This window comes from Biomphalaria glabrata, chromosome 4 (assembly GCF_947242115.1).
Source record: "Biomphalaria glabrata chromosome 4, xgBioGlab47.1, whole genome shotgun sequence".
NCBI classification, from domain to species: domain Eukaryota; kingdom Metazoa; phylum Mollusca; class Gastropoda; family Planorbidae; genus Biomphalaria; species Biomphalaria glabrata.
The window spans coordinates 30,383,293-30,444,240 of NC_074714.1; the positions used below are offsets into that span (position 1 = coordinate 30,383,293).

General features: G+C 35.1%; 3 protein-coding genes across 6 annotated transcripts in view; all 3 read left to right on the top strand.

The window, feature by feature from the left end:
* LOC106075123 (calmodulin-like) overlaps window positions 1–1,389 on the top strand; it is a 24,991-nt gene extending 23,602 nt beyond the window's left edge. For all 4 annotated transcript variants that reach the window (XM_056026455.1, XM_056026454.1, XM_056026452.1 and 1 more), the window contains exon 4: window positions 899–1,389. In XM_056026455.1, coding sequence (XP_055882430.1) covers window positions 899–1,088 — 190 coding nt within the window. In that variant the 3' untranslated portion in view covers window positions 1,089–1,389. The remainder of the gene's footprint in view (window positions 1–898) is intronic.
* A 7,627-nt stretch (window positions 1,390–9,016) lies between these two features.
* Window positions 9,017–20,335, top strand: LOC106063811 (calmodulin-like). The gene is made up of 4 exons (XM_056026456.1): window positions 9,017–9,176; window positions 18,470–18,610; window positions 18,927–19,021; window positions 19,432–20,335. Exons 2-4 carry the CDS (start codon window positions 18,476–18,478, stop codon window positions 19,619–19,621), a joined length of 420 nt encoding a protein of 139 aa, XP_055882431.1. The 5' UTR covers window positions 9,017–9,176; window positions 18,470–18,475; the 3' UTR covers window positions 19,622–20,335.
* Window positions 20,336–29,994: 9,659 nt separating this feature from the next.
* Window positions 29,995–50,351, top strand: LOC106062266 (zinc finger protein 277-like). Its single transcript, XM_056026969.1, has 13 exons — window positions 29,995–30,048; window positions 32,903–33,878; window positions 34,002–34,093; window positions 34,188–34,270; window positions 34,401–34,492; window positions 35,143–35,207; window positions 35,324–35,369; window positions 37,038–37,170; window positions 44,039–44,121; window positions 45,748–45,847; window positions 46,011–46,103; window positions 48,725–48,852; window positions 49,345–50,351. The coding sequence occupies exons 1-13, from the start codon at window positions 30,003–30,005 to the stop codon at window positions 49,511–49,513; spliced, it is 2,106 nt and encodes a 701-aa protein (XP_055882944.1). The 5' UTR covers window positions 29,995–30,002; the 3' UTR covers window positions 49,514–50,351.
* The last annotated feature ends 10,597 nt before the right edge of the window (window positions 50,352–60,948 follow it).

Here is a 60,948-nt window from a genome sequence, read left to right on the forward strand (position 1 = left end):
TAAAATATAAAGCAAACTACAGTCACTTAATTCCAAGAGCGTATTCAAGAGAGGTTACACATTTTTACCAGTGGCAGGGCTCCATTAATAAACTGCAGTGAATAGTCATCTGCCGAAATTGAAAAACACTAAATGTGGCTCAACAAAGATGGCTCAGACAGATTTTAGGAATCAGTTATAGAGATCGGGTCTAAATCAAGGAAATCCTATGCCGAACTGGTAGTCGACCCCTTAGTAAGATTGTGAGAGAGCGACGCATGAGGTTTGCGGGACATGTTCTCCGACAAAATGAATTACGCATAAGAAGAGTTGCAATGATATCCTAGTACAACTTGACGCCACTCATTCATGGAGATCCTCATGGCAGGTGGGAAGAGGCTTCATACATTCCCAGTGACAGATTTTTATGGAAACAGCTTGACGTCAAATGCTCCTAACGGCGTGGGAGGGTCTAAGTCAGTAAGAATAGCACATTAGGTTTTTAAAATAAAACTTTTTAATAGCAGGAAAATGCAGTGTAGATTTCTCAGAATATACATTTTGTTGGCTTTCAATATCAGAAATAGTGCTTGGCGGCGGGGCTTCGCCCCGCGCTGGGGGAGCTCCTAGCGCTCTCCCAGACCCCATTGCTAGTAATGGCGGGGAATCTACAATTTTCCCACTAACTACAGGAAGAACCTATTCTAGGGCACATTAAACGTCTTCCGAAAGAATGAAGGGTCAGAATGTAATAAAGATTATGTACACACACACACATAAATATATATGAAAACAAAATTTCGCCGGGGGGTGAGGGTCGGGGGGGGGGAGAAAAAAATACACCCCCCCAAACCCCCCCCCCCCCGAAAAGAAATCCTGGTTACGCCCATGTCATTTACACTCGTGTTTTTTGTTTCAGGGAATTTGATCTGAGAGCTGCCTTCAAAGAGATAGACAAAGATAACTCTGGCTCTATTAATATCAAAGAACTTCAAGAATTCCTCACTAAGAATGGCTATGACGATGATGTCAAGGCCGTCATTGCTGCAGCAGATAAAAATGGCGACGGTGTAATTAGCTTCGAAGAATTCGTGGCTTTGATTCAATGAAAATGATGGAACATTGTCTGAGCTTTCAAATATTTTTTTCTTTCGAAAATTCCAGAATATGATTGAAATGAATTGATATTTGACTTGAATTAAATGTTGCCTTTCTTCGACTAGGGTTAGGGTTAGGGTTAGGGTCAATCAATGAACCTTGGTTGACTGTTGTACATGTTGCAATGATTAGTACATTGTTTCCAGTTGTACATGACATGCACGTATTCATGATTCTCTAACTACCTAATATAGACATCAATAGAATCTTGAGATGGAAATAAATTATACATTCTATTTACACTCACACAAAGTGTGTGCCTTCAGTACATTTCTCAATTTATAGACGACGTTTGATTGGCTGAGTCTTTAGTAATGTTCACTTACCTAATCTATTGTTCACCTATCTAATCTAGTGTTCACCTATCTGATCTATTGTTCACCTATCTAATCTAGTGTTCACCTATCTAATCTATTGTTCACTTACCTAATCTATTGTTCACCTATCTAATCTAGTGTTCACCTATCTAATCTATTGTTCACTTACCTAATCTATTGTTCACCTATTTAATCTAGTGTTCACCTATCTAATCTATTGTTCACTTACCTAATCTATTGTTCGACTATCTAATCTAGTGTTCACCTATCTAATCTATTGTTTACCTATCTAATCTATTGTTCACCTATCTAATCTAGTGTTCACCTATCTAATCTAGTGTTCACCTATCTAATCTAGTGTTCATCTATCTAATCTAGTGTTCATCTATCTAATCTAGTGTCCAACTACCTAATCTATTGTTCACCTATCTAATCTATTGTTCACCTATCCAATCTAGTGTTCACCTATCTAATCTAGTGTTCACCTATCTAATCTAGTGTTCATCTACCTAATCTAGTGTTCACCTATCTAATCTAGTGTTCAACTACCTAATCTATTGTTCACCTATCTAATCTATTGTTCACCTATCTAATCTAGTGTTCACCTATCTAATCTAGTGTTCATCTATCTAATCTAGTGTTCATCTATCTAACCCTAATCTAGTGTTCATCTATCTAATCTAGTGTTCATCTATCTAATCTAGTGTTCATCTATCTAACCCTAATCTAGTGTTCATCTATCTAATCTATTGTTCACCTATCTAATCTATTGTTCACCTATCTAATCTATTAATCACCTACCTAATCTATTATTCACCTATCTAATCTAGTGTTCACCTATCTAATCTATTGTTCACCTACCTAATATATTGTTCACCTATCTAATCTATTGTTCACCTACCTAATCTATTGTTCACCTATCTAATCTAGTGTTCACCTATCTAATCTAGTGTTCACCTATCTAATCTATTGTTCACCTATCTAATCTAGTGTTCACCTATCTAATCTAGTGTTCATCTATCTAACCCTAATCTAGTGTTCATCTATCTAATCTAGTGTTCACCTATCTAATCTAGTGTTCATCTATCTAATCTAGTGTTCACCTATCTAATCTATTGTTCACTTACCTAATCTATTGTTCATCTATCTAATCTAGTGTTCACCTATCTAATCTATTGTTCACTTACCTAATCTATTGTTCACCTATCTAATCTAGTGTTCACCTATTAATCTAGTGTTCACCTATCTAATCTATTGTTCACTTACCTAATCTATTGTTCGACTATCTAATCTAGTGTTCACCTATCTAATCTATTGTTCACTTATCTAATCTAGTGTTCACCCTATCTAATCTAGTGTTCATCTATCTAATCTAGTGTTCATCTATCTAATCTAGTGTTCAACTACCTAATCTATTGTTCACCTATCTAATCTATTGTTCACCTATCTAATCTAGTGTTCACCTATCTAATCTAGTGTTCACCTATCTAATCTATTGTTCACCTATCTAATCTAGTGTTCATCTATCTAATCTAGTGTTCATCTATCTAATCTAGTGTTCATCTATCTAACCCTAATCTAGTGTTCATCTATCTAATCTAGTGTTCACCTATCTAATCTATTGTTCACCTATCTAATCTAGTGTTCACCTATCTAATCTATTGTTCACCTATCTAATCTAGTGTTCACCTATCTAATCTAGTGTTCACCTATCTAATCTAGTGTTCACCTATCTAATCTAGTGTTCACCTATCTAATCTATTATTCATTTATCTAATCTAGTGTTCACCTATCTAATCTAGTGTTCATCTATCTAATCTAGTGTTCATCTATCTAATCTAGTGTTCACCTATCTAATCTAGTGTTCACCTATCTAATCTATTGTTCACCTATCTAATCTAGTGTTCACCTATCTAATCTAGTGTTCACCTATCTAATCGAGTGTTCACCTATCTAATCGAGTGTTCACGTGAAGAGAGTTAAAGCTAGAGAGTTGAGGCAGTATGAGATCGTCTGGACTAAAGATATTTTCTGAAAGGAAAATGCTGCATTTTTTTTCTGTCTCGCGAACTCTTTCATTGCAAGTTTATCCACCTGAATCTCAAACCTGAATCTCAAACCTGAATCTCAAGCCTGAATCTCAAGCCTGAATCTCAAGCCTGAATCTCATGCCACTCTACTTTTTATTTTAGCTTCCTTCGAATGGAGTCTCACCAGAGAATGTTTACTCCAGCCAACTAAACAATGGAGAGTCACCACACGAAGCTGTGGCTGTAGCTTTAGAGCTATTCTTTCATTCCCACTAAGTGCAATGTTTTTAGAAACATATGATGTCGAAAAGTCCATATTGGTTTTCTATTTTAGCCAGTAAGAACAGGGCCAGTTTTACGACAGAGCAGAACTGTGCAGCCACACACCCACACAGAACCTCAAATGATCTCACACAAGGCCTCACCCTAAAAGGAGCCCTCCAAATTTTTTAATTTTGTTAGAAAACATGTGAAAATGAGAGAATGAAGATTAACTCTAGAGTACTCTATTTATTTTTTCACAAATATGACTCTCAATAAGAGAGAAGTGAGTCATTTTCTGTTCTCACAATAAGAGAGAAGTGAGTCATTGTCTGTTCTCACAATAAGAGAGAAGTGAGTCATTTTCTGTTCTCACAATAAGAGAGATAGAAAAGAGTCATTCTCTTTACCTTTGTGGGAGAGGGGAGAACGTCTTTTATTTTAGTACATTTTGTGTGAGAGAGAAGAAAGTCACTCTCTGTTCACACAACGAGAGAGAGGAGTCATGTTCTGTTCATACAATGAGAGAGAGGAGTCATGTTCTGTTCATACAATGAGAGAGAGGAGTCATGTTCTGTTCATACAATGAGAGAGAGGAGTCATGTTCTGTTCATACAACGAGAGAGAGAGGAGTCATGTTCTGTTCATACAACGAGAGAGAGGAGTCATGTTCTGTTCATACAATGAGAGAGAGGAGTCATGTTCTGTTCATACAACGAGAGAGAGGAGTCATGTTCTGTTCATACAACGAGAGAGAGGAGTCATGTTCTGTTCATACAATGAGAGAGAGGAGTCATGTTCTGTTCATACAATGAGAGAGAGGAGTCATGTTCTGTTCATACAATGAGAGAGAGGAGTCATGTTCTGTTCATACAATGAGAGAGAGGAGTCATCTATAATATAAGGCAGAAAGGAAGGTGTATGTATGTATGTATGTATGTATGTATGTATGTATGTACGTATGTATGTATGTATGTATGTTTGTCCCACATAGAAATCAAAACCGTTTGACCAATCTTGATCAAACTTGCCAGAAATGTTCCTTAGATCTTGGTAGTGCGTGTTTAATGACCCTACCACTATCGGAGGCCCCTTAAAATAGACAAAAAGTACCTAATTGTTTCTCTATTAGAAAACAAAACTTTTTAACAAATACTTTTTATTTTCGTGGCAAAATTTTAAAAAAATGTGAAGGAAACATTCTCCATGTTTAACATAGACCTAACTTCAAACCAGTAGATCAGTAATACCAAAACTAAGGTACGCAAGCCGCGGGTCATCTCCTGCTAATTCTTTATAAATATTGTTTGGGGATAGGTGTGACGTGATAACACTGACCAGTGACCAGTATTTCTTTTTGATTCGAAAGGAACGTTGTTCTCGGTTTGTAATGTTTGACTAAATGCATGACGCGTAGGACGTAATCATCTTCTTTTTTGAAGTAACGTCTGTATTTTATAAAATAAGATAAGAAAAATTGAATTTTGTTCTTTTCTCTTGGCTGACGCAGCTTCGTTTCTTTTGCACTCGGCGAAGTTAGTACCAGCACGGACAGTCTGTCTCCATGCTGTCCGGTCTTGGGCTATCTCCTCCCACATTTAATCTGTGTTCTTGACGCATGTAAGTTGCCCAGCTCTCACTGCCATAAAGAAGTGTACTCAGAACGCAGGCAATGTAGAATAGGATTTTCGTTGTCTTAGTCAATTTTGGTATTTTCTCACACGCGCTTGGAGAGTTTTGACATTGCTGCAGAAGCCTTTCTTATTCTTTTTTTCAGCTCAGTGTCTAAATCTAGGTTGCCGGCTATTGTTGTTCCCAAATATGTGAATTCCTGCACCACCGTGTGTGATTTCCAAAATGTATCACTTGTATTTCTGCGACACCTTGTGCCAGGATTTATGTCTTGAAGAGGCTTATTGTGAGGCTAAACTATTGACAAGCAGCTGCCAGGGCATTCACAAGCCTCTGCAATCCTTCTTGTGAATGAGATGTGAGTGCCGCATCATCGGCAAACAGCAGCTCCCTAATCAAGATACGCCGTCTCTTCGTTTTGGCTTTAAGGCGTGCCAGGTTAAATAGCTTTCCATCGGATCTACTGTGGATATATACTCCATCTTCCAGGGATTTAAAAGCTCTGTTGAGTACAACTGAAAAGAAGATGCCAAATAATGTTGGAGCCAGAAAAAGAACAGAAAAAGCCAGAACTAGAAAAAAAAAATTCACTGTGTGTTGTTTTTTTTTTAATTCTGTGGAAGAAAAGATGGCGCAAAAAGAAAAGACCAGCTTCGCTCTTGTTGTGAGAACACAGAAGTATTGCAATCACGTATACTACAACATCTTGGACTATTGTCCACTTACAAATAGAGGGGGGGGGAAGCAATTTAACAAAAAAAGTGAGAAAGAGAAAAAATGATGACCAGAGGGAGAAAAACTATTGGGACAAAAAGGAAGAAAGAAAAGGGAAAGACACAAAAATAACAAAATTATACTTATTGAAAAACACAGCTTTATACTGAGCAAAATTGTATCAAGTGTTTTGAATCAATCATGTCATTCATTTTTAATAAATCTAAACCAACAATACTACATGTGTAAGATTCCAAATATTGTTATTAATTGTTTTTCTTCAGCGCAAATGCTATGATGAATGCACTAGGTCCAATCAGTTCTGTGGATTAGTTGGGGTGAAGGGGTATCTCAGAGGTTTTTAAAAGCAATTTTTGAAAAAGTTACTCGAGTTAGAATTAGAACTTGAGCCTCCACGATGGAAGGTCAACATGCTTGCCACTGAGCTATTCATGTACTTATAAATATAAGCTTTATAGTCTATTGTAAGTTTAAAATGTTTAGCGAATGACCTAATTCTCTACACAAGGCGTGTCTCTCCTAAGTTAAGTGCATTTTCTATATAAAGCAAAATAATAAAACGCGATTAACTGATTAACTTATTAGTTAATTTTTTGGATTGATTTTTATGTTGTCCTCGGCAAAGAATAATGTGTAAAGTTTCAACTTGTTCCAAGAATGGGAAGTGGGAGAAATAACGAGTAGAAGAGTTCTCCCAGACGGAGTCAGTTCATCTAGGGCAGGGATGGGCAACCTTTTTGTATTGAGGGCCGCATTAAAAAAAATTGGGAATAACGGGCCGCATATATGTATATATCTTAGAAAGATATGCTAGCTAAGTGTGTAGAATGTCTTTTAACTCATATTTACACTGTATTATATTCACGTTTCTTTCTTTTTTTTCCGAAACACTTCATGTTGAACAATTACAGCAAGAGTTAGCAATATTTGGAAAACAATTTTAATTTTTTTTTAATTTGCTGTTGTCTTTTTATATCACAATATCCCCGCAAATATACATTTGTACTTAATGTGCATTATTTTACTTTTTACACTCGTGCATAATGTTCCGGAACTGTGAAACTTTCTTATTTTACCCCTGTGACTGCTGTCAAATTACAGTCAGTCAATAATGACCAGTGATTATACTTGTTTAGTTTCCACAAAAACAAATGTTTCCTCACTGAATGAGACAATAATATATGTTCCGGAAGTTAAATGTCGGGACGAGTGAAACTTGCCCTTGTGGAGCATCACCAGAAAATGCTGACCATGTCCTTCAATGGTGCATACTAAATCAAGAGACCCGAACAAGACTCTCCAAGGACTATTCGGAGAACTGCCTGATCTGGAAACCACTGCGCAGTTCATCTCAATTATAGAATTACTGACCTGAACCCTTCAACATGTAAAATGAGAACGAAGAAGAACTGGTGTATGTGTACCCAAATAGTGTGAACAGCAGCAAGGGTTTTTTAAGTGTGGAAATACAGCTTCTAGAACCCATAAGACTTCCGTGGTAGTGATGACTGGAACGTCTCTTTGCTTCGAGTTATATCTTCAATTATTACTGTTTATTATACCTTACATGATATAAAGAGGAAATTTTATGCAGCTTTGTGCAAACTTTCCTGTTTAGAGTTTATGGTTGGGATATTTTTTATTAAAAAAATATATTTTTCTCAGTCAAAGATCGAGCTTTATCAGTTGTTACACTTGCCATCTTGTTCCAACTCTACCCAACACTCAGAGATTGTGTCTTGAATTGAGTGTATTGATGTATAGCCAATAAGCATAATCTTCGTTTAATTAAAACTTTTTATAATGTGACAGTTTCAATAATTTATATAGATATTATTTTTAATATTTGCATTTTTATATCTATATACTGTGGGCACACCTGATTTCTATAGGTGTCGGCGGGCCGCATAAAACACTTCGGCGGGCCGCATGTGGCCCGCGGGTCGTAATTTGCCCACCCCTGATCTAGGGCGTGGTACAAATACAGTCAGTAGAGCAAAGTTGACCAGAAGAGAGGAATGGAAATATAGAAATACAAAGAGATTTGGTGGAGAACAACAAAGGGAAAGACTGAGAAAGGGGGGGGGTGAGAAAAAAAACGGAAAAGGAAAGAAAGAAGGACAGGGAAAAAGGGTTGGGCCTATTTCAGAAGGGGAGGGGTTGGGCTTGCTTCAGAAGGGGAGGGGTTGGGCTTATTTCAGAAGTGGAGGGGTTGGGCCTATTTCAGAAGGGGAGGGGTTGGGCCTATTTCAGAAGGGGAGGGGTTGGGCTTATTTCAGAAGGGGAGGGGTTGGGCCTATTTCAGAAGGGGAGGGGTTGGGCCTATTTCAGAAGGGGAGGGGTTGGGCCTATTTCAGAAGGGGAGGGGTTGGGCCTATTTCAGAAGGGGAGGGGTTGGGCTTGGGGGGAGCGTGAGGTGTTACAAACTGAGTTGATAGCTTTGAATGTTTCAGAAGAGGGACCTGGTGGCTGAGTGGCAAAGCGCTTGTCTTAAGATCTGAGGGGTCCCGGGTTCGAATCTCGGTGAAAGCTGGGATTGTGAGCTTCGGTATTTTTATGACTCACCTAAATCCCAGCATCTCTAATGGATACCTGAAATTAGTTGGCGAAGAAAAAGCGTTTGATTTTTTTGTGTTGGCCACGCGACACCATCGTTAACCATCAGTCATAGAAATCGATCTTTACATCATCTGCCCTTCAGGGGGGGGGGACTTTACTTTTTTACTTTATTGTTAAAAAAAATCCAGTGTGAAGAGACAGAAGACAAACATTGACACAGAAAAAGCATTCAACACCTACAGCAGTAGAAGTCCAGAGTCAGAGATATTCAATTCAAACTCAAGGAATAGTTCACTCAGCAAGCAAGTTTCACTTCACCATTTTTTTATAGCCTACAAAGCACTAAAGGTAGATATCTGCTTTTTTTTCTTTCTCTGTCAACAAGTTTGTGTTGAAAAGAACTAGGGCGCAGAGTTGTGTCGAGTGACCTACCTCAAGCTCAAGTGAGTCTAGATGTTAGCAGTGACAAGCTTGTACTTACAGTCTAGGTCACACACAAGCAAAGGTAAGATTTTGCTTTTTATAATAAACTCACACTGTCTATAATCTCTGTAAGATCTTTAAGTTATGTCACTAGGACATATTAAGAGTGTAGGCTATATAGAAGAAATTCTTAAAACTAGTCTACCGGCGGCGTATCATACGCCGCTATTTTGCAGGACCGGCCTTAGGCCACTGCAAACTATGCGATCGCAATGGGCCCCGCACTTTCATAGGACCCGCACTTTCATAAATATATATTTACTACACATATGTTACCCGCGACCCGCGGGTCTTTATTTGCGCATTACTGTTGATATAGTCAATGAGAGTGTTTTGTAAACAATTAATCGAAATAATAATGTAATAAGTAAAGCGAAAGTGTCAATGTAAAAATAGTGTGAATGAAGCTATCAAATCAAAATAGCTAATAGGCTTAAATCCATTTTTTTTTCAATTAAAACATTTGCTTTTGAATAATCTAGTGGATTGGATTTAGATGTATGTTAAACGTAGCTAATGATCCTTTCAGGTTATTTCTCTTTCGCTACGAAAATAAAATTAGTTTTGCGAAAATGGTTTACCCGAAGTCGATACATTCTTATCTATTAAAAACGAAAAGAGCGATAGCTTTGTTAAATGAACGGGATTATAAAGTGAACAATTAAACGAAATAATTTTAGTACGCGATTCATTAATGAATATAGATCTAGGCCTATCTCAACTCGGCTTCGCAGCTTTCGTAAACGAATGTAGCTTTAGAAAACCAAATTTGAATGTTTATTTGATCAAAATATGAAATGAATGGACTTTAATTAATATGTTAATGTGTTAAAGTATAAAACTATCTGTGCGAAGAGAAGTTTTATCATCTTAGAGTTGAATTAGAGTTTTAGATCTAGGGATGGGATTATAAAGTAAACAATTAAACGAATTAATATTTAGTACGCGATTCATTACGGGATTGTCTAATGAAAGAATGTTCGTCAGGAAATCTGTAATCACAGATATAAGGAACTAATTAATGTAAAAAATGCTTTTGAAACACAAAATTGAAGGTTAATTTTATTATATAATGAAATCAATGGATCTTCTTTTGTATTTTCATGTGTCAAAGTAAAAAACTATCTGCGCAAAGTGTATTTCTTAAAATTAGATCTAGGTCTAAATCCTTTCTATCTTTTCTCATGTCAACATTGTAGACATGGCCTAGATCCATAAAATACTATAGCTGTAATAGAGTCGGACCACTTTATTTTTTTTTTGAGGGTCTTAAGTTTGTTTTAGGGCTACAATACATACACTACGGTCTAAGTTAGTACCCAAGGAACATTCCTGCCTAGTTTTATCAAGATTGGTCAAGCGGTTTTGATGTCTATAAGTAACATACATACATACATACATACATACACCTTACATTCTACTTTATAATATTGTTATGACTTTGCCATGCGCACCGCCATCCAAGATAGTGCAGAAAGAAGGTGCGCACTATCAGTGACCAGACAAGTCGGATGTTGACATAAGAGACTAACGATTTCCGCCCAAGTAGAGAGCCAATATGGAGATGCTGTGCTCAAGGCAGATGTCCTTTGTGTTTGTCATGTCTCCGTGTAAATAAACATCTATGTCGCGTTGAGTTGCCTCCCTTCAGTTATTACAATTGGTTGTCAGAAGTGGGATTTATAGGCAACTCAACGAGAGGAGGTAGGATTTACAATGGCAGCTTTGAAACGATTAGACCAACTCTCAGTTAGAGAGCTTAGGAAGGAACTTCGTAACCGATATGAGATAATTGGTGGTACCAAGGAGGTGCTTACAGCTCGTCTCCGGCAAGCCTTGATAGATGAAGACGAAGATCCAGATACCTACTTATTTGAAATTGAACCGGAGATTTATGAGCTTATTGGCAAGATAAATGAAGCAATGTGTGAACAAATTAACAGTATGGGGAACAAGGTAGATAAAATGGTGTCTCAGCTGAAAGAAGGAGTAGACTCGTTGGTAAAGGAGCAGTTGCCTGTAGACTCGTTGGTCAAGAAGTTGCGTGGTCAAGACTGTGGTTGCACAAACAGAGGTGACGGAGACGCTGGGGATTTGAGCGCCGTCTGTGTCTGTGTTGTGGGCAAGTCTTGTCGTTGTGACTTTCAAGACGAGAAACGTGATGGCGATTGCTGTGATGATCTCAACGAGATGTACTGAATCGAACGGAAAGAGACAAATGAAGAAACTGAAGACTGTTACGTGCCTGAAACGTTTGTTCCTGTTGTACCTGTTACCAGTACCTTAACTGAAGTCTGCTATGTGCCTGAAGTGTTTGTTCCTGTTGTACCTGTTACCAGTACCTTAACTGAAGTCTGTTATGTGCCTGAAGCGTTTGTTCCTGTTGTACCTGTTACCAGTACCTCAATGAGCCGGACGGAGCAAGACAACGTTGGGTCTGCGTTCAAGCCTGTTGCTATGGACCTTAAAGACCTCTGCCTATCTGTCGGTGCTCACGAGGGAAATTCGAAGCTTGACAACAGCATCCAGAAGTTTAGCATGAACTGTACGTGCGGCGCTTCACACACAGAATTTAGATGCCAAGAAAACCACCAACAGCGCATATGTACTTCTACCATCATCATCGACATTGGCATAGATGAATGTCAATCAAATCACTCTAAAACTGAGCTGTCAAGAGAAAGACATTTTCCACTTGAACCTGAAGAGACCTATCTTCTGGACGTAAGACTGTTGTCTGAGGATAACTTCGGTGCATTGGACTTTGCTTGCAACGTGGCTGCAAGCGAACCTGAAGCTCCCTTGAGAGGCGTCTGTCGGGAAGGTCTGCTGAGACAGCGTGTCCGATCAACGGCTGTGCTGAAGAAAACAGTGCTCGACCCTATCTCTTTGTGTGGCAAACGGCCACGTCATTATCGCAACAACAGCCTGGTCAACTGGAGAAAGAGAAAGCGGCACTGGAAGAAAACAATGCGGATGGCTTCGTGGGGAACACGCTCCCTGCCGCCTGTGGCTCCCACTGATCGACCTCCACCTGAACTGTCAAACCTCAGCTGCAGTGTTTCTTTTCGGGACGAAAAGTGCTAAGACGGGGGCAATGTTATGACTTTGCCATGCGCACCGCCATCCAAGATAGTGCAGAAAGAAGGTGCGCACTATCAGTGACCAGACAAGTCGGATGTTGACATAAGAGACTAACGATTTCCGCCCAAGTAGAGAGCCAATATGGAGATGCTGTGCTCAAGGCAGATGTCCTTTGTGTTTGTCATGTCTCCGTGTAAATAAACATCTATGTCTCGTTGAGTTATTACAATATAGATAAGTATTAATCTAATATACATATTTAGTCTAACTAGCCCATCAAATGAAATGCTAAAAGAACTCACTCGGTGCACCAATGTCTATGAACCCTCAACAAGGGCAGCTCGTATAGAAGACATCTTTTAGTCTAACTAGGCCGTGTGACGTAGTGGATTTTTTTCCTTTGACGTCATATGGAGTTAATTCTTTAAATGAAATGATAAAGAAATCACTCGGTGCACCAATGTCTATGAACCCTCATCAAGCTGCTCGAATAGATGACATTTTTAGTCTAACTAGGCCGTGTGAGGTAGTGGATTTTTTTCCTATGACATCATATGGAATAAATTCTTTAAATGAAATGCTAAAAGAAATCACTCGTTGCAACAATGTCTATGAGCACTCGACAAGCTGCTCGTATAGATGATATTGTTTAGTCTAGCTAGGCCGTGTGAGGTAGTGGATTTTTTTCCTATGACATCATATGGAATAAATTCTTTAAATGAAATGCTAAAAGAAATCACAAGTTGCACCAATGTCTATGAGCACTCGACAAGCTGCTCGTATAGATGATATTGTTTAGTCTAGCTAGGCCGTGTGACGTAGTGGATTTTTTTCTTATGACGTCATATGGAATAAATTCTTTAAATGCTAAAACAACTCGGTATAGTATTGTTTATTAAACCTCGTAATGTGACTCGCATTTTAAAAAGACATAATAGCTAGATTTAGATCTAATCTAGATTTTTTACACTAGATCTAGATTTTTTTTTACACTAGAGCTAGATTTTTTAAACTAGATCTAGATTTTTTTTATACTAGAGCTAGATTTTCAAAACTAGATTTAGATTTAAGTTCTAATTAAAATCGTTCTAGAATCTAGATCTAGAATTTCTTGGTCTAGTTTAGAATGTTTGTTCTTTTACATGTTTCGGATGTTCTTTCAGAGTTGTAATCCAAACCTCCCGCAGGACGACGGGGGATGGGAGCGGGCAGGGTTTGAACCTAGGACCATCGATGAATCCAAACGACAGTCCAGCGCGCAAACCGCACTACCAGACAGCCATGATTTAGACTAGATCAAGATCTATAATTTTAATTTCTAGACTTAAAGTGTAGATTTTTATTTCTAAAGTCTAGATTGTCAATATGTCAATATTGCAATGTTATAAAATATTAAAACTAATCTACTATTTTAAAATTTAATATTGCAATGAGTATATTAATTGATTATCTAGTGTGGTTGTTTTTTTTACATAAATCTTATCTAAATTACATCTACATTATCCCAAATATATATTTTATATCTAGATCTAGAAGATAAAAAAAATTATGACAACGTCAAATGCATCTTTGAAACATTATTACTTTTAACAATCAAAACAAAATCACGTCTTGAATATTCCTTGTGAATATGCGGATCCGACAGGGATCCGTCTCCCACGGGGGCCGCCTCTGAGTTTGTGTGGCAACATCTTGTTATACATCTTTGTAATCTTGTTAAATTTGTTTTTGTATTTGAAGATGATGGTTCAGTGTTTTATGTATAATTGCTACTTTACTTTTAAGTCTTCTATCCTGAAGGCTTTCTAAATTTAGTGATTTTACTAAAGGTGTTACTCTAATTAAATGTGAATATTCGTTAGTTATGAAGGTCAACGAATCTTGAGTGGTGCCCCAAAGGTCAAGCAGACAAAGGGATAGGTAAAGGGGAAAAAATTAGTAAATTAGTTACAAAAATGTAGTGATGTAAGTAAATTAGTTACAAAAGTTTAGTGATGTAAGTAAATTAGCGCAACGAAGTTTAGTAATGTAAGTAAATTAGCGCAACAAAGTTTAGTAATGTAAGTAAGTTAGCCCACCAAAGTTTAGTGATGTAAGTAAATTAGCCCACCAAAGTTTAGTGACGTAAGTAAATTAGGCCATTAAAGTTTGGTGATGTTAACAAATTAGGGCATCTAAGTTCAGTGACTTAAGTAAATTTGCATACTTGAATTCTGTGATGTCAATTTACAATGCAACTATTCCAATGGTAAAATTTCACATATTAATTATTCACACTAAGAGAGTATTATAAAATTATTTATTTTTAGTTTCTTTTGATTTGATATTTTTTTAATGGTTTGGATATTTGGTATTGTACCCTTACAGCTATTTCCTTGTATGGCAGCGTTTCTCTAACTGTTGGGTTAATCCATAGGGTAAGGGGACGTGAAGGAGGCGGCTCCAGTATTTCTGAAGGCAATGTTGTAGCTGTCTTTTCATTGTAGTGTTCAATTCATACCTGAGTCTAATTCAAGTTGGAATGACTGTAGTACAAACGAATGAAATGATGACATGAAGTGACGTCCTTCTTTCTGTTCACGTTCTTTACCTAAACAACAACAACAGGCCCGCCACAAGAGGTCTTAGGATACCCTGACAACAACAACAGGCCCACCACAAGAGGTCTATAGGATACCCTGACAACAACAACAGGCCCGCCACAAGAGGTCTTAGGATACCCTGACAACAACAACAGGCCCGCCACAAGAGGTCTTAGGATACCCTGACCACGATTAAGTCCATAAAAATCGTGTATACTTAAACTGCCTGCAATGTCTCTCACACTTCGATATTGGTCCGTGTCTCGGCTTCTGAAATGAACCTTATTTGACCTGTGTTATCCTTAATTGAACCTTATTTGACCTAAGTTATCCTTAATTAAACCTTATTTGACATGCGTTCATCTGAACCTTATCTGACATGCATTCATCTGAACCTTATCTGACATGCGTTCATCTGAACCTTATCTGACATGCGTTCATCTGAACTTTATCTGACATGCATTCATCTGAACCTTATCTGACATGCATTCATCTGAACCTTATCTGACATGCGTTCTTATTACTTGAACCTTATTCGACATGCACCCTTTTTTAACTACGAAAAACAGTGCGCTGTAGACGCAAGTAGAATTGATTTCTGAATATCAGAATACAGGAGAAAGCGTGGACACCGCTGGTAGAGAGAGTACAGTGCTCTCTTAGACTTTCTAGTAGAGATGGGAAACGAACCGAACCCGAACCGAACGAACCGAACTCGAACCTCACTTATGACCGAATCGAACCGAACCCGAACTTTGAAACTGCTTGGTACGAACCGAACCGAACGAACCCTCCTTTTCTTAACCGAACTAATTTTGAAATTTGTACATTATATTTTTGATTTTAAAAAATATAAAAAAATTACTTAAATATTTTATTTAAATTCTAATGATTCCATTATACTTTGAAAACTTGGGAGGGGGGGGTATTTTGAAAACTTTAAAAAGAAAAAAAAAGCGGCGCGCTAAGATTCCCATGGGTTTTTCCGTACGTGCCGACTCCCCCTTGAATTTTCGCGGGCTGTTTGCAACATTGGTTTTGAGTCGAATAGGCGCCCTCTAATTAGATCTAGATCTAGACTCTAGTTACAGTCTAGTACCTAGTAAGTACAAAGTCATTATTTGAGATGGCTGTTAGTTGAGAGTAGAATAGTTTTTGCCGATTATAGAGTGTAAATATACATCTACAATAAGTTCGATTCTGTTCTAGTTTAAAATAAATTTTAATTATCTTCTATTTAGTGATTTATTTTTACAGAATTGTGAAGTATTCCATATTGGAATATTATCAGTGGCGTAGCAAGGGTGGGGGAGGAGGGGGAGAAATGTAAAATCCCCCTGGGCCCTTATTTGAGGGGGGCCCCAAATGAGTGTTTTTTTACAATAAATATTCAATATTACGCAAAATGCAGGGGCCACCAGAGAGGTCCAGCCCCCAAATGATGAAAAATTCCTAGCTACGCCCCTTAATATTTTTACTATTATTCTGTTTTGCATTATTGATCATCAGTATTTTTAATGCAGCGTTTCTCAAACTTTGGGTCCTCCCCCGTGGGTGGGGATGGCGAGTACCTTGAATTGGTGGATGGGGAGACGCAACTTCTTGACAAAAAGGGGTGTCATAGAGTGTGTATGTGTGTTTCCTGGTGAAGAGGTTAAGCGAGTGATTTGTGTTTATGCATTGAGTATGATGAAATTAACGTAATGCAAATGTGAAACGGCAGACAATCTTGAGACATGAAAGAGTAAAGACGTTGTTTTGTGGTGACTTAGATTTCGTTTAAATATCAGTATATTTCATTAATATTACATCTCTATCTCAAGTTAAGCATGTGATTTTGTAATAACAGTTATGCTATATTGAGTTGTTCACAATAATAATAATATTAAGTTTAAATATTATTATAAAGCTTGTCTTCGAATCCGAAGATTAGTGAGGAATGCAGTTTTTCCCATGGCTGCGCAGTCCCAGATGTGACCTACATATATGCCACATCCAGGGCAAGCATAACCACTGTCCGCAGGTGGTCGATACATGCCCTGCCCAGCGTAACTGTCGGACCATAAGAAGTCCCTCTATACTCTATACTATCATTACCGGTAAAAATATAAAACGCCTTTATTGGTTCAGTTGTACTAGCTGTTTGTAAGCGACAAACCAACGACCAACTAACAAGAAGAGGGGGCGTCGAAAAAAATGTTTTATTTTCATTGTAACTTATCTGAATATTAGTATAATTACATGTTAAAAAAAATAAAATATATTAAGTAGGAGATGTCATTTTATCTTCTAATAGGACCTTGTCAACTGAAGACTGCTTTTTGCGAGGCGCGTATGCACAATATGGGTCAAAACGTTTTGAAGTAAACATTTTAAAACATCTCCGCTAGTGTGATTCTACTGGATTTTTTTGTCTCAGAATAGTCGAATTTCTTCCGTATATTGCAATTTATTATAGTGACGACGTATGTGTGGAAAAAAAATCCTCGATAGAGACTTCTTTACACGAAGAATATTTGTTTAAAAAAGATCACGCCCATTAGAGAAGTACGTGCTCAATATGTAGGCCTACCTAGAATGTCCCTTGCATAATTCTATTGGCCAGGTCTGCCTCTTTATTATTAGATTTCATATGGCCCTCGACTTTTTTTTATTATGATGAATGGTGCTTTGTGAAAGAAAGCACATCGAAATTAGTCTTTTTAAAAAATTATCATTCTTACTGATAGAAAAAGGTTACAATACGCTTAGCGCTGAGTCACGCCCAGAATAAAACCACTTGCCGACTTGAGCGAAAACCTGACGCATCTTCATTTCTATCTCCATTAAGAAATTTTTACAACGCTTAAAATGTATGTAGGCAACATTATTTTGGGAAAAGTATTGCCCATAGGCCTATTATATGTTGCAAAGTATTTGTTTTATGTAAAAATTCAAATGAAAGTGTTTTATCTGATAAATAGCATTAAACCTTGTAACTTAATTTTGCTATTACATAATTTCATAACATCGAACCGAGCCGAACCCGAACCTTAGACCTGACCGAACCGAACCGAACCCGAACTATACTCGTCATCGAACCGAACCGAACTCGAACTTCAATCTGACCGAACCGAACCGAACCCGAACTTTAAAAGTTGGGTTCGATTCCCATCTCTACTTTCTAGCTGGCTTTAATGAGGGGGGGGGGTAAAGGGCGAACTTTTGTTTCTTTAGAGGAAGGAACATCTCTAGTAAGAGTTTGAGAAACACTGCTACGTGGCATCCATCTCAACAGCCATGCATGTCACTGTACTGTATGATAACAGTTAACCATATCCTTGCGTTGTATCCCAACACCTAACCATATCCTTGCGTTGTATCCCAACACCTAACCATATCCTTGCGTTGTATCCCAACACCTAACCATATCCTTGCGTTGTATCCCAACAGCTAACCATATCCTTGCATTGTATCCCAACACCTAACCATATCCTTGCGTTGTATCCCAACACCTAACCATATCCTTGCGTTGTATCCCAACACCTAACCATATCCTTGCGTTGTATCCCAACAGCTAACCATATCCTTGCATCGTATCCCAACAGCTAACCATATCCTTGCATCGTATCCCAACAGCTAACCATATCCTTGCATCGTATCCCAACAGCTAACCATGTCTTCTTTCGATGAGAAAGTGATCCAATTCTTTAAGCTTGCTGACAAAGACAACAGCAACAGTCTGAGTCTTGACGAACTGGTCCAGGTGTTTCGTAAGTGTGGAGACAACAGACCGGACTCTCAGATCAAGGTGACCTTTATTTTCTTTAATTGCAACTTGTAATGGGATTAAATAATGTCGCTAATAGGAGACAATACGAACATAGATATAGATGTGTATGTAATGTACATAGATGAAGATCTATGGTGTGTACTGAATTATGAACATAGATATCATTGCATGGTAGATCTAGGTATATTGTATGTGCACAGATCTAGATATATAGAATCTATATAGATTTTTTAAAATTTAATAATCTCATTAGATTTAAGTCTTTGGTATGTATCTGTATGTCTAGAGTGAATGTTAGGCCAATGTGATCTGATTGATCTATTCATTTCTACAGGCCCTGTTCAAGTTCATTGACACCAACAGTGACAACAAAGTTTCATTGGAAGAACTGAAAACTGTCTTGGCCAAACAGCCTCCAAAACAAAAGAGGTAAAATGATTTACAGAGGCGTCGCTACGGGTGGTGTTATCTGGTTAGCCAATGGCCTCCCCCTGCCAAATCACCCATTCCAAAAAAAAAAAAAAGCCAAAAAATCCATAATTATAAAATGTGCAGAGGAGATCTAGCTAATTGAAATTATAGACACGAATGTTTAACACTCCAAGCACTAGCGACGCCATCTGGTCTACATATGCATTAGTCCAGTGATATCCCAACTTTGGCCCGCGGTCCAAGTGTCGGCCAGTGGCACGGTGCTATCGGGCCCCTCAAAACGTTAGCGATTTTTGCTGTGATTGATCCGTGAACGTATGTAGGAGAATTACCTTAACATTCTTACTTCAAACATTATGTGCAAAATTCTGGTTTCACTAATGTGATTACATTTGTTTTTTCCCCAGAGAATGTGATCTGAGAGCTGCCTTTAAAGAGATAGACAAGGATAACTCTGGATCTATTAATAGCAAAGAACTTGAAGTGTTCCTCACTAAGAATGGCTATGACGATGATGTCAAGGCCGTTATTGCTGCAGCAGATAAAAATGGCGACGGTGTGATCAACTTTGAGGAGTTTTTGGCATTGATCAATTAGATGATAAGAATGACTTTAAAATCTGAAGAAAAAAATATCTGATGATAGTTTCTTTTTCAAAGCTTATATCAACTCACTCTGCCTTGATCAACTATTGTACACGTCATTTCTCTCACTTCCCATTCTCGGATCAAGTTGAAACTTCGCATAATTATTCATTGTCCTTAAAAAAACATTTATCAATTTTAAAAAATTAACCAATTAATTTATTAGAGATAATTAATTAATTTTTAGAAAATTGGAAATAAATTCTAGATATTGATGTAAATATTCTTCTTTCCCATGTAGAATTGTTATATTTCTATATTTTGCTTGCGTACATTTTAGTTTTGTCTTTCAAATGTTTGTTCCATATCCTGATCTGTTGTAGGCCTATATGATGAATGACTATTACTTTATTGGTTGGGTTCAAAGAACATTAATTCATCACACATGTAGCACACTACGGGAAATATTTGTTCTGTCTCAGTGTATTCATGGATCTAAATCAGTGGTTCCAAAACTTGTTTGCCTCTTGCCGTGTTTCCCAGTGATCGCTGGGCCCCCTGCTTTGCTAGTTATGCAGTTTTCAAAATTCACAACTTTATGTTTCTTTCCTTCTCCCTGATTTCTAAGTCGTGAAGATTTACTAAGGAAATTTTAATTTAAAATCAAGCTAAATAAAATGTAATATTACATGAATTTACCAAACGAAAATAAATATAACGCCTATTAGTCGGCTGCTTTGAAATTAACATTTCAAAATTGGGCTTCAATTTAGTTAGTTTATTTTTTAGTATCTGGTCAACCATAGGCCACAGAAACAGATCATCATCTGCCCTATAGACCACAGAAACAGATCATCATCTGCCCTATAGACCACAGAAACAGATCATCATCTGCCCTATAGACCACAGAAACAGATCATCATCTGCCCTATAGACCACAGAAACAGATCATCATCTGCCCTATAGACCACAGAAACAGATCATCATCTGCCCTATAGACCACAAAGTCTGAAAAGGGAACTCTACTTTTTTTTTAATGGTCGAATCAATAAAAGCAATACAACCAAGTAGATAATCAGTCGAAAGTAATCAATGTGTATTTAATTTAATATAAAATATAAATTTAACAAGGTTACAAAGACAGTTTGTGTGGAAACACAAACTGAAAATCGGCCCCCGAAGTGGTCCACCCAGTCAGATAAAAAGGCAGGTTTCAATATTATTAGAATGAAATTCTATCAAAGACAAATGACAGAAAATAATGGAGAAAAAAAGGTGAAAGATCTCGTGTGGTGCCCCAGCAGACCAAAGGAAAGGTGAACGTGAATGTAAAGTTAGATGTGAACCTGGCCTAACTGATGTCTTATAATGATTATCTAATTGATCTAATTGTTTTGTAAAGGGCCTATCTCTTATTCCTCAAGAATAAAACATTTTCGTAAAAAAAAAAATCCCCCCAATTTTATTTTATTTGGTTAGGTGTTCAACATGAAATGCCGTACTGCAGTTCACGCGATAATATGAAAAACTACTTATTAATTGTTGTTTTAAATTATGTCTGACTTATATGCATACTAAATATTTTTTGTGTGTGAAAATATAGTACTTAGTATAACAGAACTTACATAACTTAACAAAACAAATTTAAAAAACAAAATTGACAACAAAATCTACAACCGTTTGCATAAATATGTTACAAATATGGCACTCAGTGTGCACCTCTAATAAAGAGCCTCAAGTGTTTGTTACTATTAATAGTGAATAGTTGTAAAAGTGGTGTATTTTTTATGAAAAAACCGCTTGCATAAGTGATTTAAAAAATTAGATTTTTCGCTTTCAGAAAAGAAAAAAGTAGCCGTTGCATCAGAACTTTGAATGGACTAAAATATTGTGATGTCGGATTTTCCTTATTTTTTTTTATAGTTTACGAGATCTAAACGGGATGGACAGACGGACCGGACAGACAGGCCACACAAAACTAATAGCGTCTTTTCCCCTTTCGGGGGCCGCTAAAAAACGTAGATGATAAGTGTAACGTTGGAATATGCTCCCAATACTACAATATAATTGAGATAATCTGAAACAAAGCATCATGTTGATCCTATAGAAAGCTATTCGACGCAAAATATATTATAATCGCGACTGTTCACAGAAGAATGTTACCACTAGTAGTGTCATGGGCATCCACAGTAAACAAAATAGAAGGCAGTATAGTGGACCAGGATGTGATAGATTTGGGAGCATCGCTGTTTGCGAATGGATAAGCAAATGTAGCTCTAAGTCAAGTTGCAGCTTCAGAATACACCGAGAATACCGGTAGGGTACTTGGTTTGCATTAAGCTAACCGGCAAGACACCTTGCAGTAATGAAGTGTTGAAGGAAAGGAGACGACGTACAGCAGACGTGAAAGATATCGCTAGGATCAAGTCTACACGAATGGAATGTTCATGTACAAAATTTGTTCAAATAATGGATGTTAATGAAAAGATTCTATCAAAAACTATATCTATATTAATTAATTATAAGAAATAGCCTATCCTTACGTTACCTTGGGTTGGTTAAATATCAGTTTCACAAATAATTGTATATTTCTACAAAGCTACTATTAAATTAAATAGTTTAATCTTACACTCTATCACTTAACTACATCAGTGGGAGAAAATGTCAAGATTGAAGACTCAAAAAAGGGAAAATAAAAAGTAATTTGTTTGCAAACCAAGTCTTATATATGCTCTCAAAAGTATGGGTGTGTTGAGGCAGGTCTAGGGGTGACCTACGTACCAAGAGCTGGACAGAAAGGAGCTCTAAAGCAGCCATGTAAAACACGGCGTTCGGGGGCCGCTTGCGGCCCGCGACCACCTTGCATGCGGCCCGCTTGGCCACCTCAAAAATTATCAAAATAATGTTGAACTATTACGCTGGAAAATAAAAGATGACAAGTTACTTGAAATGAAAAATTGTATTTGTTAAACTGAACAACGAGAGTGAGTCTGCAGTGAAAGCCAGCTACATTTTTTTTCAAACTTAATTGCAAGCCATAGCAAATCATTTAGTGAAAGGGATTTTATGAAGGAGTGTGTCGTTAAAGCTGCGGAAGTCCAGAAAATGTGAAAGCATTGAAAGAAATAACTTTAACTAGCAACACTGTGGCAGAATAATTGACTTGTCAGTCAGCTTGTGTGAAGGATTAAAGAACCAAATAGATTTTGAAATATTCTCATTGGCTCTCTATGAGTCAACTGATGTAACTGGTATAGCACAGTTGGCTATACTCATAAGGACCTGTGACAGGAATTTTGAGATACATGAGGAGCTATTTGTTCTATGCATAACACCACAACAAGCATAAGGATGTTTTTGAGAAATAACAGGTGATATTGCAGTACAATTTACCTTTGGTAAAGCTAGCTAGTCTAACAACGGATGGCGCAGTAACCATTATGAAATGGTTTTGATGCAAAGCTACTTGCAAAAATAAGAGAGACAAATGCTAATTTTAAATCTGCTCATTTTCAGTGCATCATTCACCAAGAAACATAACGCACAAAGCAATTACAGTTCAACATGTCATACTGGTTTCAGTCACAATCAATTTTATTCGTGCCCGTGGCTTAAATCATCGCCAATTTTCAATGTTTCTGAATGACATTGGACACAAAATTTGCTGGCTCTCCTGTCATAAAGAATTAAAGAGATTTGTTGTACTGCGTGAAGAAATTGTATTGTTTCTGAACATGAAAGGTGAACCTGTTGAACATTTCCATACTGACGAATTTTTTCGGGATTTGGCATTGCAATTGATCTCACTGGTCACCTGCAAGACTTGAATTTAAAACTTCAAAGTAAAGACTAAATTGTCACAACTGCGTGTGGTCATGTGAAGTGCTTTCAAGCAAAATTACGACTGTGGATAAATCAAATATGAAGAGAAAATCTTGTTCACTTGTGAGGAACTAAAAAGATTAAATACGGCTACAACATTTGGTAAATATGTCTTACACTCGGAATCGTTAATAGATGCTTCCACTGGCCCTTTTCGTGACTTCGTTTCATACGAGCAAGAAATTTCGTTGTTTATTCCTCAATTTTCATTTGCTTCTGAAAATGCTGCTGGTAATGTGCAACTAGAGCTGATAGAGTAGCAGTCAGATTCTTTGTTAAAGCGATGTATAAAGAAGTGCCTCGCCAAAATTTAGTTATTTCCCTTAATGGTACGTTGAATTGCGGAAATTTGCAGCCAGAATTCTAGCTATTTTTGCAAACACTGATCTCTGTGAGCAGTTCTTTTCTATAATGAAAGCTACAAATCACCTCACCGTTCGAGATTATCTGATCAAAATTTGTCGTCAGTGATGATAGTGTCAGTGACAAACAAACTTCCACCCGATATTAATAAACTTGTATCCCAGATATATGTAAAGCATCAGAACAAAGAAAAAATTGCGTAATTTTAGTAATTTTTTATTAAGAATTAGTACTGGAAATTTAGCTAACTAAGGGACAGGTATGTCATTAATTATTGTATTCTATTGTATTGTTTCTAATTTACATAAAAATAGTAGGCTGTTTTGCAATTGATTTTTGGCTGCGGCCCCTTAGGATATAGTACGTTTTTATGCGGCCCATACACCTTAACGAGTTTGACATGCCTGCTCTAAAGCAAGCTTCAAAACGAGACTTCTAATGTAGTTGATGAAACATGTCATAGAGCATTGAGAAAGTGATAGAATCATAGAGCATTGAGAAAATGATAGGATCATAGAGCATTGAGAAAGTGATAGGATCATAACGCAGTGAGAAAGTGATAGGATCATAGAGCATTGAGAAAGTGATAGAATCATAGAGCATTGAGATAGTGATAGAATCATAGAGCATTGAGAAAGTGATAGAATCATAGAGCATTGAGATAGTGATAGAATCATAGAGTATTGAGAAAGTGATAGGATCATAGAGCATTGAGAAAGTAATAGGATCATACAGCAATGAGAAAGTGATAGGATCATAACGCAGTGAGAAAGTGATAGGATCATAGAGCATTGAGAAAGTGATAGGATCATAGAGCATTGAGAAAGTGATAGGATCATACAGCATTGAGAAAGTGATAGGATCATACAGCATTGAGAAAGTGATAGGATCATAGAGCATTGAGATAGTGATAGAATCATAGAGAATTGTGAAAGTGATAGGATCATAGAGAATTGTGAAAGTGATAGGATCATAGAGCATTGAAATAGTGATAGGATCATACAGCATTGAGAAAGTGATAGAATCATAGAGCATTGAGAAAGTGATAGGATCATAGAGCATTGAGATAGTGATATGATCATAGAGCATTCAGATAGTGATAGAATCATAGAGCATGGAGAAAGTGATAAGATCATAGAGCATTGAGAAAGTGATAGGATCATACAGCATTGAGATAGTGATAGAATCAGAGAGCATTTAGAATGTGAATAGGATCCTTGAGCATTCAGATAGTGATAGAATCATAGAGCATTGAGAAAGTGATAGAATCATAGTGTATTGAGAAAGTGATAGGATCATAGAGTATTGAGAAAGTGATAGAATCGTAGAGCATTAAGAAAGTGATAGGATCATAGAGCATTGAGAAAGTGATAGGATCATAGTGTATTGTGAAAGTGATAGGATCATAGAGTATTGAGAAAGTGATAGAATCGTAGAGCATTAAGAAAGTGATAGGATCATAGAGCATTGAGAAAGTGATAGTATCATAGAGCTTTGAGAAAGTGATAGGATCATAGAGCATTGAGATAGTGATAGAATCATAGAGTATTGAGAAAGTGATAGAATCATAGAGCATTGAGAAATTGATAGGATCATAGAACATTGAGAAAGTGATAGGATCATAGTGTATTGTGAAAGTGATAGGATCATAGAGTATTGAGAAAGTGATAGAATCATAGAGCATTAAGAAAGTGATAGGATCATAGAGCATTGAGAAAGTGATAGGATCATAGAGTATTGAGAAAGTGATAGGATCATAGAGCATTGAGAAAGTGATAGAATCATAGAGCATTGAGATAGTGATAGAATCATAGAGTATTGAGAAAGTGATAGGATCATAGAGCATTGAGAAAGTGATAGAATCATAGAGCATTGAGAAAGTGATAGGATCATAGTGTATTGAGAAAGTGATAGTATCATAGAGCTTTGAGAAAGTGATAGGATCATAGAGCATTGAGATAGTGATAGAATCATAGAGTATTGAGAAAGTGATAGAATCATAGAGCATTGAGAAATTGATAGGATCATAGAACATTGAGAAAGTGATAGGATCATAGTGTATTGTGAAAGTGATAGGATCATAGAGTATTGAGAAAGTGATAGAATCATAGAGCATTAAGAAAGTGATAGGATCATAGAGCATTGAGAAAGTGATAGGATCATAGAGTATTGAGAAAGTGATAGGATCATAGAGCATTGAGAAAGTGATAGAATCATAGAGCATTGAGATAGTGATAGAATCATAGAGTATTGAGAAAGTGATAGGATCATAGAGCATTGAGAAAGTGATAGAATCATAGAGCATTGAGAAAGTGATAGGATCATAGTGTATTGAGAAAGTAATAGGATCATAGTGTATTGAGAAAGTGATAGGATCATAGAGCATTGAGAAAGTGATAGGATCATAAAGTATTGAGAAAGTGATAGAATCATAGAGCATTGAGAAAGTGATAGGATCATAGTGTATTGAGAAAGTAATAGGATCATAGTGTATTGAGAAAGTGATAGGATCATAGAGCATTGAGAAAGTGATAGGATCATAAAGTATTGAGAAAGTGATAGAATCATAGAGCATTGAGAAAGTGATAGGATCATAGTGTATTGAGAAAGTAATAGGATCATAGTGTATTGAGAAAGTGATAGGATCATAGAGCATTGAGAAAGTGATAGGATCATAAAGTATTGAGAAAGTGATAGAATCATAGAGCATTGAGAAAGTGATAGGATCATAGAGCATTGAGAAAGTGATAGGATCATAGTGTATTGAGAAAGTGATAGGATCATAGAGCATTGAGAAAGTGATAGGATCATAAAGTATTGTGAAAGTGATAGTTCAACCCCCCCCCCCGAAATGAAATTCCCCCCAGGGGGGGGGGGGGAGGAAAGGAATTCAGTGACTGATTTTTTGCTTTCATTTTCTTTATTTTAGGTGAGATTTTAATACTAAATCATCACTTACCACAGCACAGCCGAGGAGTTTTGAGTTTGAACCCTCTACAGGGGGTTTTGAGATTTTTAAAAACCCTATCAGGGGGATTTGAGTTAAAACCCCCTACCAGGGGCTATTGAGTTTTAAAAAAAACCTATCTGGGGGTTTTGAGATAAAAATCCTTTTACCAGGGGGTTTTGAGTTTAAAACCCCTACCAGGGGTTTTGCAGTTAAATCCCCCGCTTCTATAAACAAAACTAAAAAAATGCAAATGACAATCCCCAAATTCCAAGAAAACAGTTAAGGAAGATTTTGACTTTAAAACCGCCTTCAAAAATTACGATAAACCCCCTCTCAATATAAAAAAAAAGCAAATTACACACTCAAAATTCTATGAGCGTAGCCAAAGGGGTTTTGAGTTTAACCCCCCTCCTTCAGTTGGGGTTTGAAGCTAAAAAGTACCTATTCAATAAAAAAAAAAGCAAATTACACACTATATGAGAATAGCCAAATGGGTTTTGAGTTTAAAATCCCCTGCCAGCGGGGTTTGAAGCTGAAAAATACCTCTTCAATATTTAAGAAAAAAGCAAATTACGCACTCAAAATGCTATGAGCGTAGCAAAAGGGGGTTTTGAGTTTAAATCCCCCTTTAGAGGGTTTTGATGCTAAAAAATACCTCTTCAATATAAAAAAAAGCAAATTACACACTAAAATTCTTTGAGCATAGCTAAGCTAATGAGGGGTTTTGAGTTCAAATCCCCACCTTCCCAGATGGCTTTTTTTTTTAAATTTAAAACCCCTCCAGATGGTTTTGAGTTTAAAATTCACCCTACAGAGCGTTTTGAGTTGAAAACCTCTCTGTTCAATATTATTTTAAAGCAAACTACGGTGACCAAATTCTATGACCGTAGCTAAATGGGGTTTTGAATTAAAAAAAAAACAAAAAGAAACTCAAGAGATTTTTAGTTTAAAACCCCTCAACAGATGATTTTGACGATAAAACTTTCCTTTTCGATAAAAAATCTAAAGTGAAATACAGGCATGTAATTCCAAGAGCGTAGTTGAGAGAGGTTACAAATTTCTACCAGTGGCTGGGCTCCATTAATAAAGTGTGAATAGTCATCTGCCAAAATTGAAAAACACTAAATGTGGCTCAACAAAGATGGCTAAGACGGATTTTAGGAGTCAGTTATAGAGATCGGGTCCAAATCAAAGAAATCATATGCCGAACTGGTAGTCGAACCCTTAGTAAGGTTGTAACAGAGCGTCGCATGAGGTTTGCGGGACATGTTCCCCGACAAAATGAATTACGCATAACAAGAGTTGCGGAAACAGCTTGCCGGAAAATGCGCCGAACGGCGCGAGAGAGGTCTAAGTCAGTAAGAATAGCACATTAGATTTTTTAAATAAAAAAGCACTATTTCTGATATTGAAAGCCAACAAAATGCATATTCTGAGGTATCTACAGTGCATTTTCCTACTATTAAAAGTTTTATTTCAAAAATCTTTGTGCTATTCTTACTGACTTAGACCCTCTTAGGCCGTTCGGCGCATTTGCTGGGAAGCTGTTTCCACAAAAATCTGTCACTGGCAATGTCTGAAGCCTCTTCCCACCTGCTCTGAGGACCTCCATGAATGTGTGGCGCCTAGTTGTACTAGGATGTCATCGCAACTCTTATTATGCGTAATTCATTTTGTCGGAGAACATGTCCCGCAAACCTCATGCGACGCTCTGTCACAATCTTACTAAGGGGTCGACTCCCAGTTCGGCAGAGGATCATAGAGCATTGAGAAAGTGGTTTAAACCCGATCTCTATAACTGACTTCTAAAATCTGTTTTAGCCATCTTTGTTGAGCCACATTTAGTGTTTTTCAATTTTGGCAGATGACTATTCACTGCACTTTATTAATTGAGCCCCGCAACTGGTAGAAACGTGTAGCCTCTCTTGAATACGCTCTTGGAATTAAGTGACTTGAGTTTGCTTTAGATTTTATATTGAAAAAATTGAAAATTGAAGTTTTATCGTCAAAATCATCTGTTGGGGGTTTTAAACTAAAAAATCTCTGGAGTTATGGGGGGGGGGAGGTCAAATTCAAAACACCATTTAGCTACGGTAATAGAATTTAGTAACAGTAGTTTGCTTTAGAATAATATTGAAGATAGAGGTTTTTCACCTCAAAACGCTCTGTAGGGAGATTTTAAACTTAAAACCATCTGGAGGGGTTTTAAACTTTAAAAAAAAAAAGCCATCTGTAGGAGAGGTATTTAAACTCAAAACCCCCAATTGTCTTGGCTGCGCTCAAATAATTTTATTGTGTAATTTTCTTTTTTTTTATATTGAAGAGTTATTTTTTAGCTTTCAACTCCACTGGAGGGGAGTTTAAACTCAAAACCCCTTTGAATACACTCATAACATGTTGAGTGTATAATTTGCTTTGTTTTTAATATTAAAGAGGTATTTTTTACCTTCAAACCCCACTGAGGGGGGGGGGGGTTAAACTCAAAACTGAGTCAAAATCCATTTAGCTACGCTCATAACATTTTGAGTGCGTATTTTGCGTTTTTTTTATATACCGGGTATTGAAGACGTATTTTTTAGCTTCAAATCCTACTGAAGAGGGGGTGGGGGTTAACTCAAAGACCCTTTGGCTACGCTCATAGAATTTTGAGTGTGTAAATTTGTTTTTTTATTTTGAAAAGGGGGTTTATCGTAATTTTGGAGGGGGGTTAAAAATAAAAATCTTCCTTAACTGTGCTCTTGAAATTTGGGGGTTTGTAGTTTGCATTTTTCGTTTTGTTTTGTGTTATAGAAGAGTGGAATTTAACTGCGAAAACCCCTGGTAGAGTTTTTAAACTCAAACCCCCCTGGTAGAGGTTTTTAAACTCAAACCCCCCTGGTAGAGGTTTTTAAACTAAAACCCCCCTGGTAGGGTTTTTTAAACTCACCCCCCCCCCCCCGGTAGGGGTTTTAAGCTCAAAAACCCTTGGTAGGGGGTTTTAAACTCAAAACTTCCTTTGCTGTGCTAGGGCAAGTGATAGTTTAGTCTCAAAATCTCACCTAAAATAAACAAAATCAAAGCAAAAAATAAGAAATATTTTAGATCTAGACAAGACCTTAAAGTATATTTTCTTTATAAAATATATAGAAGTTTGGGTTTTAAAAAATTCGTTACGATGTTAGTCTTGAATTCATATTTTTTATTTACTGTCATTCACAAAATGGCGGCCTCCGTTGATGATAGCAACTCCGCAGCTGTCGAGGACGGTTAGAATCCAGTTTATTTTATTTATATTTAGCGTTGCCTAAATTTAGATTCTAGTTAATTTTAGTATTTTTACATATTTTTGAACAAAAAGTAATCCCTTAAGCTATACTAAGTATCACAGACTAAAAACGCAAAATACCTAGGTGTTATAATAAATGAAAAACTATCATGGAATCCACATATTGATGAAACTACAAAAAAATCAAACAAAGCATTAGGATTTATTAAAAGAAATTTCTATAAATCAAATAAGAACATAAAACTAAAATGTTACTTAACCTTGGTTAGGCCAATAATAGAATATGCATCCTCCGTTTGGGACCCCTCAACTCAAATTTGACTAGAGTAACACCTTTAGTAAAATCACTAAATTTAGAAAGCCTTCAGGACAGAAGGCTCAAAAGTAAAGTAGCAATCATACATAAAACACTGAACCATAATCTTCAAATACAAAAACAAAATTTAATAAAATACTCTGAAAGACACAAAGATAAAGGCACATTCCTCGTCCCAAATGCTAGGACAAATTTGTACAAATACTCCTTCTTCCCTAGTGCTATTAGAGCATGGGTTGCCTGAGCTAGCCAGGAAAACCAGTGACTTGGCAGAATTTAAGTCATTGGTTAATATGCATGACTAAATGCATGACGCGTAGGACGTAATCATCTTCTTTTTTGAAGTAACGTCTGTATTATATAAGATAAGAAGATAAGATACTAGGAGAAATAAATTCACAACAATCTGCTTAGTTTTGTCAATTGTGCAATTAGATCTAGATCTATAACTACATAATAATAATTAATATATTTATTATATTCAATATTGGTAATTCTGCAGGAGTTCAAGGGGCAGCCATCTTTGTTACTATTTTGTTATTGTTTATGTTCCAAAGAAATCCCAAGATAGTGTCTTAAAAAATACCAAGCATTAACATTACTTCTGTGTTTTCAAAGCAATGCTATTTTTTCTTTTAATTTTGACTTGTTGTCAATACAATACACAATGCGTTAATTTTTGTTCTGTCTTCTTTTAAATTGTTAAAAATTGTCTATCTATTCTGAATTATTTTTAGACTATATTATTTTTTTTTAACTATATAGAGAATCTAAATTTAACTAGGCCTACAATAAATATCAGCACAGTTTATTACCAAAAATTAATTGACCTTTATAAACTTTATTGCCTTTAAGTTTAAAAACCTTGTCATAGCCATATTAATATAGTTACAATATAGTAATTAGTCTAGTTCTAGCAGTTAGATTATGAGTCTAATTAATAGACTTATTAGGACTAGATGATACCAGTATAGCTAGATCTAGCATATTATGTAGCTTCAAAAATAAAAACAAACAAAAACCCAAATTTGAGAGAAAACCCAAGATACAAGATTACAGTCTAAACAATAACAAAGATGGCTGCCCCTTGAACTCCTGCAGTCAGGTCATCTGCAACTGATAAGGGAATATCAATCATGGATTATGAATATCTTATTATATATCAACATGATCATGATATTCACATTGAGTGACATTGTCATGATAAATGGATGGCTGCCTGGTCGTGCGGTTTCCGCGCTGGACTGTCGTTCGGATTTATCAACGGTTGAGGGTTCAAACCCTGCTTGCTCCCATCCCCCGTCGTCCTGCGGGAGGTTTGGGCTAGGAAGTAAATATCTTCAACTGTGAAGGAACATCCGAAACATATAAATATGTAAAACATTTTACAAGCAAATGATATTATTATAGATCTAAATTATAATTAGTTCTAGATTCTATGTATAATATATTATGATCATATTGTCATTATTGATTTAGATATATCTACTGTGAAGGAACATCCGAAACATGTAAAACATTTTACAAGCAAATGATATTATTATAGATCTAAATTATAATTAGTTCTAGATTCTATATAAAATATATTATGATCATATTGTCATTATTGATTTAGATATATCTACTATCTAGATCAGTAGATCTACTTAATAATATTATAAATGGAATCTAGATTATAAAATCTTATTTAAAAATTCTAATTCTTGTCTTTTAATTTTAAATTAGTTTAAACTTTAAGACAATCTTTCCATAACACTGCTTCCATGCTTGCCATTGCTTTTCAAAATTTCTCTGCTTATATATGATGTCAAAGCCAGTGACGTAGCTAACAGCTAGGGGATTTTAAAATTCTCCATCCCCTCTCACCCTAGCTATGCCACTGGTCAAAGCAAAATACCCTTGCCATGGTCTCAACCTCTCTCTTTCACGAGTCTCCATTATTTCAGTCCTCTCTTCTCAACATTAAATTCTCATTACTTCAGCAATTTTCTCCCTAGTGTCACAGTGACATTCTTGGTCCAGTCTATTTGGACATGGGGAGGGGGGGAAGGGTGTACATTCTACTTTCAGGGGAAATCAGTAAGCTGTTCTTTTTGACTCAACCCTCAGGAATCCTCCGCGCTCCCTTGTAAGTTAACCAAATGATTCATGCCATTTGGCCATACATCAAGGTCAGGCCAATTGTACCTGAACTTGGTCCAGTAATAGAACTCCTCTCCCTTTAGTTTTTCTCTTTCCAATTTTATTTTAATTAAACTTACCCATTCTCTTGACAGTGAAGGGAAAGTGAAGGGGGAGGGACTGAGCAAAATAAACTTTAATAATAAACATTAGTACAGATTAAAATATTAAGTTTTCAAAAGTGTAAAACATTAGTACAGATTAAAATATTTAATCTACATTATGATCTTTAAAGGCTCGTAAGCTTATAAATCATAATGAGGTCTTCTATACAGTTTTTTTAAATGTGAACACCCACCATATATATTTGTCTTAGATTACTGTTTATTTATTTCAGATCCTGTTGAATCAGTTGTCAAGTGTAATATAGAGATGACTGGTCACAGTGAAGGTAAACAAGACCAATTTCTTGAAGGCAAATGTTTATCTCTTCAAGACTGTATCTCTCAAACCAGCCATGGGACAATTGATAATACAAGCTTTAGTACAGTGAGCAGCCAAGGAACTACGAAAGAAAAACCCACTGACGACACAGTTTCTTCTGCTTTGGCTAGCCTTAGGACCAAGGAAGAAATATCATCTAATGCTTTGGCCAGCCATAGAACCATGGAGGAGACATCTGGTGTAGCCTTAATACAAAATCTTCTTCTTCATTCCAATCTAGTCAAGGTGGAATCAGAAGCAAAACTGGGTGATTTAACTTTGCCATGCCACCTCACTCAGGATAAAATTAACAGTCCTGACATTGGCAATAGCACTACAGAGTCAAACGCGCTTAAAAATGAATCTCAGAATAGGAATTGTGAACCTTTAAGAAATTCTGTACAAGACTCTACTGAGCTATGCACCAAATTGCTTAATGATTTAATTCAAGGCATAACACTAACTTCTAAAGCTAAGGAGGATACTGGCAAACATACTAAGAATGATTTCATGAATAATGGGAAGATTTCAGAGCCAAAAGCCAGCAGCCAACCAGCAAGCAGCTCATTAGTGAAAGCTGAAGGTGATGTAGGAAAAACCACAGAAGAAAGACCTGTAAGAGAAATGCTTGTTCGTAGGAAACGTTCAGAAAGCACGGAGACAAGCAGTGAAAATAAACCTGTCTTGGAAACATTAACATTTGGTGCTGTCAAGGAAGATCACTGTGCAAAGCCGGAGAGTGGTAGAGGAGAGGGGGACATGGGTATTTGTCCTTGTGTGCTCTGTGATCGTTCTTACCCTGCTTACAACAAAGAAGATGTTCTAGCTCATCTTGTTTTAATGCACAAATTTGTCATTGCTGATGTGAATTATATTGCTAATCTTCCTGCGTGAGTATTATTTTACAGTTGTTACAATTGTTTTCTGAACATTAATTTTTTAGCTAGTTACATGCAGTGTAATGATGAATACAAGTGATCTTTTTTAGTCTGAAATGAGTGTTATGTTTTCAGTTATCTCAAATATTGGAAGAAAAGAATGGAAGATAAACCAATCACTGAGTTTTGCTCCAAAATTGTGACCAACACTGGAGTCAAAGATGAAGGTAAACAATGGCTTTTTATTTTTATTTGTGTTTGTATATAACCTTTAATTTAGCTTATAAGTAAATGCATATCTCAATGTATTGATGTTTGCAGCACCAAAAGAAGAATTTTTTCTCCTTTGCGATGCTTTGCCTGAAGATAAAGACCTTAGAGAACATCTTCAAAGAAAAAAACTTGTAAGTTGATGAAAAACATTTTTTTTTTAATTGGATAGCTTTTTGTGAATTTTGAACTATTTTCTCAGAACCTTGATGAGAAGGTTGCTAAACCTTGCTAGATTCAGTTATTGATTTGTGTATTCTTCAGGAAGCTGTCCTGGTCCAACAACAACGGGAGAGGGAAGAGACAAAGTTTTGTCGTCAGTGTTTGTTTTGCAAACAGACTTATTGTGGAAACAGGTTTAGTATCTTTTAAATTCTGTTTACAAACAAGAGATAGTTCATTAAGAATTGTTTAGTTCACAGTGCATGCTAAAATCTGAATATTTCATGTGATAGCTTTGAAAACAGAAATTTTTTTGTTTTTTTTAGTTTTTTCTTTTATTATAATTTAAAATGTGTTAAAATTAATTGTTAAATTATTTTAATTGCTTTTTTCTCTTTCATTTCATTTATTTTTCCTCAGAAACAACTGCCTTGTGTTGAATGTGATATTTAACTTGACTAGTCAGTTTTAGATTCACCAAACTAATGCAACAAAAAAAAAACAAGCTCAATTTGTTTTTCTTTTTTATTGTTTTCTAATCCTTGTTACAAAATAATATTGGTAATAAAAAAACTTGTTTTTCTTATTGTAAGTAAAGAGAATTGTTGTGAACTATAGTCTAGACATTTCTTTGAATACTGAATAACATGTTTATTTTTTGTTCATAGAAAGATGACTGCATTAGAATATTTCTAAACTAATTCTACCAACTTTTCAACATAGACAAACAGTTTGCTAATACTTTCTTCTGTTTAACATTAAACCAGTACTTTTGCTAATATGTGCTACTGTTTAACATTAAACCAAAGTCTTGTTTTATTTGATTTGAAATGTGTATCTTTAGGGCAGTGCTGTTTGACCATTTGTTACGTGACCATACATTTCACATGGGTCAGCCAGATAATTTAGGTCAGTTGCATTTTTGTATTTAAAGTTTTATTTTTAGCCATTTTTAAAGATGAAACGAAAGTTATGACATTATTCTTTGTAGAAATATTTGATGAATACTTTACTATTTCTTTCAGTCTTCACAGATGAACTGTTTGATTTGATTCAATCAAAACTTGACAAGTAAGTTTATATTGAATACCATTCTTTCCTTATTGTACTAGCTAATTCGAGTGTTTATAGCGCTCCTAAAATATCCTAAAAAAAATGAAAAGTCTAGATCTAAGTTGGATCTAGTGAAGATAGTTCGCACCTAACATGAAAACTCCATGAATTTTAGTCTATTTAAATCACTTAGATTTAGGTCTAGATATATGATATAGTATCTAATGACTAAGTCTAGACTATTCTAGCTCTACATTCTAAGCTAAATCTAGAATCTAGTGAAGATAATTTTAATGACATAGAAAAAAAACCTAGATTCTAGGAATATCTAGCGAAGATAATTCACACATAACCCGAAAACTCAGTGAATTGTAATGAATTTAATGACTTAGATCTCTAATGAATAGATATATCTACTAATGTCTAGACTACTAAGATCTATTTTCTATGCATAATTTAGAATCTAGTGAAGAAAATTCGCTTACAGCCATGAATTTTAGTGATTTAGATCTAGAAACATCTAGTGTTTAGATTTACATTCTTACCTTGAAAAGTACATGAATTTTAGTGTAGTCTAGGTCTGTGGTAGATTGAGTCATTTTAGTGAAGATGATTTTCACACAGACTCTAAACGTCCGTGAATGTTATTACGTCTGTTAAAGCCAAGGAAAATAGATAGTTGAAAAGACAACATTGTGCTTGAAAAAAACTACGCTAATATGGCATTCCCCACCCCCACCCCGTCCAAAATAAAAAAAATAAAAAAAAACATTCAGTGCACAAATGTTAGCGTCATTCTGAACATATTTTTGCCTTTTATCATATCTACTTTTTAATTTGTTTGTCTGTTGCCTATCATTTTGCCTAAAGTGTCTTTGGAGGGAGGGGGTTTAGGGTCAAAGACTACCCAATAATGCAGCTTTTAAAATATTTTCTCTTATAAGTTAGTTATAACTTTTCTGGATCAATGAACTTTTTACTAAAATGAAGTATGTTTATTTAGTACTATCTACAAGTAAAGTTACAGACATACAACTAGGCCTATATATTACAGGCTCTGTTTATGAGTGGAATTTAAGCACAGTTTCTAGGAGTATATAACATAATTTCCTTAAATACACACCAGGACTAGAGTTTCTATAAGATTAAAAAAAAATGTACATTTCCAACTCTGACAATATACATTATGTAGACATTAAAAATGTTTCTTTAAAAAAAACTGGAACAGTAAACATTTTGTAATTTTTTTAAAAATCTTTGAATACAAATTTTTAAAAAATTTGATCTTTTAGGTTTTGGGATGACATTCAAGTTGTTACTTGATTATAAGATAACTTGTGTTACATTTTGGACATATCACAGTTAATGACATTGTTTCTTTTCTGGACGGGATGTTGGCAGGATATTTATCTCCACATTCAAATACCAATAAATAATATAAAAAATGTCTAGTTTTATGTTTTTCATTGTATAACATGCACACACACACATGTATATTATGTGTGTATATATATATATATATATATATATGCATGTGCGTGCTTGTGTTGTCATACATTTCCTCCTTTAAAAGACCTAGTTGAACATCCTAAAATTTTGCTATGAAAAAGAGCTACTAACTTTGTAATTCTAAATGTGAAGTCTGTATGCCATTGAATACCATTCTTTTCATTTTTGTTGTAATAGTCAGCTATGTCTCTTCTGTGAGAAATCCTTCAAAGACAAAGCCAGTTTAAGAGAGCACATGAGAAAGAAGCAGCATCGCAAAATTAACCCTAAGAACAAAGAATATGATAAATTCTACATCATTAACTATATGGTAAATGTTGTGTGTGTGTTTTGTTTTATTTTTATGATTTGATTAATAGCATTAAAAAAAAACTTTGATAATTTGGAGGAATGAATATTTATTGAAATGGTTTAAATTAAATAAAAAATTACAACCTGTCAATGATCATCAATGGTGTTGATGTCACCTTCTAAGATGGTGTTACTGTCACGATCAGACTTGAACTATATTGCACCATCAATGGTCGTGATTGCCGAGGATCTTGAAATGATCTTTCGATAAGATGATCATATAGAAGTAGACAGATCTATGTTGATAATACGATCATACAGAATATTGCCAATTGATAAAAGGATCATCTAGGTCTAGGAGTTACAACTTGACAAATATGATCTAAGTACGATCTAAATTCAATGAAGAAACTTCTCTTCATTCAAAAACAATTACTTTAATTAATAACTTGAAAACACTATACACAAATAGTTACAATGCTTAAATGTACTGGAATAACTGATCTATTCAATAATATATCTGAGTCTTGATACGAATAAAATATATATTCTTAACTACATACAAGTTAGATCTTATCCCTACAAATCTATACACACGACTTTAGTACATCTTTACACTAACACCTTCCGTACAAGACTGACTGGGAGCTACACGCTTCATCCGGGCTTTAGAGCGTCATCACGTGATCAACAACCTTCTCTTGGAAAACCAACCAATAAATGCAGCCCAACATAATAATTAACATTTTGAAACCAATGAAATTCATTTCGAAAATGAAAGTTATACAAGGCTGGTTTTTCCCGATGTATTTGACCTTGCCGGCAGACCTTGGCTGATACAGTGTACGTGACATATTACCCCCCGCTATCTTAAGCATTTGTATGGTAATAGAAATGCGTTAAAATAATACATGTAAAATGTCATCATTTTAAAATATAAAAAACAAGCCTGGCATTACCCGCGGCCTGCGGGTCTAAGTTTGTGTTTACTAATGTAGTGGATTGGATTTAGATGTATGTAAAACTTAGCTAATGATCCTTTCACGTTATTTCTCTTTCGCTACGAAAATAAAATTAGTTTTGCGAAAATGGGTTTACCCGAAGTCGATACATTCTTATCTATTAAAAAGGAAAAGAGCGATAGCTTTGTTAAATGAATGGGATTATAAAGTGAACAATTAAACGAAATAATTTTTAGTACGCGATTCATGAATGAATATAGATCTAGGTCTATCTCAACTCGGCTTCGCAGCTTTCGTAAACGAATGTAGCTTTAGAAAACCAAATTTGAATGTTTATTTGATCAAAATATGAAATGAATGGACTTTAATTAATATGTTTATGTGTTAAAGTATAAAACTATCTGTGCGAAGAGAAGTTTTATCATCTTAGAGTTGAATTAGAGTTTTAGATCTAGGGATGGGATTATAAAGTAAACAATTAAACGAATTAATATTTAGTACGCGATTCATTACGGAATTGTCTAATGAAAGAATGTTCGTCAGGAAATCTGTAATCACAGATATAAGGAACTAATTAATGTAAAAAATGCTTTTGAAACACAAAATTGAAGGTTAATTTTATTATATAATGAAATCAATTGATCTTCTTTTGTCTTTTCATGTGTCAAAGTTAAAAACTATCTGCGCAAAGTGTATTTCTTAAAATTAGATCTAGGTCTAAATCCTTTCTATCTTTTCTCATGTCAACATTGTAGACATGGCCTAGATCCATAAAATACTATAGCTGTAATAGAGTCGGACAACTTTATTTTTTTTGAGGGTCTTAAGTTTGTTTTAGGGCTACAATACATACACTACGGTCTAAGTTGGTACCCAAGGAACATTTCTGCCTAGTTTTATCAAGATTGGTCAAGCGGTTTTGATGTCTATAAGTAACATACATCCATACATACATACCCCTCACATTCTACTTTATAATATAGAAATAATTATGACATTATAACTCATTTGGTTAGTTCTAATGTAAAAATGTGTACATGGAAAAATATATTGAAAAATTGAAATAGAAAAAATAATTGTGATAGTACATGACAATCTTATGAGAAAATAATACTCAATGTGATCAATCTTCTAAATAATAATACTCAATGTGATATAAATCTCAACATGTGTGAAGCAATGAAAAATTCCAATTGTCTGTCATGTATCTGTACTATAATAATAGGATATATGCAATAATATTCGACCTGAAATAAAATGCTCATGATTTAAAATTAAGATGACTAATGCATGTCATATGCAATGATGCTGAAACATAATAAACAAAGTATCTTGAATGAGTGACCTTCCTCAGTGGGTTGCTTGGTGCTGAAAACAAATGTAACAATTTGATATAGAACACCTGTGGAAAAATGAGTAGACAAATTAATTAATTAATTAAATATAACTGGATAATGTTCTTCCTTGACGAGTATGAATGATAATGAATCAAGTGACACTAAATATGCTATAGTACATATGTAAAGTAGAAATGTAAAGTTCCGAACCCTTCTGAATTGCCGTCATGGATGTGCATGTGCGTTTTCTAAACTTGAAGAAAAGGTCTTTCAGTTTATGAAGCTGTTGTCTCCATGTCATATTGATCTCACAGATAATGTCTGATTGAACCGTGTTTGAGTTTGGTGAAAATAAGAACTGTCCGAAACCAAAACTCAATTTTCTGGTTGATGAACTTTGACGCTGTAGAACAATGGTAGCAGAATGCAATGACTGAACATATCTGAGTTCAATCGGTCAATAAAGCTATGTTGAAGAAGTTCATTTGTTCCTTTCTGAAGAAAAGTTGCCCCTTGAGTAGAAGGAGGATGAAACTTGGTGTTGTCAATTTTGTTGCTCTCTGAGTTGCTTTCAAATTGCAAGACTGGAAATGTTTCAGAAACACCGGTAAAGAAATCTGCATGGTCTGGAAACACTTTAGTGTCCTTCACTTTCTGTAGTGCTACGTCATCCATAGTGATGACCTTGGGAATGTCAAATTGATTTGATGTTGATATGTCATCCAGAGTGATGACCTTTGGAATGTCAATTTGATTTGATGCTGTTAATGAAACATCTATCTCAGGAATGGATGTTGATGACGTTTCTTCTTCTTCTTCAGGGATAGTAGCTAAGCTTGTAAAATGTTCAACTTCTGCTTTGATGTCTTCATTATCTGTTTCATGGTAATGTTCAAACATATGAACATGAAATACTCTGGTAAACTTGTTGACATTGATTTCATAAAGCAGGTTGGAAATCTTTCTGGTGATGTGAAAAGGACCTTGCCATTTGTAGTACAGCTTGTTACTCAAATCTGGTAACAGTATATTGACTTTATCTCCTTGATCAAACTGTCTTGATTTCATGTGTTCATGTACTATTCTTTGACTTTCAATGTTCTTGGTTGTAATGGCTTCTTTAGTTGACTCACATTCTTTCAAATGAGGAATACTTGTATGAGTGGTAGAGTCAAGTTGAACTGTTTTCCTTTTGTCTGTTATAGCCAAAATTGATTGAAGATAAGTATCTGCTTCTGGTTCATGAAACTTGTCTTGATTGTAGCAAAAATGTTCAATGCATACCATAGTATTTGATGCAGGTGCAGTCTTATCCAAGTCTTGATGTATGAAGTCATCATCAATGGTTAGGGATGGGAAAGTACTTGGTAGAATTGGGCATGTATTGTCAGGTAGGGATGGGCATGTAGTGGCAGGTAGGGATGGACATGTAGTAGGCAGTGATGTCCCTGTAGATTTGCTTGAGTCATGATGCATAGATTCATTGTCAATTCTGACTTTGTAGTCTTGTTCTTTCTTTGTTTTGATTGATTTAGATTGCTTTTGACTTTGCTTCTTTTTAAGTTTGTCTCTTTTACAATCTGGACAATTGTTAACATATTTCTTGACATCTTTGTTCAAGCTAGGCCAATAATATTCTTTGGCAATTCTCTTCTTAGTACTTGTTACACTCATATGTTTGGTGTAATGAAACTCATGCTTTGCTTCAATTATTTGTTTTCTGAACTTCTTTGGTACATATATTTGTTCAATTACATTGCACTTGTGAAAAGAAGTCTTCTTGAGAAATCCATCTTCAAAATATACCGCACTGCATCCCAATGAAGCTTCCTGGTATAATAATGTTAATGTTGCATCATTCTTTTGTTCAGCTTTGAATTCAGTATTTTTCAATTCTAATAATTCTCGTTTTAGTTCTTCTTGCCGTTTTCTGTGAAGTTCAATGTATTGTAAATCTGTTCTATATTCATTTGTAACTTCTTGTACATTATTTAGATCTAAATCTTCTTTCATTTCTTCTTGTTTCATGTAACATGTATCTTTTATGACTTGTGACTTTGTGTCTTCATTGTGAAAATATTCCATAATATTCCATAGTCTCATTCTTTCATCATGATCTGCTATGTTGCGATGAATTGCGTCTATTTGAGATTGATGACCTTTTAATTCTTCTTCCAACTTGAGTATTTTTTGTATTTCAAGTTTCATTTTTGCTCTTTCATATTGTCTTTTTTTTTCTGCTTCTTGTCTTTGTTTTTCTGATTTTTCATCTTCTTTTGCTCTGAGTAAGTCAAGTTCCTTTGAAGCCCATGTTGCTTGTTCATGTGAAGGTATATTGAGTTTCCTTGCTTTCTCGAGTTGTTCTGCCCATGTTGGTATTGTGTTTATCCACACCATGTTAAAATATTTATTGAATTGAGTATATGAACTTGAATATACAAATATAGATCCAGTACTGTTTTGAATATAACAATGTTAGTTATGCGTATTAGGCTATGATGTAGAACTTTGTTTTACAGTAGAAGTACTACTGGAGTCGTTGTAGGAAGTGTAGATGTATGGAACCGTATCAGGTTAATAAAATATTGCTGAGCCGTACAAGGCTATGAACTTTTTCTCACTTGAGATTGTAGATCTAGTATAACTTGTAGTATTAAAGTCGTCGTTCTGTACGATTGACTTGATATCATTTAGTAGAAAAATGTCTACTTGATAGCTTATAGTGCCAGGTAATTGCTACTGGGCTTATCTATAATAATAATGATGTCAGTTGAATGATACTTGATAGATTATAGTGCCAGGTAATTGCTACTGGGCTTATCTATAATAATAATGATGTCAGTTGACTGATACTTGATAGATTATAGTGCCAGGTAATTGCTACTGGGCTTATCTATAATACTAATGATGCCAGTTAAATGATACTGGGCTTATCTACTGTGTCAGTTGAATAATACTGGGCTTATGTTATGCCAGAACTGGGCTTATGTTATGCCAGCTAAATATTACTGGGCTTATATATCATGCCAGTTAAATAATATTGGTCTTATTGCCAATGCCAATACAATATAATAATATTAGATCTCGAGAGTTATAGTGAAAACTCTATCGTAGATCTATATCTATGATAAAATAAGATATCGATAACCAAACTGACCTTTGAACACAGTAGAACTATTCTCAAGTTGAAGAAAATCGAAGTGTTGTAATTGACGAAGTTTCGAAAAATGTTTCCTTAGATCATGAAAAAAAAATTTTTTTTTTTTTTAATGATCTTTTTGATGATCTTTTGATAACCTTGTGATGACCTTTATCGAGTGTCGGAGGTGCCAGATGTCATGATCTTTAATGGTGTTGATGTCACACTCTAAGATGGTGTTACTGTCACGATCAGACTTGAACTATATTGCACCATCAATGGTCGTGATTGCCGAGGATCTTGAAATGATCTTTCGATAAGATGATCATATAGAAGTAGACAGATCTCTGTTGATAATACGATCATACAGAATGTTGCCAATTGATAAAAGGATCATCTAGGTCTAGGAGTTACAACTTGACAAATATGATCTAAGTACGATCTAAATTCAATGAAGAAACTTCTCTTCGTTCAAAAACAATTACTTTAATTAATAACTTGAAAACACTATACACAAATAGTTACAATGCTTAAATGTACTGGAATAACTGATCTATTCAATAATATATCTGAGTCTTGATACGAATAAAATATATATTCTTAACTACATACAAGTTAGATCTTATCCCTACAAATCTATACACAAGACTTTAGTAAATCTTTACACTAACACCTTCCGTACAAGATTGACTGGGAGCTACACGCTTCATCCGGGCTTTAGATCGTCATCACGTGATCAACAACCTTCTCTTGCAAAACCAACCAATAAATGCAGCCCAACATAATAATTAACATTTTGAAACCAATGAAATTCATTTCGAAAATGAAAGTAATACAAGGCTGGTTTTTCCTGAGGTATTTGACCTTGCCGGCAGACCTTGGCTGATACAGTGTACGTGACACAACCTATGGATGTTGTTTTAAATGTCTTGATTTTGGTTCAGATTTCAAAAGTGGGTTGAGCCAGAAAATAAAATTAGAACAAGACTAGATCTGGATTGTATATCATTTCTACTAGTTAGTGGGCTAAATACAATCACAAAGTTAAGATGAAATTATGAAATGAAACTTTTACATTTCCAGAAAAAAAAAATGATAATTTAAAAAATTAGAATCTAGATTTATACTAATAGAGAATTTTAGCACACTTGGTTATCAGATAGGCTTATTATCAATATACTTAATGAAACATATACATTTTTTTAGGTTTTATTTACTTCTTCTGTTAAAAATCTGTTGCCATATTAGTGACTTGTCTGGAAAATATCAAATAAATGTGTGGAATTCCTTTTTCACAAAAGTTGTGTGTAGAGCATTACATTTGATACTACCATTTCAAAAATGCTTGATTCACAAAAGTTGTGTGTGTAGAGCATTTTGTTCTACCATTTCAAAAATTCTTGACTTCTGAGTTACTTTCAAAAGCCTTTTTTTTTTTTTTTTTTTCAGGAAATGGGTAAAAATTGGGAAAGCTTACAATCAGAAGATAATCGACTTTTGAAAACTTCTGAAAAAGGATCTGATGAAGAAGAGTATGTTCTGGTGTCTATCACATGAAATAAATATTAACATTCACTTATATATCCACTAGTCATGGGACTGAGTTGTAGTAAAGATTTAAATACATTCAATAGTCATGGGACTGAGTTGTAGTAAAGATTTAATTACATTCACTAGTCATGGGACTGAGTTGTAGTAAAGATTTAATTACATCCACTAGTCATGGGACTGAGTTGTAGTAAAGATTTAATTACATCCACTAGTCATGGGACTGAATTGTAGTAAAGATTTAATTACATCCACTAGTCATGGGACTGAGTTGTAGTAAAGATTTAATTACATCCACTAGTCATGGGACTGAGTTGTAGTAAAGATTTAATTACATCCACTAGTCATGGGACTGAGTTGTAGTAAAGATTTAATTACATCCACTAGTCATGGGACTGAGTTGTAGTAAAGATTTAATTACATCCACTAGTCATGGGACTGAGTTGTAGTAAAGATTTAATTACATTCAATAGTCATGGGACTGAGTTGTAGTAAAGATTTAATTACATTCAATAGTCATGGGACTGAGTTGTAGTAAAGATTTAATTACATCCACTAGTCATGGGACTGAGTTGTAGTAAAGATTTAATTACATCCACTAGTCATGGGACTGAGTTGTAGTAACGATTTAAATACATTCAATAATCATGGGACTGAGTTGTAGTAAATATTTAATTACATTCAATAGTCATGGGACTGAGTTGTAGTAAAGATTTAATTACATCCACTAGTCATGGGACTGAGTTGTAGTAAAGATTTAATTACATCCACTAGTCATGGGACTGAGTTGTAGTAAAGATTTAAATACATTCAATAATCATGGGACTGAGTTGTAGTAAAGATTTAAATACATTCAATAGTCATGAGACTGAGGTAAAGATTTAAATACATTCAATAATCATGGGACTGAGTTGTAGTAAAGATTTAAATACATCCACTAGTCATGGGACTGAGTTGTAGTAAAGATTTAAATACATTCAATAGTCATGAGACTGAGGTAAAGATTTAAATACATTCAATAGTCATGAGACTGAGGTAAAGATTTAATTACATCCACTAGTCATGGGACTGAGTTGTAGTAAAGATTTAAATACATTCAATAGTCATGAGACTGAGGTAAAGATTTAAATACATTCAATAGTCATGAGACTGAGGTAAAGATTTAATTACATCCACTTGTCATGGGACTGGGTTGTAGTAAAGATTTAATTACATTCAATAGTCATGGGACTGAGTTGTAGTAAAGATTTAAATACATTCAATAGTCATGGGACTGAGTTGTAGTAAAGATTTAATTACATCCACTAGTCATGGGACTGAGTTGTAGTAAAGATTTAATTACATCCACTAGTCATGGGACTGAGTTGTAGTAAAGATTTAAATACATCCACTAGTCATGGGACTGAGTTGTAGTAAAGATTTAATTACATTCAATAGTCATGGGACTGAGTTGTAGTAAAGATTTAATTACATTCAATAGTCATGGGACTGAGTTGTAGTAAAGATTTAATTACATTCAATAGTCATGGAACTGAGATAAAGATTTAAATGTGTCCATTAGTCATGGGACTGGGGTGTGTAGTAAAGATTCAAAAATTTCTCTGTTTCAGTGAATGGTCTGGATGGGAAGAAGACTCCCAATGTAAAGTTGTTTGCTTGTTCTGTGATACATCATTAGCAGTACAGTCAGAACTTCAGAAACACATGAAGGTAATGTGAAGCCAAATGTCTCTAGTCACTTTGTCTCATCCTAGAATGCTGTGTGTGTGCAGTTTGGTAGGTGTAGTGGCAAGTTTGTTTTAGGGTTCAATGTTTATTGCGCGTTGTATTTTTAAAATTATTTTTTAAACTCTATGCACTGTATTTCATTCAGGATAATCATGGTTTTGATCTATTGGAGGTAAACCATAAACTTCAACTGAATTTCTATCAAAAAGTCAAGCTCATAAATTACATTAGGCGCCAGGTAAAACGATGGATTTGATCTCTTAATTTATTGTTGTTTTCTAAGAATTGTAATCATTTTCTCCAATGACATTTCAAAGAAATAAGCACTAAATTATTTAAATTGTTCATATTTCCTGCTTTGTTCATTTTTCAGAATAGTTATAAAACACTTAAATGATTCTTTAGACACAAAATATTTATAACATTGTATTCTTTTTGAAATATATGAACATTTCTCCATTTTGAAGGCAAACAAATCATCAACTTATTGAAAGTCTAAAAGGTGTACTCTCCCTTTTCCACATTGTTTAGACCAGTGTTTCTCACACTAGTGTGCTGCAATGACATTCCCACTTACAACGACCAGTACTAGTAGTGGATCACTCCATTATGGCGGAATGGGGTGTTAGCTCTTCAGGTTATGGAATTGTCCACATTACATATATTATTATAATGACTAAAAGTTGGCCGCTTTAGCAGACGCACAGCAGTTCTTGAACTGGTAACGATAATAATAAGCGATGTGTTTCATGTAAATTTGTTAGGTGTATGCTTATAATAACAAATTATCAATAAGCATTATTCATTGTTATCCATAAAGAAATACGTTAGCAAGAATGAAACTGCGAAAGTGTTAAATGAAAAGCAAGGAACCAAACGAAGGTACAAAGAAGATTACATCGGATATGGTTTCATATCTTCTGGACTTGAAGATGCTCCATTGCCATTCTGTCTGATCTGCACTGCAATGCAACTCTGTCGAGTGGGGCACTTGTTCCAAGCAAAGTGAAGAGACACTTGGAAATAAAATATCCAGCTGTAAAAGCGCAACCGAAGGAATACTTGAAAAACATCAGGGCTCAACAAAATAAACAAGCTAAGAAACTTAAGAACTACCTAAAGCTGCCAGAAAAGGGATTGATAACAAGTTATAAGGTTGCTCAGTTATTAGCAAAACGCAAGAAAGCACACCCAGAGGCTGAATCAGTCATTGCACCAGCTTTAGCAATAGTTGTTGAAACTATCCTTGGACCCGATGCCTCCGAAAAAATTAAAAAAGTTCCTTTGTCAAATGATACTATCTCGCGCAGAATTGAAGACTTATCGTCAGATTTACAAGATCAAATCTGTGAACACTTCGACGTGACTGACAATGAAGTGTCTCTGCTGTGGTCTCTTCAAGTTGATGAATCCACTGACGTTAGCGGCAAAGCCCAGCTGCTAGCTTTTATTCGATTCATAAAGGATGAAAAATGTGTCAACGAATTCTTATTTTGAAAAGACTTACCAACTACGACCAAAGGCTAAGATATTTTCAATGTGTTGAACGAAAACATTTTGCTCTTCAAACTACTGTGGAAAAACTGTGTCAGCGCTTGCACCGATGGCTGTCCTTCCATGCAGGGAAATAGAAAGGGATTCGTCACTCTTGTGCTTCAAGAAAATCCAAATGTATTAGTTGTTCACTGCATGATCCACAGAGAAGCTCTTGCCTTCAAATCTTTACCGAAAGATTTGATGTCTGCTCTGGATCAAGTAATTGAAGTTGTAAACTTCATCAAATCTCGACCGCTTGCATCCCGACTTTTCTCTCAGCTCTGTGAAGCAAAGGATTCAGACTTCAAATGTCTCCTGTATCACACCAACGTTCGTTGGCTCTCCAGGGGAAAAGTGTTAAAGCGTTTCGTCCAACTCAAGGCTGAGTTGATTTCATTCTTGGAGGCTGAAAAAAAAGACTTTGGTTTTTCTATTCATGACGAGATCTGGTGGGTTAAGGTGACATTTCTCTCTGATTTATTTGACAAATTAAATTAATTGAATTAAAGTCTTCAAGGACCATCAGAAACCATCATCACTGCATCCTCAAAACTGAAATCATTTGGTGAAAAATTGTCTTTGTGGCAAAGTAAGATCTCGAAAGGAGTCTTCGACTGCTTTCCTACTTACAAAGAATGTGCTTCAAATAAAGAAATCACCCCCAAAATTCTGGACACTTTGACACACTTGCAGTCAGCATTGCAGTATTACTTTCCAACAGTTGGAAGTAATGAATATGGATATGTCAGCTATCCATTTGGAAACAATAAAGCTACAAATCTGACAACTGAAGAAGCAGAGTAGCTCATTGATTTAAAAAACGATGCAGTTCTTAAGTCAAGTTTTGCAGAGAAAAGCCTGGATGTGTTTTGGATTTCAATCAACAAGTTATATCCTGCAATCAGTTTAAAAGCAATCAAAGTAATTCTTCCATTTGCATCTTCATGGTTTTGTGAGTTTGGATTTTCAGCACTGACTGAAATCAAATCTAAGACAAGAGAGAGACTTCTTACAAAAGACGACGAAATGCGAGTTTGTCGACTCTGGAGCCTCGATTTGATCGCATTTGCTCTCAAAAACAGGCACACCGTTCACATTAAATGTAATACTTAAAAACGGGTAAAATCTTTTTTTTTTCGTTTTATTTTAAAACAACTGTTGCTCTTCGTGGTGTGCCGCGAAATTTTTGTAGTTTTTTACTGTGCCGCCAGACAAAAAAGTTTGAGAAACACTGGTTTAGACTATTCATTGATACTTTTAAAGTAGTAAAAAAGATTTTCCATGTTTGTCTTTTGTATGTTTCAGTATTCATTGTATTTTCAGATTTACCATAAGACTTGTTATGGATGCCAAGAGACATTCTCAGATAAAGAATCTCTGACTAGTCACATGGAACATTTCCCAGAGCATCTAAAGAAAGTACCGGATGCTGCTGTGTGGGACCAACCGCAGTAAGTACTATGTTCCACTTGTATTAAAATTCAAGTGTTCCTTTTCATAGTTTTCAATTGCAACAAGCTTAGAGCTGATGCCATATTGTTCTTTTATCTTTCTACTTCAAACATATTCCATTTAAACAAAATTGTCTAGCTATACTGCATAGATCTAATCTTAATTACCATTGTTAGGCAAAGTTGTGTTATTTGAAACCAATTTTTAATTTCATTGTTCAATAAAAATTATTTTAACTAGATTTTTTTTAGTCATCATTTAAGAATATATATTCTGTGTACCTTACAAATAATCTTGTTTTATATAAGGTCAATTATGTTACAGTTAAACATCATAGAAATAGTCATGTTATTGACTGTCACTTTTTAAAATCATTGTTTTATTTCTCTCATTTACTGTTTTAAATTGTTTTATTTCTCTCATTTACTGTTAGTTTGAAATCTGAAAATGTGGTTTGATAGTTATGTTCTGAACACTTCTTTTTGTTTCAGATATTTCTTCCCCACCTATGAAGATGACACATTGTTGTGTCAGTTAGATGATGATGATGATGGAGCCTCTGGAGATGCCCTTGGAGTGACAGTCATTGCTGAAGATATCACAATCCCAGAAACTATTTTGCATGATCAGAAATTGATAAGAGATCTAACTAAAGCATAGCACCAGGACTGTGACATCTGTCAGTGCCATCAATTGAACAGTTATTCATGACTTGTGCTATTCCATGGAAGGGTCTGCATTTATCTGTGTTTGTTCACTGTTAGTGTTTTCATTTCCTGCTGTGTTCAAACAAATAACACATATCTTGTCAGTTTTTAATGCATTGTATACAAAGTGTGTATACATCATTTCAAAGTGAAATATTGAGTTGTATCCGTTGTTGGGATGATCTTTAAGGACATTTACTCTGATGACTCCTCTGCATCAACATTTAGTTGATTCATTCTACAATTGGTTCACATCAGATTTAACTTTTTTTTTTCTTTACCAATAGATTTAGACATTATTATCTCATTGATTGTTAAATGGTTTCACATTTCCTTTTTTGTTTTTTAATCTGAGTGAATCCTGTATCCATCTGATCTTACATTTTGTAGTTGTGTGAATTGTTTACAGAACTTATCATTGTATCATGCAATGTTTCATCTGTTGTTGTTTTTATATGGCATCTCTAAATATATTTTTTTCTAATTATTTACTAAAGTAAAACCTTCAAAAAATTGGGCTATTCTCAAAAAAAAATTTTTTTGATTTAATTAATTAGTTCCATATACAAACAAAAAGAGTCAAAACTTTTTATGATCTTTTTTTTTATTGGAAGCTAATAGAACAAAAATGTTTTGTAAAGTTGTACATCCCAGAGACTACAAAACTGAATGACTTACTTCCCAGCTAGGAAACATTGTCCATTTTGTTTATTTAGACCTGAAGCCTCTCCTAGTTCTACCGTCTTTTTGTTGGTTTATAATGTCTGCTAATAAATCTATTTTCATCACTTTATCTCTTGTTGTTTCATCACTTGTTGTTTCATCACTTCATCACTTGTTGTTTCATCACTTCATCTCTTGTTGTTTCATCACTTCATTTCTTGTTGTTTCATCACTTCATCTCTTGTTGTTGTTTCATCACTTCATCTCTTGTTGTTTCATCACTTCATCTCTTGTTGTTTCATCACTTCATCTCTTGTTGTTGTTTCATCACTTGTTGTTGCTTCATCACTTCTTGTTGTTTCATCACTTCATCTCTTGTTGTTTCATCACTTCATCTCTTGTTGTTGTTTCATCACTTGTTGTTGCTTCATCACTTGTTGTTTCATCACTTCATCTCTTGTTGTTGTTTCATCACTCTCTCTCTTGTTGTTGTTTCATCACTTGTTGTTGCTTCATCACTTGTTGTTGCTTCATCTCTTGTTGTTTCATCACTTCATTTCTTGTTGTTTCATCACTTCATCTCTTGTTGTTGTTTCATCACTTCATCTCTTGTTGTTTCATCACTTCATCTCTTGTTGTTTCATCACTTCATCTCTTGTTGTTTCATCACTTCATCTCTTGTTGTTTCATCACTTCATCTCTTGTTGTTGTTTCATCACTTGTTGTTGCTTCATCACTTCTTGTTGTTTCATCACTTCATCTCTTGTTGTTTCATCACTTCATCTCTTGTTGTTGTTTCATCACTTCATCTCTTGTTGTTGTTTCATCACTTGTTGTTGCTTCATCACTTGTTGTTTCATCACTTCATCTCTTGTTGTTGTTTCATCACTCTCTCTCTTGTTGTTGTTTCATCACTTGTTGTTGCTTCATCACTTGTTGTTGCTTCATCTCTTGTTGTTGTTTCATCACTCTCTCTCTTGTTGTTGTTTCATCACTTGTTGTTGTTTCATCACTTGTTGTTGTTTCATCACTTCATCTCTTGTTGTTGTTTCATCACTTCATCTCTTGTTGTTGTTTCATCACTTGTTGTTGCTTCATCACTTCTTGTTGTTTCATCACTTCATCTCTTGTTGTTTCATCACTTCATCTCTTGTTGTTGTTTCATCACTTCATCTCTTGTTGTTGTTTCATCACTTGTTGTTGCTTCATCACTTGTTGTTGTTTCATCACTTCATCTCTTGTTGTTGTTTTATCACTCTATCTCTTGTTGTTGTTTCATCACTTGTTGTTGCTTCATCACTCGTTGTTGCTTCATCACTTGTTGTTTCATCACTTCATCTCTTGTTGTTGTTTCATCACTTGTTGTTGCTTCATCACTTGTTGTTGCTTCATCACTTGTTGTTGTTTCATCACTTCATCTCTTGTTGTTGTTGTTTCATCACTCTATCTCTTGTTGTTGTTTCATCACTTCATCTCTTGTTGTTGTTTCATCACTTCATCTCTTGTTGTTGTTTCATCACTTCATCTCTTGTTGTTGTTTCATCACTTCATTTCTTGTTGTTTCATCACTCTATCTCTTGTTGTTGTTTCATCACTTCATCTCTTGTTGTTGTTTCATCACTCTATCTTTTGTTGTTGTTTCATCACTCTATCTCTTGTTGTTGTTTCATCACTCTATCTCTTGTTGTTGTTTCATCACTTGTTGTTGCTTCATCTCTTGTTGTTGTTTCATCACTCTATTTCTTGTTGTTGTTTCATCACTTCATCTCTTGTTGTTGTTTCATCACTTCATTTCTTGTTGTTTCATCACTCTATCTGTTGTTGTTGTTTTATCACTTCATTTCTTGTTGTTTCATCACTCTATCTCTTGTTGTTGTTTCATCACTCTATCTCTTGTTGTTGTTTCATCACTCTATCTCTTGTTGTTGTTTCATCACTCTATCTCTTGTTGTTGTTTCATCTCTTGTTGTTGTTTCATCTCTTGTTGTTGTTTCATCACTTGTTGTTGTTTCATCTCTTGTTGTTTCATCACTCTATCTCTTGTTGTTGTTTCATCACTCTATCTCTTGTTGTTGTTTTATCACTCTATCTCTTGTTGTTGTTTCATCACTCTATCTCTTGTTGTTGTTTCATCACTTGTTGTTGCTTCATCTCTTGTTGTTGTTTCATCACTTGTTGTTGCTTCATCTCTTGTTGTTGTTTCATCTCTTGTTGTTGTTTCATCACTCTATCTCTTGTTGTTGCTTCATCTCTTGTTGTTGTTTCATCTCTTGTTGTTGTTTCATCACTCTATCTCTTGTTGTTGTTTCATCACTCTATCTCTTGTTGTTGTTTCATCACTCTATTTCTTGTTGTTGTTTCATCACTTGTTGTTGCTTCATCTCTTGTTGTTGTTTCATCACTCTATCTCTTGTTGTTGTTTCATCACTCTATCTCTTGTTGTTGTTTCATCACTCTATCTCTTGTTGTTGTTTCATCACTTGTTGTTGCTTCATCTCTTGTTGTTGTTTCATCACTTGTTGTTTCATCACTTCATCTCTTTTTGTTGTTTCATCACTCTATCTCTTGTTGTTGTTTCATCACTCTATCTCTTGTTGTTGTTTCATCACTTGTTGTTGCTTCATCTCTTGTTGTTGTTTCATCACTCTATCTCTTGTTGTTTCATCACTCTATCTCTTGTTGTTGTTTCATCACTTGTTGTTGCTTCATCTCTTGTTGTTGTTTCATCACTCTATCTCTTGTTGTTGTTTCATCACTCTATCTCTTGTTGTTGTTTCATCACTCTATCTCTTGTTGTTGTTTCATCACTCTATCTCTTGTTGTTGTTTCATCACTCTATCTCTTGTTGTTGTTTCATCTCTTGTTGTTGTTTCATCTCTTGTTGTTGTTTCATCACTTGTTGTTGTTTCATCTCTTGTTGTTGTTTCATCACTCTATCTCTTGTTGTTGTTTTATCACTCTATCTCTTGTTGTTGTTTCATCACTCTATCTCTTGTTGTTGTTTCATCACTTGTTGTTGCTTCATCTCTTGTTGTTGTTTCATCACTCTATCTCTTGTTGTTTCATCACTCTATCTCTTGTTGTTGCTTCATCTCTTGTTGTTGTTTCATCTCTTGTTGTTGTTTCATCACTCTATCTCTTGTTGTTGTTTCATCACTTGTTGTTTCATCACTTCATCTCTTGTTGTTGTTTCATCACTTGTTGTTGCTTCATCACTCGTTGTTGCTTCATCACTTGTTGTTTCATCACTTCATCTCTTGTTGTTGTTTCATCACTCTATCTCTTGTTGTTGTTTCATCACTTGTTGTTGCTTCATCACTTGTTGTTGTTTCATCACTTCATCTCTTGTTGTTGTTGTTTCATCACTCTATCTCTTGTTGTTGTTTCATCACTTCATCTCTTGTTGTTGTTTCATCACTTCATCTCTTGTTGTTGTTTCATCACTTCATCTCTTGTTGTTGCTTCATCTCTTGTTGTTGTTTCATCTCTTGTTGTTGTTTCATCACTCTATCTCTTGTTGTTGTTTCATCACTTGTTGTTTCATCACTTCATCTCTTGTTGTTGTTTCATCACTTGTTGTTGCTTCATCACTCGTTGTTGCTTCATCACTTGTTGTTTCATCACTTCATCTCTTGTTGTTGTTTCATCACTCTATCTCTTGTTGTTGTTTCATCACTTGTTGTTGCTTCATCACTTGTTGTTGTTTCATCACTTCATCTCTTGTTGTTGTTGTTTCATCACTCTATCTCTTGTTGTTGTTTCATCACTTCATCTCTTGTTGTTGTTTCATCACTTCATCTCTTGTTGTTGTTTCATCACTTCATCTCTTGTTGTTGTTTCATCACTTCATTTCTTGTTGTTGTTTCATCACTCTATCTCTTGTTGTTGTTTCATCACTCTATCTCTTGTTGTTGCTTCATCTCTTGTTGTTGTTTCATCTCTTGTTGTTGTTTCATCACTCTATCTTTTGTTGTTGTTTCATCACTCTATCTCTTGTTGTTGTTTCATCACTCTATCTCTTGTTGTTGTTTCATCACTTGTTGTTGCTTCATCTCTTGTTGTTGTTTCATCACTCTATCTCTTGTTGTTCTTTCATCACTGTATCTCTTGTTGTTGTTTCATCACTTGTTGTTGCTTCATCTCTTGTTGTTGTTTCATCACTCTATCTCTTGTTGTTGTTTCATCACTCTATCTCTTGTTGTTGTTTCATCACTCTATCTCTTGTTGTTGTTTCATCACTCTATTTCTTGTTGTTGTTTCATCACTCTATCTCTTGTTGTTGTTTCATCTCTTGTTGTTGTTTCATCTCTTGTTGTTGTTTCATCACTTGTTGTTGTTTCATCTCTTGTTGTTTCATCACTCTATCTCTTGTTGTTGTTTCATCACTCTATCTCTTGTTGTTGTTTCATCACTTGTTGTTGCTTCATCTCTTGTTGTTGTTTCATCACTCTATCTTTTGTTGTTGTTTCATCACTCTATCTCTTGTTGTTTCATCACTCTATCTCTTGTTGTTGTTTCATCACTTGTTGTTGCTTCATCTCTTGTTGTTGTTTCATCACTCTATCTCTTGTTGTTGTTTCATCACTCTATCTCTTGTTGTTGTTTCATCACTTGTTGTTGCTTCATCTCTTGTTGTTGTTTCATCACTCTATCTCTTGTTGTTGTTTCATCACTCTATCTCTTGTTGATGTTTCATCACTCTATCTCTTGTTGTTGTTTCATCACTCTATCTCTTGTTGTTGTTTCATCACTCTATCTCTTGTTGTTGTTTCATCACTCTATCTCTTGTTGTTTCATCTCTTGTTGTTGTTTCATCACTTGTTGTTGTTTCATCTCTTGTTGTTGTTTCATCACTCTATCTCTTGTTGTTGTTTTATCACTCTATCTCTTGTTGTTGTTTCATCACTCTATCTCTTGTTGTTGTTTCATCTCTTGTTGTTGTTTCATCACTTGTTGTTGTTTCATCTCTTGTTGTTTCATCACTCTATCTCTTGTTGTTGTTTCATCACTCTATCTCTTGTTGTTGTTTTATCACTCTATCTCTTGTTGTTGTTTCATCACTTGTTGTTGCTTCATCTCTTGTTGTTGTTTCATCACTTGTTGTTGCTTCATCTCTTGTTGTTGTTTCATCTCTTGTTGTTGTTTCATCACTCTATCTCTTGTTGTTGCTTCATCTCTTGTTGTTGTTTCATCTCTTGTTGTTGTTTCATCACTCTATCTCTTGTTGTTGTTTCATCACTCTATCTCTTGTTGTTGTTTCATCACTCTATCTCTTGTTGTTGTTTCATCACTTGTTGTTGCTTCATCTCTTGTTGTTGTTTCATCACTCTATCTCTTGTTGTTGTTTCATCACTCTATCTCTTGTTGTTGTTTCATCACTCTATCTCTTGTTGTTGTTTCATCACTTGTTGTTGCTTCATCTCTTGTTGTTGTTTCATCACTTGTTGTTTCATCACTTCATCTCTTTTTGTTGTTTCATCACTCTATCTCTTGTTGTTGTTTCATCACTCTATCTCTTGTTGTTGTTTCATCACTTGTTGTTGCTTCATCTCTTGTTGTTGTTTCATCACTCTATCTCTTGTTGTTTCATCACTCTATCTCTTGTTGTTGTTTCATCACTTGTTGTTGCTTCATCTCTTGTTGTTGTTTCATCACTCTATCTCTTGTTGTTGTTTCATCACTCTATCTCTTGTTGTTGTTTCATCACTCTATCTCTTGTTGTTGTTTCATCACTCTATCTCTTGTTGTTGTTTCATCACTCTATCTCTTGTTGTTGTTTCATCTCTTGTTGTTGTTTCATCTCTTGTTGTTGTTTCATCACTTGTTGTTGTTTCATCTCTTGTTGTTGTTTCATCACTCTATCTCTTGTTGTTGTTTTATCACTCTATCTCTTGTTGTTGTTTCATCACTCTATCTCTTGTTGTTGTTTCATCACTTGTTGTTGCTTCATCTCTTGTTGTTGTTTCATCACTCTATCTCTTGTTGTTTCATCACTCTATCTCTTGTTGTTGCTTCATCTCTTGTTGTTGTTTCATCTCTTGTTGTTGTTTCATCACTCTATCTCTTGTTGTTGTTTCATCACTCTATCTCTTGTTGTTGTTTCATCACTTGTTGTTTCATCACTTCATCTCTTGTTGTTGTTTCATCACTTGTTGTTGCTTCATCACTCGTTGTTGCTTCATCACTTGTTGTTTCATCACTTCATCTCTTGTTGTTGTTTCATCACTCTATCTCTTGTTGTTGTTTCATCACTTGTTGTTGCTTCATCACTTGTTGTTGTTTCATCACTTCATCTCTTGTTGTTGTTGTTTCATCACTCTATCTCTTGTTGTTGTTTCATCACTTCATCTCTTGTTGTTGTTTCATCACTTCATCTCTTGTTGTTGTTTCATCACTTCATCTCTTGTTGTTGTTTCATCACTTCATTTCTTGTTGTTGTTTCATCACTCTATCTCTTGTTGTTGTTTCATCACTCTATCTCTTGTTGTTGCTTCATCTCTTGTTGTTGTTTCATCTCTTGTTGTTGTTTCATCACTCTATCTTTTGTTGTTGTTTCATCACTCTATCTCTTGTTGTTGTTTCATCACTCTATCTCTTGTTGTTGTTTCATCACTTGTTGTTGCTTCATCTCTTGTTGTTGTTTCATCACTCTATCTCTTGTTGTTCTTTCATCACTGTATCTCTTGTTGTTGTTTCATCACTTGTTGTTGCTTCATCTCTTGTTGTTGTTTCATCACTCTATCTCTTGTTGTTGTTTCATCACTCTATCTCTTGTTGTTGTTTCATCACTCTATTTCTTGTTGTTGTTTCATCACTCTATCTCTTGTTGTTGTTTCATCTCTTGTTGTTGTTTCATCTCTTGTTGTTGTTTCATCACTTGTTGTTGTTTCATCTCTTGTTGTTGTTTCATCACTCTATCTCTTGTTGTTGTTTCATCACTCTATCTCTTGTTGTTGTTTCATCACTTGTTGTTGCTTCATCTCTTGTTGTTGTTTCATCACTCTATCTTTTGTTGTTGTTTCATCACTCTATCTCTTGTTGTTTCATCACTCTATCTCTTGTTGTTGTTTCATCACTTGTTGTTGCTTCATCTCTTGTTGTTGTTTCATCACTCTATCTCTTGTTGTTGTTTCATCACTCTATCTCTTGTTGTTGTTTCATCACTTGTTGTTGCTTCATCTCTTGTTGTTGTTTCATCACTCTATCTCTTGTTGTTGTTTCATCACTCTATCTCTTGTTGTTGTTTCATCACTCTATCTCTTGTTGTTGTTTCATCACTCTATCTCTTGTTGTTGTTTCATCACTCTATCTCTTGTTGTTGTTTCATCACTCTATCTCTTGTTGTTGTTTCATCACTCTATCTCTTGTTGTTTCATCTCTTGTTGTTGTTTCATCAATTGTTGTTGTTTCATCTCTTGTTGTTGTTTCATCACTCTATCTCTTGTTGTTGTTTTATCACTCTATCTCTTGTTGTTGTTTCATCACTCTATCTCTTGTTGTTGTTTCATCTCTTGTTGTTGTTTCATCTCTTGTTGTTGTTTTATCACTTGTTGTTGTTTCATCTCTTGTTGTTTCATCACTCTATCTCTTGTTGTTGTTTCATCACTCTATCTCTTGTTGTTGTTTTATCACTCTATCTCTTGTTGTTGTTTCATCACTCTATCTCTTGTTGTTGTTTCATCACTCTCTCTCTTGTTGTTGTTTCATCACTTGTTGTTGCTTCATCACTTGTTGTTGCTTCATCTCTTGTTGTTTCATCACTTCATTTCTTGTTGTTTCATCACTTCATCTCTTGTTGTTGTTTCATCACTTCATCTCTTGTTGTTTCATCACTTCATCTCTTGTTGTTTCATCACTTCATCTCTTGTTGTTTCATCACTTCATCTCTTGTTGTTTCATCACTTCATCTCTTGTTGTTGTTTCATCACTTGTTGTTGCTTCATCACTTCTTGTTGTTTCATCACTTCATCTCTTGTTGTTTCATCACTTCATCTCTTGTTGTTGTTTCATCACTTCATCTCTTGTTGTTGTTTCATCACTTGTTGTTGCTTCATCACTTGTTGTTTCATCACTTCATCTCTTGTTGTTGTTTCATCACTCTCTCTCTTGTTGTTGTTTCATCACTTGTTGTTGCTTCATCACTTGTTGTTGCTTCATCTCTTGTTGTTGTTTCATCACTCTCTCTCTTGTTGTTGTTTCATCACTTGTTGTTGTTTCATCACTTGTTGTTGTTTCATCACTTCATCTCTTGTTGTTGTTTCATCACTTCATCTCTTGTTGTTTCATCACTTCATCTCTTGTTGTTGTTTCATCACTTGTTGTTGCTTCATCACTTCTTGTTGTTTCATCACTTCATCTCTTGTTGTTTCATCACTTCATCTCTTGTTGTTGTTTCATCACTTCATCTCTTGTTGTTGTTTCATCACTTGTTGTTGCTTCATCACTTGTTGTTGTTTCATCACTTCATCTCTTGTTGTTGTTTTATCACTCTATCTCTTGTTGTTGTTTCATCACTTGTTGTTGCTTCATCACTCGTTGTTGCTTCATCACTTGTTGTTTCATCACTTCATCTCTTGTTGTTGTTTCATCACTTGTTGTTGCTTCATCACTTGTTGTTGCTTCATCACTTGTTGTTGTTTCATCACTTCATCTCTTGTTGTTGTTGTTTCATCACTCTATCTCTTGTTGTTGTTTCATCACTTCATCTCTTGTTGTTGTTTCATCACTTCATCTCTTGTTGTTGTTTCATCACTTCATCTCTTGTTGTTGTTTCATCACTTCATTTCTTGTTGTTTCATCACTCTATCTCTTGTTGTTGTTTCATCACTTCATCTCTTGTTGTTGTTTCATCACTCTATCTTTTGTTGTTGTTTCATCACTCTATCTCTTGTTGTTGTTTCATCACTCTATCTCTTGTTGTTGTTTCATCACTTGTTGTTGCTTCATCTCTTGTTGTTGTTTCATCACTCTATTTCTTGTTGTTGTTTCATCACTTCATCTCTTGTTGTTGTTTCATCACTTCATTTCTTGTTGTTTCATCACTCTATCTGTTGTTGTTGTTTTATCACTTCATTTCTTGTTGTTTCATCACTCTATCTCTTGTTGTTGTTTCATCACTCTATCTCTTGTTGTTGTTTCATCACTCTATCTCTTGTTGTTGTTTCATCACTCTATCTCTTGTTGTTGTTTCATCTCTTGTTGTTGTTTCATCTCTTGTTGTTGTTTCATCACTTGTTGTTGTTTCATCTCTTGTTGTTTCATCACTCTATCTCTTGTTGTTGTTTCATCACTCTATCTCTTGTTGTTGTTTTATCACTCTATCTCTTGTTGTTGTTTCATCACTCTATCTCTTGTTGTTGTTTCATCACTTGTTGTTGCTTCATCTCTTGTTGTTGTTTCATCACTTGTTGTTGCTTCATCTCTTGTTGTTGTTTCATCTCTTGTTGTTGTTTCATCACTCTATCTCTTGTTGTTGCTTCATCTCTTGTTGTTGTTTCATCTCTTGTTGTTGTTTCATCACTCTATCTCTTGTTGTTGTTTCATCACTCTATCTCTTGTTGTTGTTTCATTACTCTATTTCTTGTTGTTGTTTCATCACTTGTTGTTGCTTCATCTCTTGTTGTTGTTTCATCACTCTATCTCTTGTTGTTGTTTCATCACTCTATCTCTTGTTGTTGTTTCATCACTCTATCTCTTGTTGTTGTTTCATCACTTGTTGTTGCTTCATCTCTTGTTGTTGTTTCATCACTTGTTGTTTCATCACTTCATCTCTTTTTGTTGTTTCATCACTCTATCTCTTGTTGTTGTTTCATCACTCTATCTCTTGTTGTTGTTTCATCACTTGTTGTTGCTTCATCTCTTGTTGTTGTTTCATCACTCTATCTCTTGTTGTTTCATCACTCTATCTCTTGTTGTTGTTTCATCACTTGTTGTTGCTTCATCTCTTGTTGTTGTTTCATCACTCTATCTCTTGTTGTTGTTTCATCACTCTATCTCTTGTTGTTGTTTCATCACTCTATCTCTTGTTGTTGTTTCATCACTCTATCTCTTGTTGTTGTTTCATCACTCTATCTCTTGTTGTTGTTTCATCTCTTGTTGTTGTTTCATCTCTTGTTGTTGTTTCATCACTTGTTGTTGTTTCATCTCTTGTTGTTGTTTCATCACTCTATCTCTTGTTGTTGTTTTATCACTCTATCTCTTGTTGTTGTTTCATCACTCTATCTCTTGTTGTTGTTTCATCACTTGTTGTTGCTTCATCTCTTGTTGTTGTTTCATCACTCTATCTCTTGTTGTTTCATCACTCTATCTCTTGTTGTTGCTTCATCTCTTGTTGTTGTTTCATCTCTTGTTGTTGTTTCATCACTCTATCTCTTGTTGTTGTTTCATCACTTGTTGTTTCATCACTTCATCTCTTGTTGTTGTTTCATCACTTGTTGTTGCTTCATCACTCGTTGTTGCTTCATCACTTGTTGTTTCATCACTTCATCTCTTGTTGTTGTTTCATCACTCTATCTCTTGTTGTTGTTTCATCACTTGTTGTTGCTTCATCACTTGTTGTTGTTTCATCACTTCATCTCTTGTTGTTGTTGTTTCATCACTCTATCTCTTGTTGTTGTTTCATCACTTCATCTCTTGTTGTTGTTTCATCACTTCATCTCTTGTTGTTGTTTCATCACTTCATCTCTTGTTGTTGCTTCATCTCTTGTTGTTGTTTCATCTCTTGTT

Bases quoted from the DNA above. Each gene is read 5' to 3' on its own strand.
- LOC106063811 (XM_056026456.1), top strand. From the start codon at position 18,476: ATGTCTTCTTTCGATGAGAAAGTGATCCAATTCTTTAAGCTTGCTGAC. The intron at 18,611-18,926 runs GTGACCTTTATT...TCATTTCTACAG, and splicing joins GACCGGACTCTCAGATCAAG to GCCCTGTTCAAGTTCATTGA. The intron at 19,022-19,431 runs GTAAAATGATTT...TTTTTTCCCCAG, and splicing joins CAGCCTCCAAAACAAAAGAG to AGAATGTGATCTGAGAGCTG.
- LOC106062266 (XM_056026969.1), top strand. From the start codon at position 30,003: ATGGCGGCCTCCGTTGATGATAGCAACTCCGCAGCTGTCGAGGACG. The intron at 33,879-34,001 runs GTGAGTATTATT...TTATGTTTTCAG, and splicing joins TATATTGCTAATCTTCCTGC to TTATCTCAAATATTGGAAGA. The intron at 46,104-48,724 runs GTAAAACGATGG...TTGTATTTTCAG, and splicing joins TAAATTACATTAGGCGCCAG to ATTTACCATAAGACTTGTTA.